This window comes from Peromyscus leucopus, chromosome 5 (genome assembly GCF_004664715.2).
Source record: "Peromyscus leucopus breed LL Stock chromosome 5, UCI_PerLeu_2.1, whole genome shotgun sequence".
NCBI classification, from domain to species: domain Eukaryota; kingdom Metazoa; phylum Chordata; class Mammalia; order Rodentia; family Cricetidae; genus Peromyscus; species Peromyscus leucopus.
This window is the reverse complement of record NC_051067.1, coordinates 106,742,426-106,813,533: the sequence shown is the minus strand read 5'-3', so window position 1 is coordinate 106,813,533 and position 71,108 is coordinate 106,742,426. Positions and strand designations below refer to the sequence as shown.

Here is a 71,108-nt window from a genome sequence, read left to right as displayed (position 1 = left end):
AACTACAGTTCTAAGAGTTGATGGCAGAATTCACATTTCTGATCCCTGCCCTGCAAGAAGCTTGTGTTCAGTTGTGGGAAGAGTCTCGAGGAAGAATGGGATCAGGAAGGATGGGATCAGGTGTGTGTAGATGTAACCAATCATCTTATTAAATAAGAAACACAGAACCAATGCAAAGAAGAAAGCCAAGAGATCAGAGCTAAGAGCCTTACCGCCTGCTGCAGCTAGCCTCTTCAGCCAAGAGACCTCTCCGAAAGAGAGCTACTTCCTGTGTGTTTGTCTTTATATAGTCTTTCTGTTCTGCCTTCTCATTGGTTGTGAGCCCAACCACATGACCGCCTCATCACTGCCTGTTTGTACAGACCTCCAGGTCTTCTATGGTTGGTATTGAGATTAAAGGCGTGTGTCTCCAATGCTGGCTGTATCCTTGAACACACAAAGATCTACCTAGCTTTATTTATTAACATACAAATAAAATCACATTTCAGTACAAATAAAATATCACCATAGTTGTGCACTGTTTTACAGCTCCAAAGCTACTGTGGGGTTAGAGTTCAAGTCCTTCCACCGCAGCCTGTGCTCCCTCTGTACTCACCCCAAGTGAGCACAGCACCAAGTATTCAGGCAGGAGGTGATGCTTTATGTTATGTTATGCTATTTATCATCTTTTATGTACTTATTTATTTATTCATGCACTTATTTTTCCAAGCTTCATTTACTGATTTCCATTTGATCACTCCAGAGAGGAATCAAGATAGCATGGGTCTCAGCATCACCACCTCTCCCAGATGTCAAGAGCTTCCAAGCACATACAGTAAGGTACAGTGGCTTTATCTTCAGAGAGAGCAAGTATGAACTGGAGTGAGTTGTGAGAACAAGGCCTCTGCTGCATTGGCCAGGTAATGAGGCAATGGTCACTTTCCCAACCTAGAGTGAGGCAAGATGAATCCACAGATTGTGAAAGAGAGTTTTGTTTTCTCTGTCAGAAGACAAGGGTCCAAGGCAAGAGTTCATAGCATCAGCCAGCTCCCTTCCCTACAGGTCACAGATCATCACCATCCTGGCTGGCATAGAAGAAATTAACCAGAGTAGATCATGCAGTGACCAAGGCTGGAGCAGCTGGCCAGGGCAGCCCCATTGGCATTCCATCTTCTGTAGAGTTTAGTGCCTAGGGAGGCAGGAATTTCTCCACCTTTAAGGATGAACTTCAATGAGCTGCTAAATATTCAGAATCGAGATTATCTCCACTTGGGGCCATCATTCAGGAACTCATGGCTCAATGCCACACTTGCTGCAGAATGCCTTTAAGTTTCAGGTTGGTTTTTCCCAGAGTTCTTGGTCACACTACCAGCATAGATGGTTTCAGTGAATGCTGGCCTTGGGAATGAGCATGCATACTTTGAGCAACTGGAGAACAACTCATAGCCACACTTGGTGCACACATAGACACATGGCTTAAAATGATTCTGGAAAACTTTGCCTCTGAAAAAGCTACAGAATGGCAGGGTCATGACTGGACAGGCCTCATGTGTTGGTTTGCTGATTTGAGAAATGGTCTCATTATGTTGGACAAACTGTCCTAAAATTCACTTCACAACCAGCATGGCCTGAAACCTGCTAGAGGTCTGAGAGTAAAGGAATGTGCAACTACTTCCTGTCCTTGGAAAACTGGTACCCAGTCCTTCTTTCATCTATGGGTTTAAACCAATGGAACATCTTTATCAAAGTGATGATTCTTGCAGTACCCTCTCTGAACACCAGGGGGTAGGAGAACTATGAGAATACTCGTCTGTACTCTAAGGCAGAGAGCTTTTTTTTTTCTCTGAGTTTCTCCATGTAGTTTTGGTGCTGTCCTGGATCTCGCTCTGTAGACCAGGCTGGCCTCAAACTCACAGAGATCTGCCTGGCTCTGCCTCCTAAGTGCTGGGATTAAAGGCGTGCACCACCACCACCACCCAGCAAAGAGCCTTCTTTGAGTACACATGAGCTCTGCCTGATACTTCCACAGGAGCCTGAAGGCATTACTGAGCTTCTGCTGTAAACACACCTTTGTGAGGTATGCGTATCTGCTGATGGACAGAACACTTCACCAAGGGGTTTTTAGATGCTAAATAGCTCTCTTGCTATTGGAAAGTTTTGTCAAATGATTTCTATGCAATCAAATTTACATTTTACCAGTATATCTTGATAAGTTGGCATAAGAATATGAATTATGCAACAACCCACACTTCAAGTATGTGAATACTTAATTCACTGGAAAAATTTAGCTAGTGATCCTTTATGTTAATCATTGCCTGGCCTCTGCTCCTTGCAACCCCTTGACTGCTCTGTGATAGAACAGTTGGAAACTCCATAGAATTTTAAAACATCAGGGTCCAGGCCATCCTATTGTGGAAAAGGAATTGTTTGTGACTGGTGTCGTTACAAGTTATTCAAGCATGTTGTCTTTTGGTTAACAGTGTTATTCCACATATGCACACAACACATTTTACCCACTCTCTGGTTGATGCACATCTGAGTGACCAAATTTTGACTACTTTTAATCAAACTCTTATGAACATCTCAAACAGGTTTTTGAGATCAATATTTTATTTTCATTTGGCTAAGACATGAAAGCAGAGTTGCTGAATCATATAACACATGTGTGTTTAATTTTAAAACGAAGTGCCCGCCGTGTGGTGGTGGCGCACGCCTGTTATCCCAGCACTCGGAAGGCAGAGGCAGGCGGATCTTTGTGAGTTCGAGCCACCTGGCTACCAAGTGAGTTCAGAAAAGGCGCAAAGCTACACAGAGAAACCCTGTCTCGAAAAACCAAAAAAAAAAAAAAAAAAAAAAAAAAAAACGAAGTGCCAAACTGTTTTCTATGACTGTATTACTTTGCATCTCTTCCAGACATGTATGAGGGTGTCAGTGACTTTATATCTTTGTGACCACTTGGCCTTATGGCTCATAAGTCTGACTGTATTGAATGGTGTGAAGGAGCGTCTCATTGCAGATGTTTTAATGGAATTGAGCCTCTGTTTCCCTCTCCACTTGCTCCTGTTCACTCCATACTTCCTTCCATAGAAAGGCACCTCAGCATCTTTATTTCACATATCTGCTATGGCCTTGGAAATTACCAGCAGAGGGCCTCTGAATGAAGGTGCAGTGAATGACAAAGCACATGGGTTCCACCCCTCCCCAGCTGTCTTAGTCACTGTTCTAGTGCTGTGAAGAGACACCATGACCAAGACAACTAAATGCTTTCTTTTGAAAATGTTTAATTGGGGCTTCCTTGAAGTTTGAGAGGATGAGTCCATGACTGCCATCTGGGTGGGCAGCACAGCCACAGGCAGGCAGGCACAATGTTGGAGCAGCAGCAGAGAGCTTACACCCTGGTCCCACAAGCACAAGTAAGAGCCAGAGAGTTAGACTGGTCCTGGCATGGGCTTTGGAAACCTTAAACCCCACCTCCAGGGACACACCTTCTCCAACAGGATCACACTTCCTAATCCATCCTAAACAGTCCACCACCTGGGAACCAAACACTCAAATATATGAGTCTTAGGGGCCATTCACATTCTAACCAGCATACCAGCAGAGCTGTGAAAAAGTCTTCTATCAAGAAGAAGCAGCAGGAAGTCCAAGAAACATGGAGAAGCTGATTTCTTGACCCCAAGAAAGGAGGAGCTGAAGACCTCTCAGGCCAGCAACTCATCAGTGCCTTTGGTCAAGGAATTGGGAGTAGGGAGAGCAGCAGCCAGTAGGAGCTGGGACCACAGACGGGACAGGGGTGCATTGGAGCCACTATAGTGCAACAATAGAAATCTTTCATCGGGAAAGGCAAGGCTGTGCCACAGTTGGTGTCCACACTTCTGAGGAATTCCCTTTGCCAAGCCACCTGTAGGACCACTGTGCTTTGCAACCCCTGAGGCCCCTGAACCATGGAGTGGTGTGAGAGATGGGACCTCCCATCTAGCCATGTAAGTTCTGGGACCCAGAGAACTTCAAGGCCCTGAGGTGAGAATGTGCTCTGAGCTCGGGGCCAGAATGAGGTGCTTCCTTCACCTCAACCCCATAGAAGTTCTCTGTCTGTGATGTGTAGTCTGCCATGCATTTTCAGATATATGACTAAGGTTTCTAACAGAACGACATTGCCAGTCTCCTGGGTCATAGATTACTAACTGTAGGGAGTTTAAAGATCTTTCACTGTGGTGTGTGTCAAGGGTGTAAGGTGGGGGAGGCTTGTCTAGCAGAAGGTATCCCTGTCTCTGGTACCCTGACTGATGGCTTCTCCATGTGTTTAGTGTCTTCCTGTTTTCCATACCCCCCTCCAACCATAGTGTATCTTCTCTATGTTCCATGTGATTAATTTTCATCTTAGACCTCTCTTTGTGTGTGTTGTACTTAAACTTCTCACATCCACCACTTCAAGCGTCTTGTATTTCATAATTCACAATGATGCCAAATTGTCTTCAATATGCCTTTTGTTTCCCCAAAGCATTTTCTCTTTTATTGAGGAGGGTATATCTTGTGTTGTTTAGACCATGGGACCTGCACAACCCTCTACCTCTGACCAAGTTGGCCTCTTGGTTCACCACTTTTCCTAGAGCCAAGACTCTTTGTGTCATTCACTGCACTGAGTATCATCCATAAGGCACCATGACCTTTGCATGAAAGTCAAGACTCCTGTTGTCTGTCCTGGACACCAGGGCACAGATAGGGGGAATGCTAAGCACTGGCTCAGTGGCTGAGTTCATGGATACCATCCCCCCGTCTTAGTTAGGGTTTACTATTGTTGTGAAGAGACATCATGACCACAGCAACTCTTATATAGAAAACATTTAATTGGGGATGGCTCACTTACAGTTTCAGAGGTTAGGTACATTATGATCATGAAGGGGAGCATGGAAGTGTGCAGGCAGATGTGGTGCTGGAGCTGAGAGTGCTACATCTTACAGGCAACAGGAAGTCAACTGACTGTCACACTGAGAGAAGCTTGAGCAAAAGAGTCCTCAATGCCCAGCCCCACAGTGACACACTTCCTCCAACAAGGCCACACTTCCTAATAGTGCCACTCCCTTTGGGGGCCATTTTCTTTCAAACCACCATACTCCCAATTTCAAAAATTGCTCCATGACCTCATGCACTGCATTCTCTTGCTGTAGTTTCCACCTGCATGTGGTTTAGAGACACTGTAGTTCATCCTGTCATGTCCTGTAAGAGAAACCATTGGTGACTAGCTGCCATCCAATGTAGTGTCCTTGAGAGTCCATTACAGAGTCTTAGATCCATTTATGCCCTCATCAGCAGCAGCTTGAGCCACTTCCACATTAAGAGGCTTCTTTGGTTGGGAGAGATCATGTTTCTCATGTCACTAGGTTCTCTCTCTCTCATCTCATCTCTTTTTCTATCTATCATGATCTCCCTACTCACTCCCTGCCTCCCTCCACAGAACAGAACCTGAGCGTCTTCATTTCACATTTTTACTGTGGCCATGACCATCATCAACACAGGGGCTCTGAGTGATGGTGCAGTGAGTAGCAGAGCACACAGAGATTTCCCTAGCTGAGCTACAAACATGTCTGGGCTTAAGAAGCACAGGGATGTCCAAGATCCATTGGGAATTTGGTTCTTTCTTTCTGAGATTGGAGGAAACATGGTCCAGCAGTTCCTTTAGTTGGGAACTTGAAGTGGAGAGAATATCTATCAAGAAAGAATAGGACCATAGACAGGAGAAAAGTGCATTGGAGAGGTGACATGGAATCAAAGGAGCCCTTCTTGATCAGAGGAGGCAGGAAAAGCTGAGCTGTGCTCTGCCAGGGAAACAGCCAGAGAGACACCAAGGAAGAAGTCCCACAGTGCCATGATGTGGGGCTCTAGACTATTATTTATAGTACTACTATTTACTATTTTAATAATGAAAATAATTTGGAGCCAAGGTCAGTTCTCAGGTGGCACTAAAGGCTGTCTGACACTGATCCCTACACCACTTCCTCTAGGAAGTCAGTCTGGACTGAGTATGGACTCCAGATCCTGCGTTCTTTGATATATGCTGTCAGCATTTTATTGTGGTCCTGAAACTCCTATTTACAGACTTTTTTTTTTGTTTTTGTTTTTCGAGACAGGGTTTCTCTGTGTAGCTTTGTGCCTTTCCTGGAACTCACTTGGTAGCCCAGGCTGGCCTCGAACTCACAAAGATCCGCCTGCCTCTGCCTCCCGAGTGCTGGGATAACAGGCGTGCGCCACCACCGCCCGGCCTATTTACAGACTTTTATCTCAAGTTTATTATAGGTTCTGAGACATCAGATTGACTCCAGTGTTGGAGCCAGCAAGACCCATTAAGCGCTTGTCATATGGTTACAGTGTGATATTGATCAAAGGGTGGTAAGAGAACTTTCCTCCAATCCTGATGACCTAAGTTCCACTTTGGGTTCCATATGATGGAATTAGAATATGGACTTACTTAAATTGGCCTTTCTCTCCATATGTGAAGCATGGTTCAGAAGCATTCACACACACAAACATATATACATGAGTGCAATAAAAAATAAATGCAACAATTAAAAATATTTGTTAAATGCATAAATGACTATGAAGTTGCTCTTGGCAGGAACTGGCCACTAGAGGAGACACATCTTGAGGGTGGACTGAATAGGGGCTGTGGACTTTAAAAGCATCAGGATTGTAGTGTTTTGGTCAAACAACTGTGACCTAACAGGGAGGTGTCCAAATAGACCCTAAGATTATTTAGGGACCAGGGAGTCTGGGAGCAGGCTCAGTAAACTGAGTCATCAAAGCACAGAGGAGTCTTGAGGATGGTCACACTCAGAGTTCCTGCATTTGCCCGTCTCTTCTGTGACATCTTGAGTAAGTACCTACTCACAGAAGCCCTCTGGCTTCTTCTGTTACAGCTTTCTGTCCAGGAGTGAGGACAGGGTTCCTGGTATCCCAGAAGAGATTCAGAATCCATGCCGTGTCTTTCCAGAAGGACAAAGAGAGAACAGAAATAGCAGAAGTGACTTGCCCTACCTCTTTGCCATTGGCTCCGGTCACTACTGATTAATCAGTTCTCCTACAATGAGGACTTTGCCCCACCACACCAAGTTTCCGCCTACATCCTTTTGATTTAAACTCTTGCCTGGACAAGGCCCACAGATTCTGCTTCCTGTTTGTGAAACGTGATTGTCCTATACAGCAGCAGACTCCGGTCTGAGAGCTGTCATGCCACTGAATCAACTTCATAGCTGGCTGAATGCCATGGTTTTTGGGCTCCTGCTTCTCCTCCTCCATGTGCAGGGTGAGGCTCACTAATCTGGCAATGGGGAAATGACTAGAGTCAGAGTGGCCAAATTCTGCAGAATCAGAGGCTGAGCTGGTGGAGAGAAAATGTGGGGGAAGGGTGCATGATGGAAATGATAGATAAAAGTGTGGGAAGCGAGTGTCTCCCAATCCCCTAACCAAAGCTTACAGATTTTGTGGACCCACTAGCACACAGAGGGTCAGAGAGCTGAAGATCACTCCATACGGATAAGACAGTAACAGAAGAGCTCTGGCGAGCACTAGACAATTCAAGGAAAAGTGAGAGGAAGGAATTTTTTTCTCTGTGTCTGGCTGTGACTGCAACTACTACTGACCTTTGGATAAGAATGACAATAATCACAAATTCATGTGGCCAAATGGCTCTGAGTGTGTGAGCTCTTTGGCCAGAGAAATGCTCTGATACCCTTCAAGGGGGTAAGAAATAGAAAAGGTTCCTGGCCCTGAGGGATAGGGAAGCTCCAACACTCATACGTACATACACAGTTCACATGCTGTGTGCCATGATAACAATGAGGCGGTAACTCCCACAACCTGTGGGAGCTGATTGCACAAAACTAACCCTGATGGCATCTCTCGACCCAGGTCAGGACTCATCAGAGGCCAGCCCCATCAGAAACACACACACAGGCCAGGTTCGAGGCAGCCTTGTCTATGTGAAGGACACCAAAGTTGGTGTTCACACCTTCCTGGGAATTCCCTTTGTCAAGCCACCTGTAGGACAACTGCGCTTTGCACCTCCTGAAGCCCCTGAGCCATGGAGTGGTGTGAGAGATGGGACCTCCCAGCCAGCCATGTAAGTTTTGGACCCAGAGGATGTCTGGCCTTGGGGTGAGCAGTTGCTCTGATCTCTGAGTCTGAGGTCTTTCCTCCATCTCAGCTCTGTAGCAGTTTTTTTCCCATTGTGGGGTGTCCCCCATACATGTCCTAGAACAACCTTGCCAGTCTCCTGGGTCAGTGCTGGGCACCCACAGGGAGTTAGATGCAGGTACTATAGAACAGAACAAAGGTAAAATTGTTCACAGATTCAAATTGAGCCCAGTGTTCTCTGCCACAATGGGAGGGATCCCTAGGCATGAGTTATGTGACATATTAAACAGAGAGTGCCTCCTGAATCTAGTAGAATTCACTTCAGATCCCGAGGAGTGCAGCATGATGATTACTTGCTAACCCCACACTCACAGTCACTGTGACAACCTATAGGGCCAAGTGCCACTGACCAAGGAGCAAGGATATGTAACTAATTCCCTCTGGAGACAGTGTAGGAAAAAGAAGTTCCCTGAGAGTCTGTACATGGGATGAATGATTTCTCACCATCTTGTCGGGCAGCAGTGTCCACCGATTCCTCTATCAACTGTGGATACAACACTCCAATATTGCAATTTCAGTTTGTTTTCTGTTGCTATAATAAAGTACCAACAAAAGCAACTTAGGCTCCAGATTACAATTCATCATGTGGGGGGATTCACAGTGAAGGAAAATTACAGGAGCTGGTCACATCACATCCACAGCTATGAACAAAGAGTAGAAAAAGCTTGCATGCCTGCTAGTGTTTAGGTCATTTTTCTGTTCTTAAACAATTCAGTGTACATCACCACATACAGTCTGTCATTCCATAGAGACACCTGGAAGTCTCTATATCCCAGACTCAGAAAGGATAACATCCAGGCCTTAGTCAACTGTAGGACTCTTTGGAATTCTGGCTCCATTAAACTTTGATGGAGCCTGTGGCCTTTACCTTGGTGGGAAAGGACCTTAGATGGGGAATATGTATTAACAGGGCATCATGAAGAGCAGCAACTGAAGGTGATTGAGGAAAGATGCAGACTCACATTTGTTTTTGACCACTACACATCTCTTGGGATATCTGTGTTATTTCCATTAGGTGTCTGCAAAACTTTGGTATGATGAATGCAGAGGGCCTGAAGGATATGAAACTGACTCTCCCTCCCATCTCTATGTCTGAGGACTTCCTGCATCTCAACATCTACACACCAGCTCATGCCCATGAGGGCTCTAACCTGCCTCTGAGTGTCAGGTCATGGTCACCTTGGGGACAGGGTATATTTTTTCAAGATGACTAGAAGGGGCAAAAAACAACCTGAGCTCCATTGCAGTGTAGACCCTGATGAGAAGCTTTACACTATTTGTGTCAAAAAAGGCCTTCTCAGTCACACTATGCAGATGAAACCTGGGTAAGGGACACAAAGCACTGGAGCACCGAGTGATCAAAGGCTCTAGCTATTTGATAAAACCAGGACTCATTCTCCAAACTGAGCTCTGCAGAACTGCTTAGGTGCTCAAGGATCAACATTGAGATCACCCATTTCTTCTTTTGGATTATCTGTTATATCAATGAGAGTTGATGATCCTTTCCATTTTTAATCTGGAGAGATATCCATGGAGACTCCCATCTAAGTTCCACTATGAAGAGCCTGAGTAATGATGAGATTACTGTATACATAGAACCATTAATTCAAACTGAGATACATGGCAGGGATGGGGACTAGATATACACTGATGGGGCTTTTAGAGGCCCCTGGCCATGACCAAGGCCCTGAAGTGCTGAGAATCTTTATGTATTTGTGTAGCTGTACAGAGGCACAGCAGTTGATATTCTAGTAAGCAGTCCTGAAGAGCTTGGGCTGTCTAGGAGCTTGCTGGAATCTCTCTTGACTTCACCAGGTGATGGTGTGGATCCATGGTGGTGCACTAGTTGTAGGCATGGCTTCCATGTATGATGGATCCACTCTGGCAGCCATTGAGGACGTGGTGGTGGTCACTATCCAGTATCACCTAGGTGTCCTGGGCTTCTTCAGGTGATTCCAGGGCTGGGCTCTGCAATGTCAGCTGAGAAGAACCTCGACAGCCCTTTGATCCTTGTTCCTTCCACTTCTCAGCACTGGAGACCAACACACCAGAGGCAACTGGGGCTACCTGGACCAAGTGGCCGCCCTACATTGGGTCCAGCAGAATATCGCCCACTTTGGAGGAAACGCTGACCTTGTCACCATCTTTGGTGAGTCTGCAGGTGGCACAAGTGTATCTTCACATGTTGTGTCCCCCATGTCCAAAGGACTCTTCCACAGAGCCATTATGCAGAGTGGAGTGGTCCTGCTGCCTGACCTTATCTCTGACACCCATGAGATGGTCTCCACCATAAGTACCCTCAACCATCATAACCTTAGTCTGCCATCTCATCCTTCATGGTCTTTTACTCTGATCTTCTGTTCAGTGGGGAGAATAAGGACCATGGGAAATAGTTTTCTTTCCAATAATTTCTCAGAAACTCAGGGCTTAGCATCTACTCACATCTACCTCATACTGGGTGAGTATGTTATCTGACCAGTAAACTGTTCCTAGCAGCTTCCATCATTGGCAAAAATAAATATACATGTGTTTGGGGGATGGTTCAGGGTTTTGTTTTGTTTTGTTTTTTTAAAATGTGCTGTGGTCTTGAAACATCGCTGAGTACATTTTTTTTCTAAGAGATATTTGCTTATGTATTTTATGAATGTGAGTGCTCTGTCTTCATGCACACCACAAGAAGGAATCTGGTCCCATTACAATTGGTTATGAGCCACCATGTGGTTGCTGGGAATTGAACTCAGAACCTCTGGAAGATCAGTCAAGTGCTCTTAACCACTGAGACATCTCTCCAGCACAGTTCAGTTTTTTTTTTTAAGTGCTTAGAGTGCTGAGGACCTAAGTTCAAATCCCCAAAACTCACAAAAGGCTGAGCATAGTAGCATGCATCTGTATTTAACAATGTTCCTGTGGTCAGGTGGGAGGCAGAAACACAGGAATCCCTGGATGAACACACAGTTCAGCTAGTGTAGGGTCAGCAAAAGAAGAATATACCCTGTCAAATAAGGGGTGTAGGGGTCCCTGAGAGGGGAAACTTTGTTCCCCGACATTTACATACAAAGGTTGGACCTTAGTCTTCTCTCATATATGAAAGAGGGGTGGAGAAAATAAAACTATCCTAAACAAAAATGAACAAGCATGCATGCAGAAAGGGTCCTTTTTTATTTTTTTTAAATTTTATTTTACAATACAATTCAGTTCTACATATCAGCCACGGATTTCCTTGTTCTCCCCCTTCCCCCCCTCCCCTTCCCTCCTTCCCACCCCATTCCCACCTCCTCCAGGGCAAAGCCTCCCTGAGGACTGAGATCAACCTGGTAGACTCAGTCCAGGCAGGTCCAGTCCCCTCCTCCCAAGCCGAGCCTAGAGACCCTGCATAAGCCCCAGGTTTCAAACAGCCAACTCATGCAATGAGCCTAGGACCTGGTCCCACTGCCTAGTTGCCTCCCAAACAGATCAAGCCAATCAATGAGCTCCGGGAGGGAGTCTAATTAGCGAGAAAAAGGAGGGTTTATATGAGCGAGAATTGTTGAAACCAAGGTTGGATAAAGCACAGGGACAAATAGCCGAACGAATAGAAAGGGTCCTTTTAATAGCTCTCACCTATGAGCAGTAGGGCAAAGGGAATGATTTCATACTTATTCCAATTGACACAGAACACACAGTAAGTGTGAGAATTAGGTGCAATCGCATCTAGTTGGAAGTAAGAAAACTTTCCCTGCTTGTTTCCTTTACAGACAGTGGCCAACATGTCTGGATGTGAGACCACGGACTCAGAGAACCTGGTGCGCTGAGAGGCAAGAGTGAAGCAGAGATTCTGGCCATTAGTAAGGTTCGTATAATTGTCGTGTGGAAGAGCCTCATCACTCTTTGTGTTCTTTTAGTTCTGTGTTCAATATGAACACCAAGATAGACTGTTCCAAGTGTAGATTCCCTTCCAGAGTGAGCAGAGCACCCTGGAACTAGTGAGAAATGGGAAAATGGCAGCAGTAACTTAGTAGATATCGGCATATGTATTTCATTGACTTTCAGCATTGAGTTTTAATGTCTCTCAGGTTTTCAATATCATCCCTGCTGTGGTGGATGGAGTGTTTCTTCCCAGGCATCCCCAAGAATTGTTGGCTTCTGTGGATTTTCACCCTGTCCCCAGCATCATAAGTGTCAACAATGATGAGTATGGTTTGCTTGTCCCCAAGGTGAGTCTCAGTTCCAATCCTCTGGGAGCCTCGAGACTCATATGCTAAGCAGTTGGAACTCAATACATCTCTAATCCATGTTCATCATATCCCACATTTAACAGTGTCTTCTGCTTCTCAGGTCATGGGTACTACTCAGACAATAAGGGAAATAACGAGAGAGAACCTGCAGGCTGTTCTGAAGAATACAGCAGCACAAATGGTGAGACACCTCTGGTCCTGTACAAATAGAGAAGTCCCTCATATCTCCTTCTCAAAAAGATTCCTATTAATAAAGGCCAGTATGTGTCTCAGTTAGGGTCTCTATCGCTGTGAAGAGACACCATGACCACAGAAACTCTTATAAAGGAAAATATTTTATTGGGAGGGCTTATAATTTCTGGGGTCTAGTCCATTATTCTCATGCTGTGACATGGGCTGTGCAGATAGACATGGTGCTGTAGCAGGAGATGAGATTCCTACATCTTGACTCCCAGGCAACAGGAAGTGGTCTGAACCACTGGGTGTGGCTGGAACACATATCAGACCTCAAAGCCCAGCTCCACAGTGACACACTTCCTCCAAGAAGACCATACCTACTTCAACAAAGTCATACCTCCTAACAGAGCCACCACTCTCTTTGGGGGCTAGTTTCTTTCAAACCACCACAGTATATATGTGTGATTCTGTGTGGGGTGACCTCAGAGCATAAGCCTTTTTACCTATGCCCTATCTCATCCCAGGCCCTATTCTCTCCATTCCAAAGGCTGTTACTTACCTAACCAACAACATGCCTAACCTCATTCTTCCTGTTCTCCTTGGTGTAGATGCTGCCTTCTGAGTGCAGTGACCTGCTAATGGAAGAGTACATGGGGGACGTTGAGGACCCCCAGGCCCTCCAAGCACAGTTCAGAGAGTTGATGGAGGACTTCATGTTTGTATGGAGAAGGACAACTCATATTCATCACAGGAAAAATCCATCATGGTGAAGTCTCAATTCTGAACATTAATGCCCCCCAAACAAGAACAACCACATTTTTTATTTTATTTAAGAATTTTTTAATTCATTTTACATACCAACCACAGAAGCCCCTCTCATTCCTCCTCCCACTCTCCCCCACCTTTGGCCTCTCTGCTATCTGGAGAGGCAGTCCAGTGTGTTTTCATCAGTGTCCCATTAGGTGAAGGTACCCAATCTTAGAGTTTTCTGTCTTAAAACTGAGTTTAAAGAAAGTCTTTCTTTTTTAAAAAGTATTTTATTGTTTAGTTTTTTACATTTATTCGTGTGTGCGTGTGTGTGTGTGTGTGTGTGTGTGTGTGTGTGTGTGTGTGTGTGTGTGTATACCATAGAGCCCTAGAACATATGTGATGGTCAGAGGACAATGTGGGAAGTCAGTTCTCTCCTTCTACCATGTGGGTCCTGTGAATCAAATTCATGTCGTCAGGCTCGATGGCATGTGCCCTTAACTGCTGAGTCATCTTGCTAGCTCAGAAACTTTTTGTAAGTTACTGGTTCAGATCTTTTGTTATAACAATAGAAGACAGGCTAATATGGAGCTTGTTTGAATGGGGCCTGTAGGAACTTTTGTATGAATGGAGCCTGTGGGAACTTGTTTGTATGAATGAGGCCTACGGGAACTTGTTTGCTGGCTTATGGTGGGAAGGGCAAAGGGCTAACCACAAGTCAGAAAGTAATTCCTTCTTAGATATCAAATTGGGTGCCACCATCACCAGAGCTTTTAGCTTCCAGAACAGACAGCAATGAATTTCTGTTGTGTTGAACCTACTCCACTGTGATAATTGTGCGATAGTCCCAGAATTAACTCTTGGGGCTTTAGTTAAAACTTGTCCCTACTATTAGAGAACAGGATCTTGCTGAGATGTGAAAAAGAAATTCAGTCACCCAGGTTACTGAAATCCTCCCTAAGGTACATCACTAGTAGTGGAAGGCGTGAGGAGTAAGAGGAGAGGAAAGGAGGTGGGTGGAGGTGAAGTAAGGGAGAGAGGGAGGGACCCTTGCCTAGTGTAGCAAGGAGGAAGGTGTTGTTTATTGGGACTCACCCATCCATTGCCTCCTGTATGTTTGCTGTGTGTAACAGAAGTGATCCGTATCAGGCGTAGCAGGGAACATATACCATTCAGAGGAGATGTCATAATTGTTGGGTATATGAACCTAATGACTATGTAAAAGTGTGGATCCCCTCTATCTCCTCTTCAGGTGTCAGAATAACCCCACCTGCACTCAGGACAAACTGCAACTTGACACAGAGTGCTACAGCTCTGCATGCCTGCCCTCAACCTCTTTCAATTCCTGCATCTTTTGAGGCAGAGTCTTGGTCCAGAACTGCAGCCTTCTGGTCCTCAGGGCTCGGCCCACAACAGGCTGGATGTCCAGCTGTAGGTACTGCTCATCATGGTCAAACATGGGCCAGTGGGGCAGGCCTTCGCTGTTGGGATTCCTGTGGACACATCCTCCCAGTAGGGAGAGCAAAGATTACTTTAGGCTCTGCTGAACTTGAACCATATCCTCGGATTTGGGTCAGGGCAATGGTCTAAGCAGTTAGGGAATTATGGGAATTTAGAGGCAGGTGTACTGATGTAGGAAAACAAGGAGACCTTACTATTGTCTGTTTTTTGAGGAACAAAGATACCTGGCCTGATTTCCCCCTCCTTCCAGGGGCATGCTCTAAAGAATAGTACCACAACACTACTGCTCTACACTATGTCACTGGGTGATGGTCAGAGACCAGGATGTACAATTGTTTAAGTGGACCGTTAGGTGGTGATGAGGCTGTCATGTGATGAAAGATCCATGATTGCTATTGAAACCACTAACCACAAGGGCAGCCTTGGAAGCTAATCCACTCCTTAGAGGTTAAGGGAGGGGAGTGTTCTCACCCATGTCGTGCAAAGTTGGCCCAGTATTTCATCATCATCTTGCTCAGAAGCTCCTCCTCCTCAGTGAGGTCAACTGGCAGAGAGGAGGAGATTAAGGGTCCAAACTCTGGCTTCTCATGCAGCTGTTCACTCAAGTTCTGCACTCACCATCCCAGCTGTAACTTACTCTGGGTCTGGTCCCTTCCCTTCCCTTCCTGCCACCCATAATCCATTCCCTGCACCTGCACACTCTGCACACTCTTACTCATCCCAGCCTCCAATTTCTACTCCCTCAGGTTCATCCTTGCCCTAGAGCGTCTCCTTGCTTCTGACCAAAGGAAGCTGGGAATAATCATGCCTTTAGAATACCCTTTTCATGCTGGGAGTTGTAGTGCTTGTCTCTAATGTCAGCACTCAGAAGACTGAGACAGGAGAACTGCCATGAATTATGGGCTACATAGGGAGACCTTGCCTCAAAAAGTCAAAACAAACAAATGAACAAGTAGTATAAAACAACCCATTCTACCACTATGTCTGATTCCATGGCTCATTCAGGTAGGAACAGCTGGAGGAAACACAGGCAGGAGTGGAAAGGGGTTGGGTTTCTACCTTCATGCCAGCCTTTTGAACGACATCATGGTACACAAGCCATGCTGTCTTTACTCTGAACCTCAGTTTCCCCATCTGAATATGGCTGGAAGGGCCTGCAGCCTGGGGAATAAAGATGACTCACCTTGAGTGCCTCCCCAAAATGATCTGAAGATAAAAAGAATCTCATCACCATGGTCAGCCTTCACATTGGGTGGCTTGGAGTCCTTGAAGAAGTTTGGCCGACGCTGGAACTCATAGAAGTAGACAGGGGCATGGGAACCTGGAGGCAAGGACAGGCTGAGAAAGTGGACTCTCGCCCAGGGATGTCCTTCTTCAATTGTGATGACAAGATAGCTAGCTGGATCTGGGGTCAAAGCTGGATAGAGTTTGAATAGTAAAATGTGGAACCCCATGCTGGAGTCGGGGCTGAGGGAGGGACTTGCTTAAGCCATGGTCTTGGAAGTCTTTGCTATATGGACTTACGATATTGTTGTCATGTAGTTGCCTCATCAGTAAAATTTGGAAGATTCCTATGTCTTAAACAAGTCCCAAGAATTTACTTAGATGAGGGACATTAAGTACCTGCTAACAGAGGTCCAATATAGACATGGATGGGGATCTGGACACCCCAGATTTCAAGTGGGCACCACAGCTTTGAGCTGCCTCTAGGCATCAGGCCTCAGTTCCAGATGTACTCACGTTGAAAATGTGCTACCTGCAGTGCAGGGATCACAAAGGTGAAGTCTTCCATCATCTCCTTGAACTGCACTTGGAGAAGCTGAGGGTCCTCATTGTCCCCCATGTACTCCTCCATCAGCAGGTCACTGAATTCAGGAGGCCACATCTAATCAGAGGGACCAGGGAGAGTCGTATTAGATAGACCCAGGGGCAGTGAGGCCACGGCCTCAGGATGAAGAGTAGGGCCCAGCACTGGACAAGTGAAATCACGAAAGGGCCAGGTTCTGGCGGCCCTCAACCCACAAGTACTGTCATGGTCCAGCCTTTGTTCCCGCAGTTTGCTGCATGAGCAGGGCATGACGGAGAAGCCCTCTCTCCAGTGCTCCAGCAGCCTCACCATCTGTGCTGCCCTTCTCTGCAGGAGAGCTTGCACGGTCTGTCTGTCCATTTCCTTCTGGGGGTCAGTGGTGCTCATGCTCTAAGTGATAAGAGGAGAGGCTGTGTTGTGGTCAAGGTCACATGGGGCTATAGGACAGGCTTCTTGGAGACCAAGGGCCTTGGACCTGGGCCTTACCGAAGGGATGATCCAGCCATACTCATCATTATTGACACCAATAATGCTGGGGACAGATTGGAAGTCAGCGGAAGCAAGCAGCTCCTTGGGATGCCTGGGCAGGAAGATGCCATCCACTGTGCCAGGGATGATCTTGAAGGCCTGAAGGGACATTGGTTGTTAAGGAGCAAGGTCAGGTCCTTGACAATTCTGATGTTAGGCTATAGTCTCCCACTCCTGTCTGTCCCATCCCAGGATTGTCACACCCAGTCTATGAGCTCCTACAGCCGGTTTACCATATCCTGGTGTTGAGATCTCTTCCTAGGTGCTAGGTTATGAAGGATGGAATGAAGTCAGTGTCCAGGGGCTACCTAGGGCAGGCTACCTTATTCCCTGTCGCCCCTCCATCCTACCATTTACTCCAACCTTGTTAATAGCCATAATCTCCTCTTCACTCTTGTCTCGTAGACAGTTCACCAGGGCCTCTGAGTCCACCTGCTCACATCCAGACAGGTTGGCAACCAACTATAAAGGCATCAGGCAGGGGACGGCTTAGCCTTCCAGGCAGGGAAGGTATTTTACAGGGTCCCACTTGGGTTCAGGTGTTCCTCAAATCTCAAAAGGTACACAGGTATGTAGACGATGGCAAGTGTGAAATTATTTCTGTTTCCTTGATGTTTAGAGGTGACAGCCAGAGGAGCTATCACACCTGATGACACACTTTGCTTATAACATCACAGATCCCAAGCACGGCTTGATGGGATACAAAGCCAGTGTTACGCAGAGGGGAGTAGATTCTAACCGTTAGCTCTTCAGAGATTCCTGTGCAGGAGGCAGCTGCCTGGTACCTCTGTGGTCCTTGTTCACATTAGTTGGACAGAGAACCAGAGTTTCTGAGGGTGAAAGCTGAGGCAGCAGCTCAGGGAAGGGGTGGTTGGGGGCACTCACTCTATAGACTACTTCAGAGGATTTTGAGATGAGGCTTGGAATCAGGGCTACCCCACTCTCCATGATGGCTCCGTGGAAGAGTCCTTTGGACATGGGGGACACAACATGTGAAGACACACTTGTGCCGCCTGCTGACTCGCCAAAAATAGTGACCCGGTCAGGGTTGCCTCCAAAGTGGGCGATGTTCTGCTGGACCCAGCGTAGGGCGGCCACTTGGTCCAGGAAGCCCCAGTTGCCTCTGGCATGCTGGTCTCCAGTGCTGTGAAGCGGCAAGGACAGGAATCACTTATTCTTTTCAGGCCCCATATCCCAGCCCAGCCCCAGACTCACCTGAAGAAGCCCAGGACACCCAGGCGGTACTGGATAGTGACCACCACCACATCCTCCATGGCTGCCAGCATGGATCCATCATACAAGGAAGCCATGCCTATAACCAGTGCACCACCATGGATCCACACCATCACCTGAAGAAATCAAGATAGGTGCCATGTGTCTCCCATATAGACCAGCTGGCTTCCCTTCAGAGTTAGTACAACTTATTCTTTGAGCAGCTGCCCACATAGACAAATGCCCAGTTGGATATACTGGCATTTTTTGGGTGAAGGGTTTAAGCACAGTCATGGATACAAGCCTTCCTCTCTGTTTGGAGTTCACCCCAGCATCAAAGTCTGACTGCATTATTCTCAGAAACTTTTGTGGGGGAATAATAGGGATATTTTCTTCATTATGTTCCATGAGAATTAGTCAAAAGTGTTCTTTTATAAAAAATTGTTTTTTTTTTATGTTTAATTGGTGTTTTGCCTGCATGTATGTCTGTGGGAGAGTGTCAGAAGCCCTAGAAGTGGAGTTACAGACAGGTGTGAGCTGCTGTGTAGGTGCTGAGAATTGAACCTGGGTCATTGGGAAGAGCAGAGTGCTCCTAGCCACTGAGCCATCTCTCCAGCCCCCAGAAGTGTTCTCAAGTCTTATCAATTCAATAAAAATCAGTGGCTAGGTCTTTGGTGACTTCAAAGTGCCATTGTTGTGCGTTCAATAGATCTAGACACACATTGGTAGTTGATTAGATTATTGGAAGAGATTTCTCATTAGGGTTCACTGCAGCATGGCCCAGGCTGATCTAATCTTTCTTTAAGAAATACTTTCTTACCCCAGAATGAGCATGACTTGACACTCACAGGCAAGTTGGAACCCTCATGGGCGTGAGCTGGTGTATAGACGTTAAGGTACAGGCAGTCCTCAGACATGGGGATGGGAGGCAAGGTCAGCTTCAACAGCTTAAGAGCCTGCATATTCATTGCAGTGATGTCCTGCAGACATCTGGTGACCAACCATGGTAGAGAGTCAGCTCAGGGACATAGGGAGCCCAGAAACAGACCCTCGGGGAAATGTGCTTCCAAATATCCCTATGCACTTCTTTTCTGATGTCTTGCTTCCACATGATCATTCTCTAAGTTCTTATCTATCAAGGCCAGACTATGGGCTCTGGAGGAGCGGAGATGAAGCCCAGACTTCCAGTAAGGTCTCAAGGTTGTTGAGGGGCTTGTACCCTACTCCTCCTGAGGGTGGGAAATCATGACCTTCAGGAATCCTTTGGACAACCTTTGATTGAAGGTGTTGACATTCACCATTTCTCCCTCTAGCCAACCAGTTCTTGAACAGGACAGCTGTGTCACATGGAGTTCATGAATGAGTGGAGGCTAGTTTCCCATAAGGTAGTGGAGACCTCCCTCATTTCAAGTCCAGACTCTTGGGATCCTCATCTCTTCCTTAATCTCCACTTAGAAGCATATTGTGACATCTTGAATGTAAACTTAATGATATTTAGAATTGCTATGGAAACAAACCTCTAGGCTTGTTTGTGAGGGAGTTTCTAGATTAAGTTATTTGGGATAGGAAGACATGGCCTAGAAGTGGATAGTACTACTCTGTTGGCTGGTGCCTTGAACTGAATAGAAAAGAGTAAGTTGATCATCAGCATCTCTCTCTCTCTCTCTCTCTCTCTCTCTCTCTCTCTCTCTCTCTCTCTCTCTCTCTCTCTGCTTCCTCACTATAGGTGTAATGTGACAAGTCACCCTACATTCCTGCTGCCATGACTTTCCCACCAATTGGGCATTACCCTTGAATTATGTATCAAAATAAACTTCCTTGTTAAGTTGCTTTTGCCATGTATTTTGTCCCAGCAATAAGAAAAGTACCTAACATACATATATACTTATTTCTTGTCCAGTGACATCTAGCCCTGTAGGGGCAGTGGGAGTGGAAGGTGGAATTTGCAAGGACCTAGTTTCTGATGTTGTTAGTTGGGGATCTTACAGGTTCTGGGAGTCAACCCCAACCTCTCCCAGAGACCTTTCCTTGGATATTGGAGAACACTAGAAATAGTCTGATCAATGCCATTCAGATGTCAAGCCTGAACTAAGAGGTTGGCAGAGTCATATCACTCACCTAACATTAGCAAGTTCTGAAAATACTCTTGGGAATCCCCCTGCACAGTGGAAAAATGCTGTGAAGTTGAGATGAGGAACCACAGCCATCTGGCCTGGAGTTCACAGCACTCATCGATCCCAGGGCCTCAGGAGAACTTACATGGCCGGATAGGAGGTCCCATCTCTCACACCACTCCACGGTTCAGGTGGCTCAGGGGGTACAAAGCGCAGTTGTCCTATGGTGGCTTGGCAAAGGGAATTCCCAGGAAGGTGTGGACACCCACATCAAGGTCCTTCATGAGGATGAGACTGCCTCGTATCTGGCCTGTGTGTGTGGTCCTGATGGGACTGGCTGAGTCCTGGCCTGGGGATGCAGAGGTGACATCAGGGTTGGACCTACACAATCAGTGGCCACCATAGGAAGTTTTTTTTCACCCACTTCCTTGTCACCCTCAGCTCAGCCTTTTCCAAGGACCAAGGACAGCAAACAGTACTTTCACACACTTCTTGTTTGTCACAGTGGCCTCACGTCACCACTGTTCAGGACTCTGTTGATTTGAATTTGAAACACCGGAGGGGCTCTTGAGTACAGAATGCTAAGATTTGGAGATACACTGGGAGAACTCCGAATAATGAAAAACCACCAAAGTGAACCCTGAAATGGGTAGTTATGATATTTTAACTATATCTCAAAGGTTGTATACAATGGTGACCTGCTTGAGAGTTATGCTGGTGCAATAGTAGTAGCACAGCAGTTGTGGAGTAATCAGTCACTATCTGATTAGATTTAAGGCCCATTCCATGAGACCGAACCCATGCCAGAAACCGCTTGGGTGGTCTAGAACCTGAGACTAGAGAGCCTAGGACCTAGGGGAAAACAAAATTCTGTTCTTCAGGAATGTAGCAATAAAATGATTCCTAATGACATTCTACTGTACTCATAGATCAGTGTCTTGCTCAGTCATCGTTAGAGAAGTTTCCTTCTGCTGTATGGGAACAAATAAAAGAGACCCACAGCTGTACAATGTGCAGAAGTGAGAGACCTTGGAGCACTCAGTCCTTAATGGCATGTCTCCATCAAATATGTCCCCGCAGGGCTCAGGAAACTCTGCAGAAGAGGAAGCAAAAAGATTGTAAGAGCCAGTGGGGATGAAAGACACCAAGGAAACAAGGCCTTTAGACACACAGGCCTGACACACATATGAACTCATAGAGACTGTGGTAGCATGCACAGGACCTTCACAGGTCTAAACCAGATGGGATCCCAGCACTGAGAGGGGAAGTGAACACAGCTCCTATCCCTAACCCAGAAACCATACCCAATTGATAACCACTCACAAAAGAAAAATAGTTTTCTCCAATGGAGTCTCACTGGGCATATAAACCACACTTAAGTTCAGGGCCCGTGCCCAGCAGGAGATGCCCAACACAAAATGAATGCAATGGTATTTTTGTAGTAGTTTTTCCTCTCATAATGCTCTCTCTCTCTCTCTCTCTCTCTCTCTCTCTCTCTCTCTCTCTCTCTCTCTCTCTCTCTCTGTTTCAACCTTACAATTCTTTTGCTTATGTATTATAGTTTTCAGTTTTATGTTTTTATGAGATTTCAGTGTGTTTGAATATGTGTGTCTCTGTGTTGAGTGTTTTCTTTGGCTTTTATTTTTCCTGTTAGTTTGTTTTGTCCTACTCATGTTTGTTTTAATAATAATAATAACAACAATAAAATCATTGTTAGTATTAGATGCCTGTTTGTTTTCTAATGAGAGAGAGAGAGAGAAAGAGAGAGATAGAGAACAAAAGATTGTGAATTTGGGTGTGTAGGGAGGAGCTGGAAGGAGCTGGGAGGAGCTGGGAGGAGCTGGGGGAGGGGAAACAATCAGAATATATTGCATGAAAAAAAATCTATTTTCAATAAAAAATTGAAAAGGGCCAATAAAAATTAAAAACCCCATAAACATACCAACTAATTTATAAAGTCTTGATTTTACTTAAGCCTTAATTAAAACACTTCATATTAATATCATTTGGAATAGATATATTAACAGTAATTGACCAAGCTGAATACGAAGGCAGAGCCTGTAATCCCAGCAGCTCTCATGGGGCTGTGGGAGGATGATGAGAGTTTGAGGCTACCTGGGCTACATCCTGAGACTCGGCTTCAATAATCTTCTCCAACCTTGAAGCCACACAAAGTGCTGGAAGTGTATCTTAGTGTTCCAGTGCTTGCCAGGAATACAAGAGGCCTTGTTTTTTTTTTTTACCTCTTGGATCATGGAAAGAACAAACAAAATAAAACAAAGAAACCTAAACAGATATGTTTCAGCTGGGCAATATGGCACCTGCTTGTAATTCCATCACTCTGAGGGCTAAACCAGGAGGATTCAAAAGTTTGAGGTCATACTTGACTATAGGTGAGTTCAAGATTAGGGTGGGTTGCATAGATAGACTGTGTCTTAAAACATAAAACAAATCAACAACAATAACAAATCTAAAGAAACCACAAGCATATAGACAAGACAAAAAATTTGAAAAGTAAATTGATTACTTTTCTGTTGAAACATCTAACTCTCTCATCTATCTATCTATCTATCTATCTATCTATCTATCTATCTATATGTATGTATCTACCTACCTGTCATTTTTTTTCTCCTTCCCTATCTTCACAGAGTATATTACCATATGTGATAACTGGGGTTTGCATCAAATAATGGCAGAAAGAGCAGGATGCAATCCAAATACCATTGGGTTGTGCCAGACCTGAAATTGCTGAAGGTGGATTTTGGGCACTATTGCCTCACTAATTATTTCTTCCAGCCCTAGAGCATCTCATTCCTCCATGCTGTGCAGGCCTCAGGCAGCCCTGGCCCACTATGTGCTTCAGGGAGGGAGGATGTATCCAGTCAGGGTCCCTTCCCTTGCTATTGTTTTCTCCTAAACCACTCACTTCTCTTGTCCTTCTGTCCAGTTTCCTGTTTCACTTGTATAGAATTGGCTGATCTAAGCCAGGATTACTGGGGAAACAAAGAACACAGGAAGCTATTGCTACATTACTCACTGTAGTTTTACGTGGATCAACCAGTTTCAAGTCACCTGCTCAGAAAAGGCCAGAATTGGCAGTCACTCACGGGTATCACAGAGGGCAAGTTTGTACTATCTCTTCGCTGTGGTTTGGATGTGGTTTGTTTGCTAAAATGGCAGCACTGAGGTGGTAGGTCTGTAGAGAGGTAGGATAGCGGAGGGTGATTGGATCATGGCTGCCCTTGAAAAGGCTTTGTGCTAGTCTTTTGGAGTTAAATTAATCTCACAGGTGTGGACTACTTTTTTTTGAGATTGGCAGCAGGTTGTAATCATAGTCAGCTTGGCCCCTCTTCTCTCTATTGGTTGATCCTTGTCCATATTGTCCATCCATGGAATGTCATTGCTATGAGTTGTGACAGAGCTCCAAGACCCTTACCAGGGGATCACCAGAGAGCATCCTTCACCATGGATTTTCTGCCTTCAATGCTATGAACTAAAGAAGCATTTTTTCTTTATACATTATCCAATGTTGGTTATTTTGTCATAGCAATATAAAACAAACATGAGGTTGCTTCATAGTAATAACTGAAGATAAGGAAATGGGGTGGGACCACAATAGTGGCCAAATATTGGAAGAGTTTGGAGGGACAATCTATAAGAGTCCTATTTTACTGTCAAGTGAACACTGTAAGTTGTTATGGTGAGGGCTCTGATGACAAAAGACTAGGAAGGAGCTTGCACTTCATAGATGGTTTACATGATCATGTCCAGAATGCCAATAGCAACGCTGACAGTAAAGACACACTAAGAAAGGAGAACCATCCCATTGTAAACTAGAGTGAAGGCCACCTGTGTTACAGTATTACAAAGAAGTTGGCTGCACTGCATCCATACTCTAATGCTCATAGAAAGCCAACTTTAAGAGTGATGCCCAAAAGTATCACTCTTAAAGTATACTGTGGGGAAATAAATTTCTAAGTAAACCATAGAGGGAACTGTTTGAGTCTTCTGGGCCATATCCAATGAAATTCACAATAATACCTGGCGAGGGAGGAAGAGTTTATAAATCTGAAAATTCCCATCATGTTCATGTAAAGAGCAGAAAGGTCTTTGGTAAGAATGTGAAGGCACAAAAGAAAATACTGTGGGTAGCAGAAGCCAGGCTCAGAGGAATGCCCCAGAACAATGGGAAAGGCACTCTGGAGACAAAATAGAAACTTTCCATTTTGCCAACATCTTCCTCCTCTAATCTCCTATCACAAGCAGAGAGGCTTGGAGGGTTCAGGGAATGGGCACTCTCCACATGCTTGTTGTTCAGGCTAGCTTTAGGATTCTGCTTCTCACATTCTTGTATAACAATGTACATCTGCTCTAGCCATGGTTGAGCCAGTCTAGGGATGACTCTTAACATTGATCCAAAGGGGTCAAGTGTCATATCTTGGGGATATTTATCTGGTACTAATTTGTCAGACACAGAACCCAAGGACTATTAATTAGGTCATAGCAGGTTCCACTGAGATTTCTAAGAAAATACTGGGAGGCTCCACCCCACCAGCACTGCCAAGATTTCTCACTAGAATGCCCTGCAAAAGCTGTAAGAGTGGGAACATGGATCTTGAGATTCAAAAACTGTAAAAACACAGGCAATTGGCAGCAGCAGCCTATGAAAGCCAAGAGGCAAGAGTATACACCATGAGAGAGCTATCAGGTAGGCTGCAGCCAAAGCGCTGGTTTGAATGAGAATGGTCTCCATAGGCTCAGATATTTGAATATTTGGTCCTCAGTTGGTGGCTCTGTTTGGATACTTTTGGAAGGTGTGACCTTGCTGGAGGAAGTCACTGGGGACAGGGCTTTGAGGCTTCAAAAACTATGTATCATTCCCAGTTTCATTCTCTTGCAGTTTGAGATGTGAGCTCTCAACTGTATCTCTCACCATATTTGCTGCTGACTACCATGCTATTCTTGCCATTCTGGACTCATATCCTTCTGGAACCATAAGCCCAAAAAAACCCTTTCTTCTATAAGTTGCCTTGGTCAAGGTGTTTCATCACAGAAATAAAAAAGTAACTAATACAGCAAGCAGTATCACATGACAGAGGTGGGGATACCTGAGTCCCTGGGGTCCCCTGCCTGCTCTTATTGGCACAGTATTCTGGGCTTACAGTTTTGAGAGGCTATCTCTCTTGGTTTTGAATTTGCTTGGGCCCTGACACTTTTCTATTTGCCTGTTCATCCGTTTTGCAATGGGAATGTCCTAGTCAGGTTTCTATTGCTGTAAAAACACTGTGACTGAAGGGAACTTAGAGGAGGAAAGGGTTTATCTCATCTTACAGACTACAGTCCTGAAGGGAAGGCAAGGCAGGAACTCAAGGCAGGAACTGAAGCAGAGGCTGTGGGAAAATGTCATTTACCAATTTTGTTCTCCATGGCTTGCTTAGTCTGCTTTCTTACATATAACGAAGGACCATCTGCCCAGGGGAGGTGTTACTCACAATGGGCTTGGCCCTCCCACACTAATAATTAATCAAGAAAATGCTCCCACAAACTTGCCTACAGGCCAGTTTCCTGGAATTGATTTCTCAGTTGAGATTCTTTCTTCTCAGATTTGTCCAGGAATGTGCTAGGTTGACAAAAACCAACCAGTACAAGGATTACTCTGTGCCTGTTTCAACGTTAATTATTAAAACCATCAAACTTGATTTTTACTTTAAAGGCTCCCAGCTAGAAGGAATTTTCCTTGAATTTCATATGGGATTTGGGACTTTGGAATCATGCCCAAAGGAGTTAAGTCTTTGGGACTGAAAGCATGACATGATCATACTTTGCACTGTGAGAAGGACATGAACCTTGGGGCTGGGACAGAATGCACTGATTTGTATATGTTTTGTACCCCCAAAGATTTATATACTGGATGCTTACTATAGTCTGCTGCTGTTGAAATAGCGAAACCTTTAAGAAGTAGGGTCTAGTGGGAGGTGACTGAGTCACCATGAGGTGACATGAGTAATCACTCATACAGGGATTACTGCTGCATTTTTGAAACAGGTTAGGTCTTGCAGTGAGAGTGAGCTGTCGGACAAGAGTGACTACGGCCATTCCCAGGGCATATTGCTTCTTCTTTTACCGTGTGATCTCTCGCCCGTGCATACCTACTGTGAAATGTCATTGGCATGTTGTAACATAGCTAGAAGGCTCTGAACAGAGCCTCGCTAGAGTGAGCAACCTGATTGCTAATTTTCCAACTCTAAATTTTGAGCTGAGCAAAACCACTTCCTTTGACCATTATATGGCTTCAGGTATTTTGGCACATCTATCCAATCTACTAAGACGTCCAAGTCAGAAGGCACACTCCCTTTTCTGTCACATGCTGCTCACACAGGGTTTCATGTGGAACGAGATCTCAGTCCATGTGATTTCACTTCAGTTACCAGCTACTGAGGCCTCATGTTGTGTTGTTACAGCAATGGACAAGAATATGCTAGAATATCCATGATTTTAGATTTGTTACATTAACTGATTATTTTTGAAGTGAAGCCTTCCATTGGGTGGTATTAGGGAGCTCTAACACGTAGTAGTGTGAAGTGATCTCCTTGCTAGGAAGAGTTAAATTGTGGTGCCAGAAATGGAGTGAATTTGTAATTATTTTGGTTGAAATCAAGGGCCAAAGCCTTCATCTATTCTAAGACAAACTCCTGAGCCCTGTGTATAACACCCAGGGACCTTGATGTTTCCTGTAGAAGAACCAGGAGTGGATGAGACAGAAGAGGGTGGGATCTACATTTGTGCTCGCCTATGACTTAATGATGTTTCCTGATATGTGTTAAATAGCCAAGCACTATTAAAAATGGGAGCCATTAAAGAGGGTAGGCAGATCTCTTGCCTGGAAGGTCCTGGTGACTTGAGAGCAATGCCAAATCAAGTGAGGGAGAAAGGCCATTGGAGGTAAGGCATGAAGAACAGGTGTGTGAGCCAGGCGGTGGTGGCGCACGCCTTTAATCCCAGCACTCGGGAGGCAGAGCCAGGCGGATCTCTGTGAGTTCGAGGCCAGCCTGGGCTACCAAGTGAGCTCCAGGAAAGGCGCAAAGCTACACAGAGAAACCCTGTCTTGAAAAAAAAAAAAACAAAACAAAACAAACAAACAAAAAAAGAATAGGTGTGTGGAAATTGGAAAATTGGAAAAGAGTGTCATGAATTAGGGCCTTCAGGAGGGGCCCTTGAGGGGAGAGGATGAAGACTGAGGGACATGTTCAGGAATTCTGCCCATGTAACTCCAAATAAGGTGGAAACTACTTGGCAGGCCCAGAGTGCTATCACCTTTCCCTTGGAAGCCAAGTCACACCGCTGCCCCAGGCTAGGTCAGACATACGATGTAAAAAGCACTCTGGGTCCTCTCAGAGCCAATATTAGGTACAGGACTGAGCTCCTGTATCCTCAAGAGTAAGAAGCTTCACTTGAATATCTCTGAGAAAGCCATGCTACCCCTCTGGCCAGGGAAATGATACACCAGAGTCTAATGGCCGTGGAGGGTATCGTCCTGTTGTTTAGTATATGTGCATAGCTCGAGCTCCAGTCCCAAACCCAGGAGGGAATGTCATGACTCCTCATCTAGAGGCTGCTTGCTGTCTGGCCCTGCCCATTTGCCATTCCTCAACCCCCCATCATTCTCAGCTCCTTCCTTGAAGGTGGGCATCCTTAGGTAGCCTCTCTGCTCAATGGCTTAGGGGGCCCACTCTGACTCTTGGGGGAGCATCATACAAGTACAGGGCTCCTGAGCAATGAACTCCACCATTTCAGCCACTCCTTGCCCATTTCCTCCCTTAGTCTCCACTCTGCCTCTGCACAATTTGGCAGCTCTGACATGGTTCCGTCACTCCCACGAGGGCCTCACCCTGAACCTGGAGGAGAAGCAGGAGCCCATAGGCCACGGTGGTCAGCCGGTCGGGAATTCGTTCCAGTCCCATGGTTGGTGCACAGGAGTGTGTCTGAATCCTGTAGGGCAGGTCAATTTTTACCAGAAGGCATCCGAGGACCAGAGCTGGAGTTTGGACCCAGCAGAGTGTGGGCAGGGCTCTGGGTGGGGCCTGGGAGGTGGGTGTTTCAGGAGAGCAACACTGAGTAGGCTGGGCTTATGAAAGCCCTAATTAGCAGACAGGGACTGTGATCACCTCCACACTTTCTGTGTTTCTTTTGGCCTCCTCTGAAGGTGCTATGTGTATCAATAGCCCCTTAAATACAGTGACCTGCACCTGAAACCTGCAGTCACTAAGTTTACTGACATGACAGTCACAGGTCCAAACACGACATTGGGGATGAAAGGACAGAGCTGAAAGTTGTAACTGGAGATGACAGAAGGGCTTCTCTAAAGTGACCCACATTAGAGAATGAACACACTTATTATGGGATGAAGGAAACTTGGAGAGCAAATACATGAAGTTACAACATGAGTTTCCCTTAATTCTGAAAACTCCTCCTTAGTTTCTGACTCATGATTTACTTTGTTCCCTGCCCAGGTCCCTTAATCCTCATAGTCATGGTTTGAAAATCTATATGGATTCTTCTTTGGTCTCATGGACATTTCTGTATGTGTGTCTACACACACACACACACACACACACACACACACACACACACACACAAATATATTATTGAATGAAGAAGAAACTCAAGAGCATTTCTGTGTATATTGGGAGGGTGATGGAAAGCTTACAGCCACAGAAACCTGGAGGAATAGAGAGAGAAACAGAAACACACACAGAGTCAGAGTACAGAAAGACTGAGATGGAAATGGGAAAGAAGATGGAAGCCGAAGTTCAGAGTCTAAGGAGGGCAGCGGCGGCACACTCCTTTAATCCCATCACTTGGAAGGCAGAGACAGGCAGATCTCAGTGAGTTCGAGGCCAGCCTGGGCTACCAAGTGAGTTCCAGGAAAGGCTCCAATGAAATCCTGTCTCAGAAAAAAAAAAGAAAAGAGTCTGAGGAGAGGGCCAGTGAGATGGCTCAGTGGGTAAGGATGCCTACCACCGAGACTGATGAGTGGAGTTTGATCCCTGGAATCCACATGGTAGGAGGGGAGAACTGGCTTTCAAAAGTTTTCTTCTGCCTTCCACCTGTGTAACATGGCATGTGTGCACAATGTGCATGTGTGTTTGTGCATGTGTGTATGTGCCCCCCCACAGGCACACACACATACACACACACACACACACACACACACACACACACACACACAGAGAGAGAGAGAGAGAGAGAGAGAGAGAGAGAGAGAGAGAGAGAGAGAGAGAGAGAGAATAAAATAAAAAAAAATGTTTAGGGAGAGCATGTATGTTGACTAACATAAGTAGTTCCAGAACTTGGGAGGTTGAGGCAGGTGGATCCTGAGTTTGATTACAGCATGGGTTATACAGGAACATTGTGTATCAACCAACAAAATCCAAATGAGCAAATAATAGCAGTAATAATAATAATAACCCAAATAAAATAAAAGTCCAGGCAAATATCTGCAATACAATATAGGTGCACACCTGCCCCTAGTAATTCTTCCAGTTAGGCCCTACCTCCTAGAGGATCCACAGCCTTCAATATAGCCTCTAGCTATGGGCCAGGCACTCAAAACATAAGTGGGTCACATTTTAATTCAATCCATAGTAACTACTAAAAGTCTAAAAAGTATCCTGAGATTGTTGTTGGTGAAATATCCTGTGTATTCAGAGAAATGAAAGCCACATGGTAGTGGGTTTACAGTAGTGAGACTCAGTCATCCCTTCACTGTAGCAGTCTCATCAAAACACTTTGAAGGCTTGCTGTTGGGGCAAAGGTGCTGGACAATCAGTTAAGCTCCTGACACCAGAGGTCAATGCTGGTTCATGTCTCACAAATATGACAAAATGAAACCCCACAGACACTGAGTGAGGGTGAAAGTTGCAGTTTATCACCAGGGAAAGGAGAGTGCCTGAGAGTGTAAGTGGTGTAAAGGTCCCATGACTCTGGACAAGATCAATGGTCACCAGGGCTCCCACCCGACAGGAAGGGCCAAAGATTGGTTTACACTGTTCTGTTTTTGCTTACGGTATAAAAGGACTTTGCAAAGAGGAGGGGCATGCAGGGGAAGCAACAAGAGCTGCCAGTCAGCACACTGTTGGCTGTCTGCCTCTGATTTTTTTCTAGGAACCAGGAAAGTCTTCAGCTGCATTGGGCAAGTGGTTGTCAGCAGACACCAATCTTTCAGTGATGAAAGCCTTCAGGGTTGAAGCCCCAACCTGAGTCCCTGGTGGGTGCAGCCAACTACTGGTCTCACCAGGGGCTCAACAATGCAGTAAGACCCCAGTGAGAGTATCCTCCTGCTCAGCTTCCTAACCAAGGCTCAACATTAACCTCATCTATTCCCTGGTGTTCTGGGTAGGCAACACAGAAATCTTCATTTTCGGCCCAAAGGTCATGGTGCATTAGGATTTATAGTCAGTGCAGTGGTTGGGAAAGGGGGACTTTGCTCTGAGAAAACTGGTCCAAGTAGAGCAAGATGGTGAGAGGTAGAGGAATAGGGGAGGTCCTGGAGCCTGCAGGACACAAGACACTACCCCTTAATGACAGAGAAAGTGCTTTGGAAGAACAAAAGTACAGAGTAGAATTTGGCACCTTTGTTAATGGCAAAGTGCAAGAGACTTTGTACTGCTGGGGTTGAAACAATAAAGGAAATCAATCATGTGGATTATCAAGAATATTATGGGATGACCAAGGAGTCAAGAGGCTTCAGGGAGGATTCATGAAGGGCAGGAAAATACTTCCATACAAGGAGCAGCTTGCTCAGGGTGCCAGGGACAGGAATCTCTTTTGACATCATCCCATTTCCAGGACACACCCCCTAGACAAACATTTTCCCAGAGGTGGTAGACTCAAGCAAGTGTGGGCTGCTGACTGGCTGTAGAACTCCTGATTTGAAGAGCAAACTTCAGAAAATGGGGCACTGAGAAACCCATGTAGTTCTGGCCAACTCCCTAACTCCTGACCCAGATTGAAAGTCTCATAAACATGCCTAGTTCTGCTTCTGCAGGTATTTGTAAAATTTCATATACAGGGACAATATGTAGGAATTTTTTCATCACTTGGCGTCCTTTGTGGCTGATGTTAGAGACCTCTATGAGCTGCAGTCTGAAAGCCATGGGATCAAATTTATTTGCTAGAATCTAATATCTAATCCAATGCTATTAAGAGTTGTGACTCTGGGAAGATCCGTGAGTGTCAATATTTGCTCATTCTATTCATTGAGGGTGCAATGTGAAATTTTTTGAGCCAGAGACCTAACTCTCACCACACAACAAATCTGATGGCATTTGACCTTGGATTTCTTGCTTTATAAACATGTATACAAACTTTTGCTATTTGCATGTTATCCAGATCATAATTTGTTTAGAGATGTTGGTCTTACTGTGTTGCTGAGGCTGACTTGAAACTGCTGGAATCATGTAATATTTCTGTCTAGGTCTCTGAATAGCAGGGGCCACAGATACCTACTACAGAGCTCAGCTTGCAGTCTGTGAACTTTTGGAACCACAGCCTGACTGAACACATGAAAACAATAGGACTTCCAGTTATTAGGTTTCTTTATTAGCCACTTACAAATAAGAACACCATGAGACTTGCTGAGAGAAGGTAGGATTTTGACAAAGCCCACTTCCATAGAGTCACTATTTCCAAAGCATCTGTTCCATTTGAAGAAAGTCTGGGGCTTGGAGAAGAGGAGAGCATGAGAGCAGATGAAGAAAGGAAGGAAGGAGCCTGGTCCCAGTAGACTGTGAAAGAAGACTGGGACACTTAGGGGATCACACATCTACATAGTCATGGGAGCATTTACTGAGTGGGTCTCATAAAAGGTGTCTCAGCATGTTGAGTAGTGATACACTAAGGGTTTGTTATACATGTTGGCCAAATGGATAACTATAGAGATAAGGGATGGTTACAAGGCTGTTAGATTCTAGCCAGGATTTCTAAGAATTCTAACATTTCTAAGAATGTTAGGCTGACTCCATGCATACTCAACCCTCTACACCATTTCTCTCACAGGGTTCTACAACTCTTTGTGATTCTGCTGAGACCCTTTTAGCTCCTGGATCTTCTTGGGCAGAGTCTTGGTCCAGAACTGCAGCCTTCTGGCCTTCAGGGCTTGTCCCACAGTAGGCTGAATGTCCAGCTGCAGGTACTGCTCATCATGGTCAAACACAGGCCAGTAGGGTAGATCCTCACTGTTGGGGTTCCTGTAAATGTACCACCCAGCAGGTAAGGGTGTATGTTACTCTTATATGCCAATTTGTGTCAGGGCAGTGACCAATTGGACCAATGTCTGAGGAGGCTGATGGGGCACATGTTCTGGTATAGGGATACAAGTGTCACCTACTAGTGTCTGCTCCATGTGGGGCAAGATTATCTGGCCAATTTCATGTCTCCCTCTCAGAGACAAAATCTAAAGAACAATACCATAGCACCTGCCAGGTCACTTCAGTATGACCAGTAACCAGTATGTACAATGTATCTAAGTGTGCCCTGGGGTGAGGAGAACTCTATTATGTGATGACTTATCCATGCATACTAATGAAGTCATCAACCACAATTTGGAGTCCTAGATAGGGACCCACCACTGAGGAGGTTTAGGGAGGGGCATACTCTCACCCATGTCGTGCAAAGTTGGCCCAGTACTTCATCATCCTCCTGCTCAGCAGCTCCTCCTCCTCAGTAAGGTTAACTGTAGCCATGTGGAAGACAGAGGTCCAGGTCCCAGACACCGCATGCAGCTGCCTACTTATGCTCTACAATCACCATCCTTCCTGCACCCTGACCTTGAACTCTAGGTCTCTTTCCCTTCCCCCTTCACCACCCAGGATCTAAGCGCCACCCACACCTCTAATTGCATGCCTCCAGGTTCAGTTCTGCTCCAGTGTGTCCTCATTCCATCTAGCATAGTGTGGTGGCTCAAATGATATGACTCCTATAGACTTCTATATTTGAATGCTTGGTCCCCCAGTTAGTGTATCTGTTTGGGAAGAATTAGGAGATATAGCCTTGTTGGAGGAGGTGTATCACTAGAAGTTGGCTTTGAGGTTTAAAAGTTCTGTCTATTTCAGTTATCTCTCTATCTGCCTTGTTCTTGTAGATCAGGATGTAGGTTTTTATTTAACTACTGTTCTAGTGTCATGTCTGCCTGCATGCTGCTATTCTCTTATCCACGATGATCATGGTCTCTAACTCTTTGAAACTGTAAGTCCCAATAAATTCTTTCTTCTTTAAACTTACTTGGTCGTTGTCTCATCACAGCAATGGAAAAGTAACTAAGACAACAGATTATACTTGAAGGGTTCAGATTCTAATATGGGTGTAGTTTTTTGATCATATCCTTTGATCATATCCTCTCCCAGACCCTTGATTTTCTCAACTGGATTGGGAGCTCAGTTGCCCATCAGGTACCAACCTGGGGCCCCATCCAGCTCACGGAAAACAAGAAAAACTCACGTTTCACACCCCAGTAGAAGGACCCAAAGACAAAGGGAACCTCATCACCATGATCAGCTTTCACGTGGGGTGGCCTGACATCTTTGAAGAAGTTGACCTCATGACAGAACTCATAAAAGTAGACAGGGGTGTGGGAACCTAGAAGTGGGGACACATGGTGACATAGTATTCTCTCACCTAGAGCTTTCCTGCCTAACCCTTGGTGATAAGATGTGTTGGTATAAAGCTATCTGGTGTTATAATTGTCAAGTAGATGGCTCCAGGCTGGAGCACTAGTTATGAGAAAGTGAACAGTGACTTTGGCTGAAGAGTGACCATGGCCTTCCCAGCTGAGTAGTAGTTTTGGCAAATCAATAGAGTATTAGCAACCTGTTTCATTATCTATATCTGGATAAGATGTCACTCCACTCTCTTACACTAGAATGAAGAAATACTGATGTAACGGTCCTCAAGTGTTTGGTACCAGAAAAATGACCCAGACATGGGAGGGGACTAGACACTGTAAAACTCATCTGGGATCCATGGCTCTGAGCTCCCCCAAACTTGGCCTCATTACAGATGTACTCACGCTGAAAATTTGCTACTTGGAGTGCAGGGATAATGAACGTGAAGTCCCCCATCATTTCTTTGAACTGTATTTGGAGGGTCTGGGCGTCTTCAGTGTCCCCCATGTACTCTTCCATTAGCAGGTCACCACATTCGGGAGGCAGCATCTACACCAGGAGGTCAGCAAGAGTGAGGTTAGACAGGCTCTTGTTTTGACAGGAAGCAGTCTCAGTATGAATAATTTGGCCAGGGATAAGATAAGGTATAGAGAGAAAGGTATAAGTCCTGGGGTGAGCTCACCCCAAGCCACACATACACAAACCTGTATTTCTAGACATGCTGTCTGAGAAGGATATATAGGGGTCCTTTCTATTGGAGTCAGTACTCAAGGGGTCTCACCATCTGTGTTGCTGTGCTCTTCAGAACAGCCTGCAGGGAATCTCTGGTTATATCCTTTATTGTTTGATCAGAGCCTAGGATCTGGGAGACAGAGGACAGTTTTAAGTGTAAGGTAGGATGGATATGGATCAAGTTTCCACTACTCACCTTATGAGTTTCCAGACTTTTAGAGAATTGGAACTGTGCCTCACCATGGGGAAAAGCCAACCATATTCATCGTTGTTGACACCTATGATGCTGGGAACAGGGTGAAAATCCACAGAAGCCAACAACTCTCGGGGATGCCTGGGTAGGAACTCCCCATCTACCACAGCAGGGATAATCTTGAAGACCTGAAGGACATCCAAGGTCAGTGGTGAAGGTCAATTCCATACATATTCTGATGTCCACTGAGAAACCCTAATCATTCCCCCCCCCATTTTATTGTCTCAGGATGCTCCTCCACCCATGACAGAAATTCTTCATATATTAGGATTTCTTGGATTTCATCTTACACACATGATTAAAAGTATACCACACCATGGAGCAGAAGTAACTTGTTTAGAGTAGTAAGGACTGACTCTCCCACATCCCTTTGACCAAGTCCTCCAAGCCACACGATCCTCCCAACCTTGTTCATAGCCAGAATCTCTTCTTCACTCTTGTTTCTCAGACAGTGCACCAGGCTCTCTGAGTCCACAGCCTCACAACCAGATGAGTTGGCCACCATCTGTAAAGGGACCAGGCAGGACTTGATTCATCCTTTCAGGCAAGCAGAAGAGTTTTCCCAATTCCAGTTGAAAGGCATCATGCCCAAATATCACATCACACTTGGTGCTGGTGGATTACAATAACTATGAAATTAACATTTTCTAGTTGCTCACAGGTGACAGCCAGAGGGGTCATTCTACCTAAACACTTTAAAAAATAAGCTATGTGTGTACGTCTATGAGTGCATGTGACTTCAGGAGTGCCTGTACCAGGGTTTGTGTGCAAAGATTAGAGGACAACATTTGGTTGCTAGTCCTTACTTTCCATCTTGTTTGAGAAATGATCTTTTGTTATTTCTTCTTGCCTACAAGAGTCTATCTTATTTGTGACTTTCAGAGATTCTCTGATCTCTGCCTCCTCTCTCATCACTGGAATATTAGGATTACAAACTTGTTACCATATGCAGCTTTTTGTGGTTTCTGGGGAATTTGAACTCAGGTCCTTAAGCTTTTACTTATTGAGCCATATCTTCATCCCACATGTTTGTTTCTAAAACTGATGGACGCTACAAGGTACTTATGCATGCTTATTACACCTAGCTTGCATAAAGTAGAGAGAAGTGGATTTTAACCCTTGAATCTTTCAGAAAGTACTGAAAGAAGCTATTTACCACGCTCCTTGTTTTCCCAACTGAGAAAACTCCCAGAATATCAGAGGGTGGGGGCTGAGGTAGCAGGATCATCAATAGGATGACTGAAGTGACTCACTGTATAGACCGCCTCAGAGGTGTTGGAGATAAGGTCAGGCATCTGGGCCACTCCACTCTCCATGATGGCTCTGTGGAAGAGTCCCTTGGACATGGGAGACACAACATGTGAAGACACACTTGTGCCTCCTGCAGACTCGCCAAAAATAGTGACTTGGTCAGGGTTGCCTCCAAAGTGGGCGATGTTCTTCTGGACCCAGTGTAGGGCGGCCACTTGGTCCAGGTAGCCCCAGTTGCCTCTGGCATGCTCATCTCCAGTGCTGAGAAGTGGCAGAGAAGGAATCACAGGGCTGTCTTATTTCTGTTCATACCCTACTGCACAGCACAGTCCCAGACTCACCTGAAGAAGCCCAGGATACCCAGACGGTACTGGACAGTGACCACTACCACATCCTCAATGGCTGCCAGCATGGATCCATCATGAATGGAAGCCATGCCCATAACAAATGCACCACCATGGATCCATACCATTACCTGTGGAAATCAAGTCAGATGCTAGGAGGTTCCCACCCAGCTCAAGCTACATCCAGGGTGTCTTCTATTTTACTGAATGCTTTGCCTCAGTGTACTTAGACACACAGATAAAGCTCCTCAGGACATCCTCACCTGGACCATGACAGGGCCCAGTACCATCATTATACTTGCTAGTCTCTCTCCAACAGAGACCAGCTATCTTACCACAGCAGGCTCTGAATATTTCAACATAGCTGAAAAAAGACTTAAAACTAACTATATGAAGATGATAGAGGTCCTTAAAGAGGAAATGAATAAATCACTTCAAGAAATCCAGGAAAATGCAAAGTCAAATTTAAACAATATCTATGTATGAGTCAGCCCCACAGAAGGTGCTAGAAGGAAAAATCCAAACCAAGGAGGTTAACTATACACTTGAAAACACAGGAAATAAATAATCTCACACCAACAAAACCAAAAGAAGGGAAGCTCACATACTACCACCACCACCACGACCACGACCACCACCACCACCACCACAACTACCACCACCACCACCAACAACAACAACAATACCACCACCACCACCACCACCACTACCACCACCACCAACATTACAGGAATTAACAGTCATTGTTCATTGGTATCTCTCAATGTCAATGGACTCAATTCTCCAATAAAAAGACACAGAATAACAGAATGGATGCAAAAACAGGATCCATCCTTCTGCTGCATACACTCAACATCAGGGGTCAATGTTACCTCAGGGTAAAGGGTTGGGAAAAGATATTCCAAGGAAACAGACCTAAGAAGCAATGTGGTGTAGGCATTTTAATATCTAACAAATTAATCAAAAGAGGTGGGAAGGATACTATATATTCATCGAAAGAAAAAAATCCACCAAGATGACATTTCAATTCTTAATATCTATGCCCCAAACACAAGGGTACCCACTTTAGTAAAAGAAGCACTATTATACCTTAAACCACCTATTGACCCTCACACACTGATAGTGGGAGACTTCAATAACCCACTCTCATCAATGGACAGTTTATCCAAACAAAAACTAAACAGAGCAATACTGGCACTAACTGACTTTATAAACCAAATGAACCTAACAGGTATTCTTTTCAGCATTTCACAGAACTTTCTCCAAAACTGACCACATACTTGGTCATAAAGCAAGTCTCAATTGATATAAGAAAACTGAAACAATTCCCTGCATCCTATTAGACAATCATGAATTGAAGCAGGATATCAATAAGAACAGAAACAACAGAAAACTTACAAACTCATGGAAACTGAACAACTCTTTACTGAATGAAAAGTGAGTAAAGACAGTTATAAAGAAAGAAATAAAATACATTTTGAAATTCAATGAAAATGAATACATAGCATACCCAAACTTATGAGACGTGATCAAAATGGTGCTAAAAGGAAAGTTCACAGCAATAAGTGCCTACATAAGAAAATTGGAGAGATCTCCGTGATGGGGAAATGTACAGAGACAACCAAACGAAACTAGTGAGAACTCATCAACTGTGGACCAATAGCTGTGGAGCATGGGACTGGACTAGGCCCTCTGCATAGGCAAGATAGTCCGGTAGTTTGATCTGCTTAAGGGGCCCCCTGACAGTGGGATCATGTATCCTTAGTGCATGAGTGGGCTTTTTGGAGCCCACTGCCTATGCTGGGACACCTTACACAGCCTTGGTCCAGGGGGAGGGACTTGGACCTGCCTCAGTTGAGTGTATCAGGCTCTGCTGACTCCCCATGGGAGGCCTTGCCTTGGAGGAGGTGGGAATGGGGGGTTTGGTTGTGGGGGGAAGGCTGAGAGGTAGGAGGAGGGAGGAAGGGGGATCTGTGGTTGGTATGTAAAAATGAATAAAAAATTTCTTAATAATAATAAAAAATTGCAGAGATCTCATACTAGCAACTTAACAGCACACCTGAGAGCTCTAGAACAAAAAGAAACAAGCACACCCAAGAGTGGTAGATGAGGAAATTATCAAACTGCTGAAATCAACAAAATAGAAACAAAGAGAACAATGCAAAGAATCAAAGAGTTGTTCTTTGAGAAAATCAACAAGATAGACAAACCCTTATCCAAACTAGCTAAAAGAAGGAGAAAGAATATCCAAGTTAATAAAATCAGAAGCAAAAGGGGGATATAACAACAGACTCCAAGGAAATCCAGAGAATCCTAAGGACATACTTTAAAAACCTGTACTCCATCAAATTGTAAAATCTAAAAGAAATGGATAATTTTTTTAATAGGTATCACTTACCAAAGTTAAATCAAGATCAGAAAAACAATTTAAATGGATCTATAACACCTAGTGAAATAGAAGCAGTCATTAAAAGTTTCTCAACTAAAAAAAGCCCAGGGCCAGACAGTTTTTTTTATATCACAAAATTATACCAGACTTTCCAAGAGTTAATATTTGAGAGAGGATCTATTTTCAATAAAAAAAATAGCAGACCTCTGGAGGCAGAGGTCAAAGATCTCTGTAAGTTTGAAGCCAGCCTTGTCTACATAGTGAGTTCCAGGCCAGCCAGGGCTATATAGAAAGACCTCAAAACAAGAAAAAATCATTGGCATAATGGATAGTCCATGGGAATAAATTTGCATGACCTCAGTGTTTAGCTCTCAGGCCTCCAGTAGGTAGTGTGAAACCTGAGTTGATCAAGGAGCCCTAACCACTGGCTTCTCAGAGTCTCTGTGTCCCATACCCAGGGTTTAATTGTGTATCATGGCAGAGAAGGCCTTCCTGGACACCCGGTAGGGAGGGCTTCTCATCAGGGTCTACTCTGATGGGGCTCATATTGATTTTGCCCCTTCTTATCATCCTGAAGAAATGCCCACCCCAAGAGCTGAGCATGGCCTGCCACTCACAGGTAGGTTAGAGCCCTCATGGGCATGAGCTGGTGTATAGATGTTGAGATACAGGCAGTCCTCAGATGTAGAGATGGGAGGCATGTTCGGTTTCATCATCTCCTGACTCTCTACATTCATTGTTTCAGAATTTTGTAGACACCTGGGGACAACGGCAGTTATTTTAAGAGATGTGCAGTAGTTAAAAACAGACCATTAGTATCTATTTTCTCTCAGTCCCCCAAACCCCCCTCTCTGGCCCCATGATGTCCTGATAACATGAGATCCTATTCCAAAATTTCCTTCAATTAAGGTAAAGATCACAACTGGTATGGAGCTCAAATTTCCACTGAGGCTGCCAGATGGGTGAGATCCTTGGATCCCACTCTTCCTGATGATGGGATATTGATATTTCCATTAGTTTCTGTGAAAGCTATTGGTGTGTGTAATGACACCAATTCTCTTTGTACTCTCTGAGGCCTGAGTATTAGGGTGCTGTACCCATATAGGTGTTGCATTAATAAACAAGGTGGTGGAACATCCTTTGTCTCATATCCAGACTCTGAAGGAACTGTCTTCCCTTGCCGAATCTCCAGTTGGAAGACACATACTTGTTTCTTGGCCAATGGTACCTGGCCACTTATAGGTTGGCATAGTGATTGTGGAGTGTGACTTTGCTAAGAAACTGTCATCACTTTGACCTTTCTCTGGCATCTGCAGCATATCCCCATCACAGAGAAAATGCAGCCGAAGGGTTGAGGTGGAGAAAGCATTGCAGTTGGCCTTAAAGCTCTGAGCCCCTGCCTGCTCCAGGGCCTGAAGTTTCCTGGGTCTCAGGAGAACTTACCTGGCTGGGTAGGTGGTCCCATCCCTCACACCACTCCATGGTTCAGGAGACTCAGGGGGTGAAAATCTCAGCTTTCCTAGAGGGGGCTTTGCAAAGGGAATTCCCAGGAAGGTGTAGACATCCTCTGTGGTGTCATTCAAGTGGACAAGACTGCCTTGCACCTGTCCTGTGTGGGTAGTCCTGATGGGGATGGCTGAGTTTTCACCTGTAAGTGACATATGATATCAAGGTTGGGTTTGCCCAATCATTTGTCTTCACACCATGGATGTTGCTACTTTCTTGTTATCCTCAACCTAGACTTTTCCAAGTACACACCTCCCTGGCAACTTGTCTCCACAGCATCATGTTCCAATTGTAGCAAAATTTGGCAGACCTGCTCTGTTTCCATAAAAAAGTGAGAATCTCCCACATCTGATAAACATGGATTGCATGTTTGATGGTCCTTGTGTGGTACCAAGTAGCCAAGGCAGCAGTCACTCTCAGGGACCAGAGGGCAATTTGCCAACATCTTTCCAGTGTGGAAGGCTCATCCCTATCACTGGCAACATGTCTATAGGATACCATGCCACATGACATATTTGTCCATATAGCTCACTGAGGACATGGACCACCAATACCTGTCTCTGCTACAGCAACAACTTACTGAAATGGGTTTGATAAGAGTGAGGCTACATCGAGGATGCTTCACCCACCAAGAGAAGCTCTCCACACAATCCCATGTATTGGAGTGAAGTGTACTTTTAATCAGGAGGCAGAAAAACACAGTTCACAAAGAGGTGGTTTGTGACCAATATGTAAAAAAATAACAAAATCTATGCACATATTTTCCTTTTTTATTTTTAAATGAAACAATTGGAGTTTATTAAGCAGAGATTCTGATTTTGAATGGCATGTGGGGAAATGATAACACATCTCTAATTACATGTGTAGCCTTTTTAGGAATCACTGTGTCTTTATAACAGCCATAGGTGCAAAAAGGGGGCTCATGAAAAGTAAAAAAAATTAGTAGAAAATTACCTTGTAATTAAACCTCAGCAAATATCATCTATATTGAAAACCCAAGAGTCACCATTGATCGGATGACTGTCTGACCATTTATGTGATATTTTAAATTTCCGATTTTGCTATGGTAGGAATTGCTGTCCAAATTTATTTCCAGATATACTCCCTCCCCTGATTAGTAATGATGCTGAAATTGTTGTGGTATTCCGTTTTTAACACAATTCTACATTTAACACCCACTCTCCCCCAGACAGGTTCTTACTATGTAGCCCAGGCTGGCTTGCAGCTGAAAAGCCTTCTCTGCCTTGTCTAGAATGCCATTTACAGGCGTGTGCCTTCACACCAGCTCACACCTATCTTATCTTGATGTCCCCACGAATGAGCCTGGCCTGGATGGGACACAACTCTGTGCTCTCTTATAGTTATCAGTGATTCTGTTCCCAGGATCCAAACAAGAATGTTCAAATAAGCCAAGAGTGAGTTGGGCAGATCTTCCTGTCCAGAAGTCCTTGGTGACATCTCAGAACCTGGACAACAGCAGGCAAGAGTCACAGTGTGAAGTCAATACGGCCTCCTTAGGGTTGATTGAGGAGGCTTGGCAGGAAGTCAGCATGGCTCAGGCTTGAATACCTTTGGGTAGCAGGCTTCAGGGCTGCAAACAGACCCTGGGCACAGTACCCTATTGGCTCACCTTTTTATAAGCCTGGAGACTTTCTGGCAGGCCCAAAGTACATGCCCTTTGCCCTGGAAGCCAAGTTGTGCCTTTTCCAAAAATCTTAAAATGGGGAAGGGAAACCAGGCTTCTCAGTTGGGCAACTGTTGTAGGGTAGGAGCACTGTATGACTGAGGACCAGGAAACTTCCCCAGGATCATTTTGGAGTATACCAGCAGTCTTCTCTGTTCAAGTGAGTGACACATTTGGAACTCAATGACAGCAGGAAGGTATAATTAATTTAATTATTATCCATAGGTTGGTAGCAGCTACAGTCACAGGCACAGCCACACACAGAAGGGGGACATGCCCCATCTGCCCCTTTGTCCCCAACCCTCTGTACTGACTTTCAGGCTCAGTGCTCATCAGAGCCCCTCTCCTTACTATTGAGTGTCCTCAGGCATCACTGACTCTTAGTGCTACAGGGGTCCCTTTCCCACTCTGTCATCTCTACCTGCTCCTCCCTCCTTGCTGTCTTCCCTGCCATAGTCTCAGCCTCTGACTCTGACAAAATTGGCAACTCTGGTCCCCACCACCCATGTAGGGAGTCTTACCATGCACTTGGAGAAGACACAGAAGCCCACAGGCCACAGCATTTAGCCAACCAGGAAGTGTGTCCAACGGCATGACCAGCTCTCAGGCCTGAGTCTGTGCTACTGTGGGATGCACTGTGTGTCACAGCAGAAAGCAGAACATGTGGGCCTCACCCAGACAGATATTTAGACCCAAAGAGGGATAGGCGGGAACTTGGTGGGCAGGTCAAAGTTGCAGGAGAGCTGTGATGATGCGGCAGAAATGATAGGAGCCAGTGCTCAGCAGGTGGGGCAAAGGTTCTTCTGCTGTGTGCATTCCTTTTTTGGTCTCATTGCAAGGCACAGCATGACTTCAGAAGCTGTTTCCTCTGGATACCAGTAACCCTCAACTCAAACCTGGAGTCACATGTTTACTGTCGTTGGAGTCACAGGCCCAGTGTGGGCATTGGGCAGAGAGCAAGGAACAGAAAGTTGTGAAAGTCAAGGTTGCTTTCCTAAGGTGTGTACTGTGAGCTTCCCACAGATGATTGGAATGAATATAGAGAACTATCCTCTTGCTAAATGAAGAGCATGAGCAAGCACAAGGTGGGCTCAGCACACCCTTTTCTCCAAAGCTTTTTGCTTTCTGGAGTCTGCATTTACTTCCCTCCTCCTTACAGTGGGGATCTGAAGTCCACACATACCCCTCCCTGTGAAGCCATGGCTGTGCAACTGTGGTCATGTATTGTGTTTTTATTACACAATAATGTTTTATTATGACACTTTATACATGTATGTAATGCTTTTAATCACACTCACCCTCGGGTATCCTCTTCTGTCTTCTTCCAACTCTCATCAATGATCCCCTTCCCTCCCAATATTCTACTTCCCATTTTTAAATGTTTTCATTTTAATTTTTAAATTTTATGTGTAAGGTTTTACCAACATGTATGTACATGCACTTTGTGTGTTCCTGATGCTCAAAAAGTGTTGGATCCCCTGGAGCTAGAGTTATGGTTATGAGCTGCCATGTAGTTGATGGGACTCAGGTCCTCTGCAAGAGCAGCAAGTGCTATTAATTACTGAGCCATCTCTCCAGCCCCAATTTTATTTTCACACTCTCCCTCTCTTTCACTTCTTCCCTTCCTACCACCTCCCCCGATTCATTTTTTTTAAAGCAGATGTGACCTACTTTATTCATCAGAACATGAGCCATCAGGCAGATGCTGGCACACATGGGACTCAAGAAGTAGGCATACAGGTTTACAGATAGACAACACATATGAGCAGGCTGGTGAAGACATAGGCACCCAGATTTGGCTTCAATTAATCAGCAAATCAGCCCCTTTACATATTCATGGAAAAGCCTTTACCCATTTCAACAATGTCTCTACCATAACCAGTAAATATTTAGTCTTTTTTATGGGTGGCTTGTGGGTAAAATCAAGCCTCCCCCCCAGTCCTGGTCAGACTTACCTCTGGCTCAATGGGTTGAGAAAGGCAATGCCCTGATGTCCTTGGGGCATGTCAGGCAGGACTGGGTAACCTCATGGAGATTTCTGATAAGGGACAAATCTTCAATTAATTGTGAGAGGAAATTAGGGGCAGTATCCCATATGGAATTGGTTATGGAGAGTTAAAATAGTAAGTTTTTTTTCAGGTAAAATTATTTTTCCACCCTTAATAAACCTTGATATGAGGTTGCTCTCTCTTTGGATAATTTTTCTTTTTCCTCAGATGAGAAAGGAGGAGGGTAAATGGTTAAACAACAAGGATCAAAGAGCAGCTTAGGGCTGGGAATTTAGTCTCCCTGTCAACCTTAGGATTTCCTAGGCTAATAATGACAGAATTAAATTCTTGGTGCCCTTGGCAATGGAGGACATCTGCCCACTGGGGGAAAAAGGTAGCCTGCAACAATTTAAAAAGCCGGGTGGTGGTGGCACACACCTTTAATCCCAGTACTTGGGAGGCAGATGTAGACAGCTTTTTGTGAATTTGAGGCCAGCCTAATCTACAGAGAAAGTTCCAGGACAACCAGGGATACACAATGGAACCTGTCTCAAAAAAAAAAAAAAATCAAGGTGCTACTAATTCTAAATTAGTCCTTGGTAGTTAGAACTCCTCTCCTTCCATGTGGGGATGTATGATATAGAAGATGTGTTTGTCGTCTGTATAGATACTTCTTAATAGATCCTTAGTCAAGATTAATGCTCTAGTTAATACAGTAAATCCAGCTTCTTATGACATGATCTCTGGTAGGGGGGGGGCTCCACCCAGTAGCTCAGTCAGAGGTGGCTATTGTCTTGCTTGGGTGGCTTCCTGAGTTTAAGCTGAGCTCCTGTCTATAAATCACATAAAGGTTTGAAGGGACAAGGGAGAATCAGAGCTGCCAAGGAAGGATTAAGAGAGTGATTTACTGTTCAGAACAGTTGTAAGAGGGGGATTTTCTGAATTTGACGGAGCAAGGAGAGAGAGGAACGCAGCCTAACTACTATAAAGCCATGCTAGGGGTTTGAAGTAGAGTGGCATGTAGAGCTTGGAGACGGGTGAGAAAATTACTTCAAAGCAACTGTCTTAGAGTTTCTATTGCTGTGGAGAGACACCATGGCCATGGCAACTCTTACAAAAGAAAACATTTAATTGGGGTTGGGATACAGTTTCGGAGGTTCATTATTGTCACAATGGGAAGCATAGTGGCAACCATGACAGTGTGCAGGCAGACATGGTGCTGGAGAATGAGCTGAGAGTTCTACATCTGGATCTGCAGGCAGCAGGAAGAGGCCCAGACACACTGGCCAGGCTTGAGCATCTGAGACCTCAAAGCCCACCTCCAGGGACACACTTCTTCCAACAAAGTCACACCCATTCCAACAAGGCCACACTTGCTAATAGTGGCACTCCCTATGGGCTTATGGGGGCCATTTTTATTCAAACCACCACATCTTGTATTTATACTTATCTTCTACCACATTTTGTATCCCCTCTACTTTTAGCAAGTCCCTAACCAGGTCTTCATACTTTGCCTGGAGGGCAACTCATACCTTCATTCATGAAGTATCTGAACCATTTATAACCCTGCCTGGATCTGGCAGTTGTAGTTTCCCACCGATCTTAATAACAGGGCATGGTATCACCAAGGAATGCCTTAGAGTACCTCTCAAACTCCAGTCGTTCTTTCTTACCTCTGTTATGGAGAAGCAGGCTAATTTCCCTTTGACAGTGTGGCCAGTCATCCCCACCAACACTGTGTTCATAGCCTGTTGACTGAAAGACATCAGGAACTCAAACAGACCAAGGAAAAGTCATAGTATCCAGTCCAGTGGAATGTTTGTTGTGTCTCATGGAAGAAACATGCTCAACTCTGGAACTAAAACTTCTAGGTCATGGAAACAGGAAGTAAAACCTTTGCTAGTGGGTCATTTATAGGTGCCTGTGAGTGGTACCATTCCCTTCTCCCTCCTTGACTCCTAGACCTGTGAACCCTGGATATGGGAGAAAATGTACCAGATATTGGATGCAGATTCAAAGCACATACAGCTTTCTAGAAAACTCTGCCCCAACCCTCTAAGCTAGTGGTTCTCAATCTTACTAATGCTGTGACCCTTTAATACAGTTCCTCATGTTGTGGTGATCTCCAACTGTAAAATTATTTTCAGTGCTATTTCATAAGTGTAATTTTGCTACTGTTATGAATAGTAATGTTGCAACAGGGCCCCAGACATTAGTAGGCCCAGAGACCTTAGAATAACTGACTACATGGTGAAAGTACTATTGAGGATATGAAACTCAGTACATAGATAGCACCACCTGCCAAAACCAAAAGGTCTAATTCATCAAAGTCCATAGTTATAAGAAAGTCCCTAAATGTACTAACCTTGTTTTTTGGCTTCTGTAGTTCTGCTTCTGATTGCTTTTGTGACCTGGAGTATGTCAACCCAGGATATGGTTTTTGTGCTGACATGCTCACCCTGAGAGCTCGGGGCTACAGTGGGATGCAAATACCCAGTGTAGTTGCCAGATGGCTAATAAAGACTTTTTATTGGCTTAAACCCATGTCCAAGCAGTCTTCTCTGGTGAATATCCCACAGAAGTGTATATATTTATATGTAGAATATCTGATATGTGACCTTCCATGAAAGAGTCGTTGGACCCCCCAAAGGGGTCACTACACACAGGTTGAGAAACTCTACTCTAAGCTCTTGTTCCCTACTACTGAACATCCCCCGCCCTACAATGTCTTTAAAGGTTAAACACATTTGACTCAGTGACTCAGTGATGCAGCTCTAGGTCTGAATTCCAAAGATCAAATGTGATCATATGAAGTCATATACAGGTAAACCTGGATGGCAAGGGTACAATGCACCTGAGTTTAGACTCCCTCCATCCATAGAAAAGCTGGACATTGTGGCATGCATCTCTAACCCCAGTGGCAAGGAGTAGGCACAGGTAGACCAGGGCCTCTAGTTGATCCTAAAGGCAAAACAGCAAGATCCAGATTCAGTCAGAAACCTCATATAAAAAAAAGGTGGAAGGTGGAGAAGTGATTAGAAATTACATCCTGACATCAATCTTTTGTTTTTAAATAAAGGTTAGGATACTAAATACCACACACACACACACACACACACACACACTGAGAGAGAGAAGAGAGACAGAGACAGAAAGACAGACAGAGGAGAGAGAGAGAGAGAGAGAGAGAGAGAGAGAGAGAGAGAGAGAGAGAGAGAGAGAGAACAGAGAACTGAGAACAGAGAAACAGAGAACCACCACACTTGAGCTTGAAGCCCCTGCCTATAAAACCGGCACTCAGGAGACCAAGACAAGGTTATTATTAATTCAGAACTAACCTGGCCTACAAAGAGTTAATATGTACATATGTGTGTGTGTGTGTGTGTGTGTGTGTGTAGGCATATGCACAAATAAATCAGTAAATAAACATCAAACAGAAACAAGTCAAATCAAAACAAAGCACTTAGCCATGCATCAACCAAATAAGTGTATAAAATGTTAGCTGTGCATACATGGAATGACATGCTTTGATAAAAGAAAGCAAAGGGGTGAGTGAGATGATTCAGCAGGTAAAGGCACTTGCCACCCAGACTATCAACCGGAGTCTGGTCCCTAAAACTCACATGGCAGAAGGAGAGCCAGCTCCTCTAAGTTGTCACACACACACACACACACACACACACACACACACACACACACACACACACACCGTATAAATACAGGACTTTCTTAAGGAAACAAAAACATTGTGTGAAATGACAAAGCCAGTAACAAAACATTCCATTTATATTGGATTCAATACAAGGCCTGCTATTGTAGCAAAAGCAATTGCATAGTTGCTGTGGTGGTTTGAATAAAAATGGTCCCCATAGGCCCATAGGTAGTGACACTATTAGGAAGTGTGGCCTCATTGGAGAAAGTGTGTAGCTGGAGCGTGGGTTTTGAGGTTTTAGAAGCTCAAGTCAGGCCTAGTGGCTTACTTACTGCCTGTGGATCCAAATGTAGAACTCTCAGCTTACCTCCCCAGCACCATGTCTGCCTGCATGCCACCAAGCTTCCCACTAGGGACTAAACCTCTGAATTGTAACCAACTCCAATCAAATGTTTTCCTTTATAAGAGTTACTGCAGTCATGGTGTCTCTTTACAGCAAAAGAAACCCTAACTAAGAGAGTTAAGCTTTGAAGCAGGGTTCCAGGCAATGAAAGACTGCAAGAGGCACCCAGAAAGCATTGGGAGTGAAGGAAACATTCTAAACTTGATGTGGTGGCTGCATATCCTAAGTTACCCTGGACTAGTAAGTGGTCCACCTGAAAGAAACTTTGTTTGTTTTTGTTTTTGAGACAGGATTTCTTGGGGTTGGAGTCTGAAATGTCCCTCCAGTTGCATGCATGAGCATTCGATGGTGCTGTGTTGAGAAGCTGGGGTCTTTGCTAAAAGAAAGACTGTGTCTTGACTGCTGCTGTGATCTACACAGGTGCCTCATGCTCTTGTCACCTCAGACGGGAGCTGGTGCTGCTGCCCTCTTCCCATGCCACGATGGACTATATCCCTGAACTAGGAGCCTATATATGCTCTTCCTTTCTTTCTCTTTTCTTTCTGTCTGGTGTTCTGCACAGTGATAAGAAAATTCACTAACACAGTCTCTCTGGAGCTGAGGTTGACCTTGAACTTGCTTTGTAGCTCAGACTGTCCTTGAATAAATGTATCATCCTCCTATCTTGCCCCCCCCAGTACTGTAATTATAGGTGTGTCCCACTGCACCTAACTAAGAGATTAATTTAATTGCTTGTAGATTATTGCATATCTGAGGAGCACTGGGGCTCAGTGGTAGAGCCTCATCTGCTCAAGTTTTTTTTTTTAAGAAAGTATGCTTTATTAGGCAGTAATTAGATGTTGGGGCACTGCTCTTGGCAGGGAAAAACACAGTTCTTATGGTCCTCAGGGATGTGGATTGTAATAAACAGGTCCACTTCATGTGTTTGCCTCTTCAACACTTGGCGATTTCTCTTCCTGCTTTCTCATCATGCTGTGAGGCAGCCCAGTGCACTCTCACAGGCTGCCCAGTAAATGGTAGGACTCACCTTGGAATTTGGTCTTCCAAATTGTGAGCTGAAAGAAACTCTTTAAAAGTTGCAGCTTCATATTTTTTTATAGCAACAGAAGATGAGCTAACAGAGTATTAAAAAAAAGATTCATTTTTAATTGTATATGTATATATCTCTTTGTATGTGTGAGTGCCCAGTATGTGAGTGCCCATGGGGGCAGAATCAAGCACTGGATCTCCTGGAGCTGGAGTCGCAGGCAGCTGTGTAAGCCCACTAATTAGGGTGCTCAGAATGGAACTTGGGCCCTCTAGAGGAGCCCAAGTCCTTTTAACTTCCTGCTGAATCCTCTCTCCAGTCCTTAATGATTAGGCCTACGGGATTATGTGAGGACACATCGAGGAGGTGACACCTGAGAACCAGAGACCACGTCCTCACTGAAATTGAGGCTTGTGGCACCATGACCAGGGCTCCTAGCCTCCACATCAGGTAGCAACAAACTCTGTGTAGGTCAGATGGTGAATGATTCCCATATGATAGCCACTTGAATGAACTAGGACACTGGACTTCTGGTGTCTGGGTTTGCTATTGGACGCCTAGAAGATGAAAAAGCTTGGATGACTAAGTGAGAGATGGGCAAGGGGTCCAGTCATCCTGAACTGGGGAATGCTCTCAAAAAGACAACCCTAGGAACAGAGGGCCTAGAAAGCCAGAGAAAGGAGTGAGAAAGTGGGAAAAGGAGAGGTAAGGAAGGGACCTGGACTAGGGAGAGGGTGGAGGAAGGCAAGCATCCTTTTGGGACATATATGTTCACAGCTTCCTGGGGGAACTTACTGTGTGTACAGCTTCCTGGAAGGATAGTGAATACCATGCAGGGCGTCCTTTGCGAGTGTTGGCTAAAAGGAAAAATGAAGAGAGAGATGAATGACTATGTAAGAGACGAAGCTATCTTAGCCCTAGGTGGGCACGTGGACACCCCAGGCTTACCCCAGCTGCACTCAAGTCCACATCTCTGACAGAGGACACTAATGTTCTATGCACTTCCTGATTACAGAAATCATGTCTGAAAATGTTCATAACAGTTTTGTTAAAGGCAAAAAAAAAAACCAACCAAAAACCTAGGCTTGGTGTTGCTTTTCTCTAATTCCAGCAGTTGGGAGGTAGAGGCATAGGGTGGAGTTTAAGGTCAGCTTGGACTACAGAGTGAAATCCATCTTGGAAAATAAAAGCTGAGAAACGGAAGCCACTCAGATGTGCAATGCTGCTGAGTGAATAAAGTGCAGTGTGAGCACACATGTGAAAGGAAACAACTGCTACCTGAACCTCCAAACCTTTGTGTGAAGTGGCGGAGAAGCTGGCAGTCAGAGTGCAATGGCGCTATGAAGGCATTATTAGTTTCATTGTTATCTGAGGGCCGGTAGCAGCGACAGTCATACATACATGTAGCCGTAATCAAGCACAGAGGAGAACAGTGCCACACATGTCCTTCTGTTTCCAACTTTCTGCCTTTAACTTGCAGGTACAGCTCCTGAAAGCTCCTCTACTGGCCAGGTTCCTTAGTGTTGAGTGTTCTCACTCATCACTGACCCCTTAGTGTGCCACAGAGATCACCTATGGGTTTGGTGTGGGCACTGGAGAGGGCACTGTGGTAGTTTGAATGGAATCGGCCCCCATAATTTCATAGAGAGTAGCATTATCAGGAGGTGTGGCATTGTTGGAGTGGGTATGGTCTTCTCACTGCCATCTGCTGTCTCTACTAGTTTCCTCCTCCCTTGTTCCTTGCCACCAACCTTCTCAGTCTCTCTCGGACCCCAGTTCGCATCTCCTCCTTATGGTCTGAGTCTGTGTTGCAATGGATGCACCATGCTTCCCAACAGGAAGATATTTCAGGCCTTGGCCATGCAAGAATTTGTACTCACAGAGGTATGGTCTTATTGGAGGAAGTGTGTCACTGTGGGGTGGGCTTTGAGGTTTCCTATGCTCAGGATACCACCCAGTGTGTCAGTTGACTTCCTGTTGCCTGCAAGATGTAGCACTCTCAGCTCCAGTATCATGTCTGCCTGCATGCTGCCATGCTCCATGTCATGATGATAATGGACGGAACCTCTGAAACCATAAGTGAGCCACCCCAAATAAATGTTTTATTTGTGAGAGTTGCTGGGGTGTCTCTTCACAGCAATGAAAATCCTAAGACAGGCACTTTCCCTCACTGCCATCTGCTGTCTCTATTAGTTTCCTCCTCCATTGTTCCTTGCCACCAACCTTCTCAGTCTCTCTCGGACCCCAGTTCGCATCTCCTCCTTATGGTCTGAGTCTGTGTTGCAATGGATGCACCATGCTTCCCAACAGGAAGATATTTCAAGCCTTGGCCATGCAAGAATTTGTACTCACAGAGGTTAGGCAAGCAGTTTGTTGGGGGAAGGGCAAAGTGGTAGCTTCAGGAGGGCTGCACTGAGTAGACAGAGGAGAGCCAGTGTTGGAGAGCCAGTACTTAGCAGGTGGTGGAACCATATCTGCTGGGTTTTCTCACCCTTTTGTTCCCTGGGAAGGCACAGCATGGTCTCTGGAGCCATTCTAGATACCATCAACCATTACTCTCCAACCTAGAGTCACCATGTTTATGATCCTAAGATTCACAGGTCAAATGTTGCTTTTGTAGTGGAGAGCAGGGTGCAGAAAGTTATAAAAGGAGGTGTGTGTTGAGGATCACTCAGATGGAGAAGGGGCAGACATTTGAGTATTTAATTTAGTCATTAAGGCTTGGGACCACCTTGAGTGTGTCCTCTAGGGTTTGGCATTGTCTTTTCTTTTTCATTTGATTCTACACATTTTTAAATTTTCTTCTTGATTTCAGTCAATGATGTAACCATTATTCAGTAGCATGTTGTGTATCCCACAAGACTGTATGTGTTCTATAGTTTCTTTTACTGTGGATTGAGAGTTTTATTCTATTGTAGTCAAATAGATGCAATTATTCCAATTTTCCTGTATTTCTTAAAACTTCTTTTGTGTCCTAATACAACTTATTTTGTAAAAATTCTCATGGATTTTCAAGAAGAATGTGTATTTTGTAGTGTTTGATGGAGTGTTTTGTGGATGTCTATGAACTCTGCTAGACCTATGATATCTTTAATTTAGATGTTACTCTGTTTTTGTGTGGCATTTTAAGTGCCTTTCCCTTATTCATTTCTTCTTTATACTGTGGCTAGTGTGATGGCAATTCCTACTCAGAACAAGTTCAGAGTCATTATCCACCTGACAAACATTTTCAGGCCCTGTTGGTTCCAACACTGGGACTCTCTGGATTCTCAGAGCCTATGATAAAACTGAGATACTAGGCCATGAACAGAAGTTTTAGAATCCCAGAGAACTCTGTCAGGATTCACCAATGAATACAGGATCAGAAGTACAGGATCTGGCTAAGGCAGACTTCATGGAGGAAACTGTATGGTGTCTACTTCAGACAACCATCAATGCCACTTGAGAAGCTGGTTCCATATCTCCAGCCTTCAAAAATCTAGAGTACTCAAAGCCTGGCACAGAAGGTCTTTCTCCTCAGTGCTTTTTTGAATGTTTCCACTGGCATGATATAACCATGGCTGTGCCCATCCCCCCCCCAGTCAGCAAGGCATGATGTCAATTCAGTGTCTCCCTTCAGATTATCTGTGCTCCCAGTCCTGGCCTAGGCAGATGTTCTCTCTTCCCTCAACTTCCCCTCTGAATGAACAGCTAGGCTGTGGGAGATGGACTGTCCCAGCTATTCTAAGAACAAAGACATACACTAGATTTTTCTGTTACCTGAACAGCCTGATGTATTTTAATCGTCAGCAGCAGAAGCCCCATAATGAGCTCAGGCTGCAATGGGAGAATCTGGCAGCAGCCCTCCTGGAGGATATTCTTCTTTACCCATGGTGTCCAGGATAGACAATCAATAATCTTTACTTTGACCCCATGCTGTCCTGGGGTTGGTACTCCTTGCACTGAATTTTAAAAGGGGGGTGTTTGCCAACCTAGGACAACTTGACTTGTAGGGCAAGCTGATCAATGATAAGGGGATATAATATGTCAGTGCCTCTAGCATGAAGGATCCAGGATTTTTTTTCCCCTCAAGACAGGATTTCTCTGTGTAGCTTTGGTGCCTGTCCTAGATCTCACTCTATAGACCAGGCTGGCCTCAAACTCACAAAGATCCACCTGCCTCTGCCCCCTGAGTGCTGGGATTAAAGGCATGCACCACCACTGCCCAGTAGATCCAGGTTCTTAATGACAGAGAGAAAATGTTTTTGGAGAATTCAGGTAGCTTGAGCAGAATTTGGCAGCTTTGTATAATGACATAAAGTAAAAGAGAGGTTATTTATTAGAAAGGCCAAACATGCTTAATAACAGCAAAGAGGTAAGAGTGAAAGCCATGCATATGGACAATCAAGGGGAAGAGAGTTGTCACACAGACCAGGAGGTTGCAGGGGAACCGGAAGTCAGGATGACTCCCCCATACATGGACAAGTGCTCAGGGAGACAGGGGACAGAACCTCTATTGCACATATATAGACCCTCTTGGCAACTCTCCCCACCCTGTTACTAGGACTCACCCCATAGTCATACATCTTCACAGATGTGCTGTGATCATCCAAATGTGGGCATTGCCATGTCTACAGAACCCTTGGAAATCAAGACAAACCTCAACAGACACACTATATGTAACCAACCTAGTTCTTCTGGACACACACACACACACACACACACACACACACACACACACACACACTGTCCCAGACTTGAGATAATAGATACTGAAACCTATGTTTCATATAAAATTGTGCCACTAGCTACTTTGGGATCGAAATAGATGAATGGGGTTGAATGTTGGGAAGGGGAAGAAAAAAGACATCAATATCAATACATGGACAGATGATCTTAAAATAATTTGTAGGTGACATTTTATCTACAAACACAATAGACAGAGATACTTTCAGATGTTTTCAAATCCAGAGACTGACTTAGGAACCTTTATGTGCTGTGTTTTGAAAATATCTATGAATCAGATTTCTATATTGAAACTTAGACTCCAATATGATGATGTTAAGAGTTAGGCCTATTTGAGGCTTGGGTCATGAGAACTATTAATTATTCCATCACATATAAGGTATCATCTTTGGGTCAGAGAGCTAGCCATCAAAATACAGCACACCTGTTGGTATCTTAACCTTTGACTTCAAGGTCTCCAAAAGTATGAACTTGATGAGAAAGGTCATGTGATTTTGACATAGCCCACCATTCTCTCCAAAGAACCCACATCAACCTTCTCCAAAGCTTCTGCTTCACTTAAAGGGGTTTTTGGTCTTAGAGAAGAGGACAGTGAGGATGAGAGATGAGGCAAGGAAAGAAAGAAGGGACCTAGTCCCAGTGGAGGGTGAAAAGAGATGGGTACTTTGGGGCTCACACAAATCCACACTGTTATTGGAGCATTTATTGAGTGGGTCTAGCAAAAGATGACCCAGCAGGATAAAAGTCACATGCAGAGGATTTATGATAAATGTAGAGGAACAGACAAGTACAGAGGTTATGTGAATATTAGAATCAACTCAGTTTCTTCAATATGTTTTTGGAACCTCAAGCTAAACACAACAGCAGCCAATGCTACACACCATTCTTCACACAGGGCACTAGAGCTCTTTGTGCATGTTCTGAGATCTCTTTAGCTCCTGAATCTTCTGGGGCAGAGTCTTGGTCCAGAACTGCAGCCTTCTGGCCTTCAGGGCTCGGCCAACAGCAGGCTTGATGTCCAGCTGCAGGTACTGCTCATCATGGTCCAACATGGGCCAGTAGGGTAGACCCTCACTGTTGGGGTTCCTGTGGATATGACAGCCAGTGGGAAAGGGTGAGGTCACTTTGATCCAAAGTCTGACCCTCTGATTTGGGTCAGCACAGTGGAAAGATTAGGACAGTGGTTAAGGGGGCTGATGGGTCAGGTGTCTTGATATAGGGATACAAGTTTCACCAACTAGTTTCTATTCCATGTGGGGAAAAGACTACCTAACTTGTTTTATGTTTCCCTCTGAGAGGTAAGATCTAAAGAACAGTACCATAGCACTTATGAGCCAGGTCACTGTGAGGTGACCAGTAACCAATAACTACAAAGTATCTGTATAAATGTGCTATGGGGGTAGAGAAGACTTTATCATGTGATGAAATGTCCATGCATGATAAGAAGGCCACCATCCAAAAGGGAGTCCTAGATAGGGACCCACACCTGGAAGATTGAGAGAGAGAGAGGTGTATTCTCACCCATGTCTTGCAAAATTGGCCCAGTATTTCATCATTCTCCTCTTCAGTAGTTCTTCCTCCTCAGTGAGGTCAACTGGAGTCAATAGGAAAACAAAGGTCCAAGTATATGCCACATCATGCAACTGCCAACTCATAATTCAGACTCAGCTGTTGTCTGACCCCAAACTATGGGCTTTGCTACCTCCCTTCTTCACTAAATACAGTATCCAAGATCCATGCAAGCCTCTAATTGAATTATTGACCCAATGTGCTGTCATTTCCCACATTACAGGCTAGACTGGGAAGGGTCCAGATTCTAAACTCTATCTATCTATCTATCTATCTATCTATCTATCTATCTATCTATCTATCTATCTATCTCAAGGAAAATAAGGAAGACTCACATTTCGCACTCCAGAAGAAGGATCCAAAGACAAAAGGAACCTCATCACCATGGTCAGCCTTCACGTGGGGTGGCTTGATATCCTTGAAGAAGCTGGATCGATGTTGGAACTCATAGAAGTAGACAGGAGCATGGGAACCTGGAGGTAAGGACAGATTGGGAATTAGTGGTCCCATATCTGGAGCTTTTCTGATACATGTTTGGTGGCAAGAAACCTTGATGAAATGTTACTTGGAATCGTAAAAATTAAGTGGCGGAGGGAGCTTCAGGCTGGAGCTCTAGCTGTGGAAAAGCCCGTGGCTAAACAGTGTCCATGGCCTTCCTAGATGAGTGGTTTTGTCAAGTCAGTAGAGTTACTAGCAACTCATTTTCCACTCTGTACTTAGATATCACTCTATTAAACTAGACATGAGGAGATCTGGATATCACATTGTTCTACAGTGCTCACCTGTGACCCACTTCTCTGAGCTGTTCCCCTAAGCCTTGTTACAGAGATACTCACGCTGAAAATGTGCTACTTGGAGTGCAGGGATCCCAAACGTGAAGTCTCCCATCATCTCTGTAAACTGTATTTGGAGGACTTGGGGATCCTCAGTGTCCCCCATGTACTCTTCCATTATCAGGTCACTACACTCAGGAGGCAGCATCTACACCAAGGAGATCAGGAAGAATGAGGTTACCTCCAATCTTGTAGACTATTACTTTAATTGGGCAAAGATGTGTTACATTTGTTTATGCTGTGGAACATTACTTTAACTGTGTAAAGATGTGTTACATTTGTTTCTGCTGCCCTCATCAACGATTTAAAGATGTGTTACATTTGTTTCTGCTGCATTTGTTTATGTAAAGATGTGTTCCTGTTTCACCTTGACTGCCTAAGGCTTCTGACTGGTCTAATAAAAAGCTGAATGGACAATAGCTAGGCAGGGCTGGTGGGCAGAGAGAATAAGTAGGAGGAGAAATTAGGCTCAGGAAGAAGAAGAAGAAGAGAAGAAGGAGAAGAGAATGAGGAGAAAGAGAGGGACACACCAGGGGCCAGAAACCAGACAGACACCAGACAGACACGAGGAGCAGTGAAAGATACACAGAAGGAAAGAAAGGTAAAAAGCCCTGAGGCAAAACATAGATGAACAGAAACAGGTTAAGTTATAAGAAACAGGTTAAGTTATACTATAAGAGCTAGTGAGACAAGCATAAGATAAGCCCTAGCATTCATAACTAATAAGAAGTCTCCATGTCATGATTTGGGAGCTGGTTGGTGGCCTCCAAAAAAGAAAAAGCCTGCTACACTCCAAGGTGACACTACACAGAATCACACATAGATGTGCTCCTTTATCAACAGGGATGTTGTCTGAGGAGGAAATATGAGGGAACTCTCTCTATGGACAGGACCAGAGGTGTCTCACCATTTGTGCTGCTGTATTCTTCAGAACAGCCTGCAGGTTCTTTCTCGTTATTTCCTTTATTGTCTGAGCAGAGCCCGTGACCTGGGAGGCAGAAGTTAGGTCTTAAGTGTGGATCTGATGGACTTGAATTAAAGATGTTTTGAGCTCCCATGCTTAACATATGAGTCTCCGGCTCCCAGAATATTGGAAGTGAGCCTTACCATAGGAATGATCCAACCATACTCATCATTGTTGACACCTATGATGCTGGGGACAGGATGAAAATCCACAGAAGCCAACAACTCTTGGGGATGCCTGGCTAGGAACTCCCCATCCACCACAGCAGGGATGACCTGGAAGACCTGAGGGGCATTAAAAGTCAATGCTGAAGGTCATTGAAATATACATGCTGATCCACTGAGTTAATTTCACCATTTTCTCATTTCTTACTAGCCTCACGGTGCTCTGCTCATTCTGGAAGAGAACCTACACTTAGATTAGCCTATCTTGGTGTTCATACTGCACACAGAACTAAAAGAACACAAAGTTATAGAGATGAGGTATTTGGTTCAGAGTCCCACATCCTGTTGACCAGGTCCTTTCAGACACACAATTCTTCCAACCTTGTTAATGACCAGAATCTCTGCTTCACTTTTGCCTCTCAGACAGTGCACCAGGGCCTCTGAGTTTATGGCTTCACATCCAGATAGGTTGGCAACCGTCTATGAAGGAAACAAGCAGGGAGAAGAGTTTTCTCAATTCCAACTCCATGCCCAAATACCACACTATAGTGTGTGTTGTGTGTGGATTGGAATAAATCTGAAAAATTTCCCAAGTCCCGTTGCTCATAGGTGACAGATAGCAAGCACTATCCTTTATAGCTGCATACTTGTTCTTTTTCTTTAGGGTAATTTTTTTCCTCCACTCATCTTTCTGTGCTTCATGTATGAGAGAAGGAGCAAGTTTACCAAAGTTTGTATGTGAAGGTTCGAGGACAAAGTCTCAGACTTCACCATTCCTTGTATTTGGGACAGGATGTCTTCGTGTTTTGCTGCTGCCTGCACTGGCTGAGCTGCTCTGTGGACATCCAGGGATTCTCTGGTCTTTGCCTTCTCCCTGACCACAGGAACATTGGAATTACAGATACATGTTACTATCTCCAGCCTTCTGTAGGTTCTGGGGATTTGAACATAGGCCCTCAGATTGTACTCTGAGCACTTTAAGAGAACCCACTGAACCATCTCCCTAGGCCTTGCGTACTCAATTTTGTCAGTGATTGAAGCTTCTAGGGGAAGCTTTGCTGTCCACATAACATACTCAGCCTGTAGAAAGCAGATGTGTGGATCCTAACCCTTGAGTCTTTCAGAAAAAAAAATGACGATAGGCCCTTTCCCTAGATCCTTGTTTACCCCAGGGTGCCAGAGGATAGTGCTGTGGCAGTAGATACAGGGCTGAAGTAGCTGGGGGCACTCACTTGATAAACCTCCTCAGAGGAGCTGGAGATGAGACCAGGCAACACGGCTACTCCACTCTGCATGATGGCTCTGTGGAAGAGTCCTTTGGACAATGGGGACACAACATGTGAAGACACACTTGTGCCACCTGCTGACTCACCAAAAATGGTGACAAGGTCAGGGTTTCCTCCAAAGTAGGCGATATTCTGCTGGACCCAGTGTAGGGCAGCTACTTGGTCCAGGTAGCCCCAGTTGCCCCTGGCATGCTGGTCTCCAGTGCTGAGAAGTGGAAGGGACAAGGATCAAAGGGCTGTCTAGGTTCTTCTCAGCTGCCATTGCACTGCCCAGCCTTAGGCTCACCTGAAGAAGCCCAGGACACCCAGGCGGTACTGGATAGTGACCACCACCACATCCTCAGTGGCTGTCAGCATGGATCCATCATACATGGAAGCCATTCCTACAACTAGTGCACCACCATGGATCCACACCATCACCTGGAGAAGTCAAGAGAGATGCTAGGAAGCTGCTAGCCAGCCCAACTTCTGCAGGACTGTTTACTAGAGTATCAACTGCTGTGCCTCTTTGCAGCTACACAAATACATACAAATCCTCAGCACTTCAGGGCCTTGGTCATGGCCAGGGGCCTCTAGTAGCCCCATCAGGTTGTTTGTAGTCCTCATCCCCACCATGTATCTCAGTTTGAATTAATGACTCTATGTATAGAGTAATGCCATCATTACTGAGGCTCTTCATAGTGGAAGAAAGAGGGGTGTCTCCATGGATATTTCTTCAGATTAAAAAAGAAAAGGATCACCAATTCTCATTGGCCCAACAGAAAATCTAAAATTATAAATGGATGACCCCAACATTTTGGTCTTGAGCAGGCAAGTGGTTCTGCAAGGCACAGGTTGTATAATGAGTTTTGGTTTCATCAAAGATCCAGAGCCTTTGATCACTCAGTGCTACAGTGCTTTGTGTCCCTTACTCAGGTTTCATCTGCATAGTGTGGCCGAGAAGGCCTCTTTTGACCCAAATAGGGTAAGGCTTTTCAACAGAGTCCACACTGCAATGGAGCTCAGGTTGCTTTTGCCCCTACTAATCATCTATAAAAACATGCCCTGTCCCCAAGCTGACCATGGCCTGACACTCACAGGCAGGTTAGAGCCCTCATGGGCATGAGCTGGTGTGTAGATGTTGAGATGCAGGCAGTCCTCAGACATAGAGATGGGAGGCGTGGTCATTTTTAGCTTTTTCAGGCCCTCTGAATTCGTCATATCAACATTTTGCAGACAACTGGTGAAAAAGGGAGACAATTATTCCAAGAGATGTATGGTGGTCAAAACCAAATGTGAGTATGGATCTTTTCTCAGCCACCTTCAGCTCCTGCTCCTCATGATGCCCTGTTAAAACATATTCCCCCTCTAAAGTCCCTTCCCACCAAGGTAATGGCCATAGGCTCCTTGAAAGCTGGGATGGAGCCAGAATTCTAGAGAATCCTTAATGCTGTGTGATATTTTGATTGTGTTCTGACAAATAAAACTTACTTGGAGTCAGAGGGTGGAGCTAGCCCCTAGTTAACCATAGAGGTTTGGAGGGTTGTAGAGAGAAGGAAAGGATATGTTAAGGAGGCACTGAGACAGGATCTCAGTCCTTTTGGTCAGAGGAACAGAAGAGATAGGAAGTCACTGGTGGCTGCTCCCCTGTTTCTCTGATCTTTCAGGTTTTTATCCAGATATCTGGCTCCTGTTTTTTATTGCTAAGTTTAATTAGATTTATGCATCAGTGCTTCAGTTGGGTAGTGCCTGGATGTTATTCTTTCTAAGTCTTGCATATAGAGACTTTCAGGTATCTCTGTGGAACGACTGGCTGTATGTGGTCACATTCACTGAATTGTATAAGAATAGAGAAGTGAACTATGCATTAGCTAGCTGCATGCAAGCTTTCTCTACTCTCTGTTCCTGGCTGTGGGTGTGATGTGACCAGCTCTTGTAATTCTCTTTCACTGTGAATTCCCCCACATGATGAATTGTAATCTGGAGCCTAAAATAGTAGCTTTCTCCCCTAAGTTGCTTTTGTTGGTATTTTATTACAGCAACAGAAAACAAACTAAGATTGCAATACTGGAGTGTTGTATCCAAAGGTACTAGAGGAATCAGTGGCTAATACTGCCCCAAAGGATGGTGAGAAATTCTTTATCCCATGTACAGACTCTCAGGGAACTTCTTTTTCCTACAGTGTCTCCAGAAGAAATTAGTTACATATCCTTGTTTCTTGATCAATGGTGCCTGGCCCTATAGGTTGTCACAGTGACTGTGAGACTGGGGTTAGCAAGCATCCATCACAGGACTTGAAGTGTATGCTGTTGGATTCAGGGGCACTCTCTATTTAATATGTCACATAACTCATGCCTAGAGATCCCTCCCATCGTGGCAGAGAACACTGGACTCAAATTGAACCTGTGAACAATTTTATCTTTGTTCCTTTCTATTACCTGCATCTTACTCAATGTGGGTGCCAAAATCTGACCCAGGAGACTGGCAAGGTCGTTCTACTCAACCTTAGCACATGCATCAGGAAAATGCATGGCAGGCTTCTCCACAATGAGAGAAAACTGCTATGGAGGTGAGGTGGAGGAAAGAGTTCAGCATGGCTCATAGTTCAGAACAACTGTTCACCCCAGGGCCAGACATCCTCTACATCCAGAACTTACGTGGCTGGATATGAGGTCCCATCTCTTACACCACTCCATGGTTCAGGAGCTTCAGGGGGTGCAAAGCGCAGTGGTCCTGTAGGTGGCTTGGCAAAGGGAATTCCCAGGAATCTGTGGACACCAACTTTGGTGTCATTCACTTGGATGAGGCTGCCACGGACCTGGCCTGTGTGTGTGTTTCTGATGGGGCTGGCCTCCGATGAGTCTTGACCTGGGTGGAGAGATGCCATCAAGGTTATCTTTGTGCAATTAGCTCCCACAGATTTTGGGAGTTCCCACCTCATTGTTACCAGGGCACACAGGAAAGAAACCCAGGACCTCCTAGTTCAGCTGTGGGATGTGAGTGTAGGAGCTTCCCTATCTCTTGGGGCCAGGAACCTTTCCTATTGCCCTTTGAATGGTGTCAGAGCATTTCTCTGGCCAAAGATGTCACACACTCATAGCCACTTGGCCACATGAATTTATGATTATTGTTATTGTTATTATTATGTTATTATTATTATTATTATTATTAGAGATAAGGTTTCTTTGTGTAGACCCAGCTGTCCTGGAACTTACTCTGAAGACTAGGCTGGCCTTGAACTCACAGAGATGATTATTGTCATTCTCATCCAAAGGTCAATAGTAGCTACAGTCATAGCCATACACTGAGGAGGGAAAAATACCTTCAGCCCACTTTTCCTTGAATTGTCTGGCACTCTTCATAGCTTCTTATGCTGAACTGTCTTCTCACTATGGTATGATTTTAGACATCTCTGACCATCTGTGTGGGTCCACAAAATCTGTGGCCAGGGGATTGGGAGGCATATGTTTCCCACACTTTTATCTATCTGCTAGATTCTATCATTTCCATCAGCCCCCATCCCTGCACCATCCCTCCTACAAGCTCAGCCTCTGACATGCAAAATTTTGCAGCTCTGACTCTAGTCATTCCCCATTGCCAGTTTAGTGAGCCTCACCCTGCACATGGAGGAGGAGAAGCAGGAGCCCAAAGACCACAGCATTCAGCCAGCTATGAAGTTCTTTCAGTGGCATGATCAGCTCTCAAGCCTGAGTCTGTGCTGCTACATAGGACGTCCACGTTTCACAAACAGAAAACAGAAACTGTGCAGCGTGCCCAGGCAGGAATTTAAATCAAAAGGATGTAGGTGGGAACTTGGTGTGGTGGGGCAAAGTTCTCATTGTAGGAAGAACTGATTAGTCAGAAATGACAGAAGCCAATAGCCTGGAGGTAGGGCAAAATTACTGCATTATTCTGGGTTCTCTAGAGTAGCAGGATTTATAGAATAAATATCTGTATATAAATATAGAGAAATGGGATTTATTAGAATAACTTACAGGCTATGGTTCTACTAATTGAACAGTGGCTGGCTATGAATACAAAGTCCAAGAATACAGAAGCTGCTCAGTCCATGAGGTTGGATGTCTCATCTGTACATGCTGGAATCCCAAAGAAGTAGGCTCTAATGCAGGTGAAGGAATGGACTTGCTATCAAGGTAAGAACCAGCAGGCAAAGAGCCAAATCCTCTGTCTCCCATGACCTTATATAGGCTTCCAGCAGTTTGGCCCATATTAAAGGTATATCTTCCTACGTTAAGATCTGGATAAGCCGGGCGTTGGTGGCGCACGCCTTTAATCCCAGCACTCGGGAGGCAGAGCCAGGCGGATCTCTGTGAGTTCGAGGCCAGCCTGGGCTACCAAGTGAGCTCCAGGAAAGGCACAAAGCTACACAGAGAAACCCTGTCTCGAAAAACCAAAAAAAAAAAAAAAAAAAAAAAAAAAAGAAAAAAAAAAAAGATCTGGATAAAAGGCATGTTATTTCCTGCCTTAAATGTCTGGAGAAGAAGTAAATTCACCCACTTCAAACCAAGCATAAAACCCCTTACAGATGTGCCCTCCATTTCTGGATTTCAGGTAATTCTAGATGTAGTCAAGTTGATAGCCAATACTAGCCATCACTGATACTTCTGCTGTTTCTGTTCCCTCTTTGGCCTTCTGGAAAGACACAGCATGGATTCAAAAGCTCTTCTGAGATACCAGGAACCCTGTCCTCACTCTAGGACAGAAAGCTGTAACAGGAAAAGCCATAGGGGCTTCTGTGAGTAGGTACTTACTCAAGATGTCACAGGAGAGACAGATAATTTCTGTGAGTAGGTACTTACTCAAGATGTTACAGGAGAGACAGAGGACTTCTGTGAGTAGTACACACTCACAATGTCATAGGAGAGACAGAGGACTTCTGTGAGTAGGTACACACTCACAATGTCCCAGGAGAGACAGGCAAATGCAGGTCCTCTGAGTGTGACCTTCATCCTCAAGACTCCTCTGTGCTTTGTAGACTCAATTTACTGAGCCTGCTTCCAGGGTCCCTAGTCCCTGCAATAATCTTAGGATCTACATCGACATTTCCCTGTTAAGTCACAGTTGTTTCATCAAAACAGAGTGCAATTCTGTTGCTTTTAATGTCCACAGTCCCTATTCACTCCATGCTTGTGATGTGTCTCTTCTAGTGGCCAGCTCCTACTAAGATCAACTTCACAGTTATTTAGCCATTTAACAAATATTTTTAATTGTTTGTATGTATTTATTTACTGTGTTCATATACGTGTGTGTGTGTGTGTGTGTGTGTGTGTGTGTGTGTGTGTGTGTGTGTGTGCTCCCAGGCCATGGCTCACATACAGAGGTGAAAGGACAACTTGTTTAAGTCCATATTCTTCTTCCATTGTGTGGATCCCAAAGAGGAATTCAGGTCATCAGGGTCAGAGGAAAGTTCTCTTACCACCTTCTCATCAATATCATATATAGCTATATAACAAGCATTTAATGGGGTCTTGCTGGCTCCAACACCAGGATCAATCTGGGCTCTCAGAACTTATTTTAAAGTAGAGATACTAAGCGATAAGTAAGAGTCTCAGAATCACAAAGAACCCTCACAGGATAAATTAAAGAATGCAGGATCAGAAGCTCATACTGACTGACTTCCTAGAGGAAGTGGTGTAGGGATCAGTGTCAGACAGCCTTTAGTGCCACCTGAGAATTGACCTTGGCTCCAAATTATCATCGTTATTATTCTAATAATAGTCTAGATCCCCACAGCATGGCACTGTGGGACTTCTTCCTTGGTGTCTCTCTGGCTGTTTCCTTGGCAGAACACAGCTTGGCTTTCCCTGTCTCCTCTGATCAAAAGGGTTCCTTTAATTCAGTGTCACCTTTCCAATGCACTTTTCTCCTGTCTGTGGTCCTAGCCTTTCTTGACAGATGTTCTCTCCACTCCAAGTTCCTAACCAAATGAACTGCTGGACCATGAGGGCTAAGAAGTTCCAAGTTCCTCCAGTCTTGGAAAGGAAGAACCAAATGGGCATTCCTGTGCTTCTTAAGCCCAGACATGTTTGTAGCTCAGCTAGGGAAATCCCTGTGTGCTCTGCTACTCACTGCACCATCACTCAGAGGCCCCGTGTTGTTGATGGTCATGGCTACAGTAAAAACGTGAAATGAAGGTGCTCAGGTTCTGTTCTGTGGAGGGAGGCATAGAGTAAGTAGGGAGATTGTGAGAGTTAGAGAGAGAGAGAGAAAGAGAGAGAGAGAGAGAGAGAGAGAGAGAGAGAGAGAGAGAGAAGAGAAAGAGAGAGAGGGAAAGGGAGAATGTGTGTATTAGATATATAGGTAGATAGATAGATAGTTAGATGGATGGATAGAGATATAGATAGATAGATAGACAGACAGACAGACAGACAGACAGACAGATAGATAGGAAATTAGAAGCTCAACTCCATGAAAATACTTGCAGCGAGATACCACTATACACTTATTCAATATAACCAGGTTTAAGACCCATAAAGCCAAATGTTGGCAAAGACATGGAGCCCCTGGCACTCTCAAACATGGCTGGAGGAGATACAAAGTGATATAGTCATTATAGATGACAATTAGTTTCTTTAAAGTTAAACATATTTGTCCTGTGATTGAGTAATTCTACTCCCAGGTCTTTAGTTCAAGGAATTGAAAACACCAATTACAAAAACTCATACTTCAAAAAGTTTATGAGTTTAATTAAAAGTAGTCAAAAACAGGTCATGTAGATGTGCATTACCCAGGGATGGGGTAACATGTGTCGTATGTATACATGGGATAACACTGTTAAACAAATGACAGCGCACTTGACTCTCAAAGGTGTCATATTTAGTAACAGGATCAGTCACAAACAATTCCTTTTCTGAGACAGGATAACCAGGGCTCTGATGTTTCTAAGTTATATGCAGTTTCCAAACTGTAGCATCATAAATTGGTTGCCCTGGAGCAGAGACAGGCAATGATTGATATAAAGGATCTCAAGGGAACTTTTTCCAGGGGAAGAAGTTGCTGTGGATATCACTCTGTATAAATAAAATGTTGATTGGCCAGTGGCCAGGCAGGAAGTATAGGCGGGACAAGCAGAGAAGAGAATTCTGGGATGTGTAAGGCTGAGGCAGAGAGACACTGCCAGCCTCCGCCATGACAAGCAGCATGTGAAGATGCTGGTAAGCCACGAGCCACGTGGCAAGGTATAGATTTATAGAAATGGGTTAATTTAAGATGTAAGAACAGTTAGCAAGAATCCTGCCACAGCCATACAATTTGTAAATAATATAAGCGTCTGTATGTTTATTTTATAAGTGAGCTGTTGGACTGCTGGGGCTTGGCGGAACCTGGAGAGAAAACTCTAGCTACAAGAAGTAGTTTCATACTTAAGTCCATGTGGTTATATAGCTCATAGTTTACATAAAATTTACCCATCTATGTTGGGAAATGGGCAAATTTGGTTCCAAAGGAATCATTTGACATCAAAGCTTTTAATAAATAATACAGATCCTGACATTTTAAAGGTCGTTTGGTGAAGTGTCCTGTATGTGAGCATAAACAGGGACCTTACAGATACATGTATGCAACAGGAGATCAACAATGCATTGAGGCCCCAGTCCAAGTATCAAACAGTCCTCCTGCACTCAAGGGAAGCATTCTTCTTGGACCAGGTACAGAGTCAAGGCTAAATGTATCATCTCTTCTGCCCTCTGGTGTTTGGGGTGGGCAATGTAAGAGTCCTTACTGATGATAAAGTTTCTGTGGTTGGTCTTCAACAAAATGAATGGAAGAAGAAGGAATTTGATGACCTAGGATTGAATACTTGTACCCTATAGGGGCAAGTTAGTCATAGGTAGGCATCTATGGGAATACCAGGGTCTAGTGAATGAAGGAACCAGCCTCTTAATGACAGAGGGAAAATATGGCATAAAATATAAATGAGGGTTTAGAGACAGCAATAAGGTAAGAATGAAAATGAAACCACAGGAGATGAAATAGTAGTAGTTCCATGAGGATCTATGAGGTCTCAGGGGGCAGATGTGTCCCTTTACCCGTGGGTAGATTTGTTCAGGGACATGGAACAGGCATCTCTTCTGCTGAACATTTCTAGACCTTCTGACACTACTTACACCTCCAATATTTATATTCTTATATTATTATAATCACATTTAAAGATTCAGAGCTATGGCCCACAAACAAGGAGGCACATTGTGTTTTTGGGTCTGGGTTACTTCACTCAGTATATTTTCTTGTTTCATCAATTTGTCTGCACATGATTTAATATCTGATTAATAGTGCACACATTATAGTAATAATATTCAATAAATCCATGCCTCAGCCTCTGTAGTGCTGGGGTTTACAGGAGTGTGCCACACCACAACTGAAGAAAAAAATTAATTACATATGTAGGAGAGAAGGTGGGGAAAGACAGAGTCAGAGAAAGAAATGGAAGCAGAGTCAGAGATAGAAAGACCGAGATAGAAACAAAGAGGAAGATGGAGGCAGAGGCTAAAAGTCTCAGGAAAGTGGGACTGTTGGCAAACTCAAGTACTAGCAATTGAGAAGCAGAGGCTGGTGGATCTTGAGTTTAATGGCAGCCTGGAATGCGCAGCAAAGCCTCATGTCCCACCAAAGAAAGAACAGCAAAATGATAGCAATGATAATAAAAGTAAAGACAAAGGCCAGAAAAATATCTACAATGAGACATAAGTACACAGCCATCCAATGCAACCATATTGACGATTCCCAGGTCCCAGTGTAGGTCAAGATATGCAGCAACTGGTACCTCACACATTTCTAAAGGGGTTGAAATATGATACAGTCATTTTGGAAGACAGTTTGGCACGATTTTTCTGGGAATCAGTTCTTTTCTTCTATCATGTGGGTCCTGGGAATCGAACTCAGGTCATCATGTTTGATAGCAAGGGCCTTTACTCCCATTGAGTGATCCTATTACCTTGCATCTTTCAAAGTTAAACATACACACGGTCATATCTATGTTTCCACCAAAAGAATTGAAAATCTGTGGTCACACAAAGTTATGTTTGGAATTGTCTGTAATGGATTGCTTAGAAACAGCCTGGTGATGCTTGCCTGCAATCCCACACTGAAGAGGTCAAGGTAAGAGAGTGGTGAATGTGATCCTAGCCTGGGCTACACAATGAGAGCCTTGTCTCAAAAAAAAAAAACATGACCTCTCCCAACAAAAGAAGAGTCTTAACATGGAAGTGACTCAGATGTGCAGCTGCTGAGGATAAAAGGAATGGAGGATTTTATACATGGATTAGAACTCTTTAATGACAGATGGAAGCATTTATCTCATCTCAAGGACATTGTGCTGGATGGCAGCTGATCACAGTGATTCTTCTTACAGGACATGACAGGAAGAGCTACAGTGTTCCCAAGCCACATCCAGGTGCAAACTACAGCAACAGAATGCAGAGCATGATGACATGGGAGGAGGGCTTCTTGGGATGAACAAAAAGTATCTATGGGCTCAGCCAATGTGCCAGGGCTTAGTACTCCCTTCATCTGTGCCTTGGTGTCCAGGACAGACTACATAGGAATCTTCACTTTCATCCAAAGGTGCTGTAAATGAAAAGGAACTTTGTCCTGGGAAAACTGGTACCCAAGGAATGTTAATTGGCCGGAGGTAGAGGGGTGAGAAGTTCAAAACTCAATAGGACAACAGGACACACCCTCTCAATGACAGAGATGATTTTGGGGAAAGGAAAGGCACAGTTTGGCACCATTGTAAATGGTATAATATACAAGAGACCTTGAGTTGCTGGGGTTGAAAATTTTAAGGACAACAATGACATAAGAATGAAAATTAATTACATGGACTATTGAGAAGAGTTAGGATGCTACAGGAGGAGTTCTTTAAAACAGGAAGACACTCCCATACATGTCGAAACTGTCAGTCAGGGTGCCAGGGTCAGGAATCTCTTCTGTTAGACATGTGTGCACATTCCTACCTCTCCCATCCATGCCACACACTACAGCAGATGGTCTTCACATATGTCACATGCTCATATAAGTGTGGGCTTCAGAGTGCCTGCAAATACACATTGGGAATAAGAGCAAATTTATTATTAGAGGAAGTCCACCTAGACCTGCTGGCCAAGCCTCACTCCTGGCCCAGTTTGGGGTATTTATGAACATGTCAAATCGGGTTCCCATAAAAATGGACCATTTGCAAATTGAGAAGGAAATAGATGAAATTTTCTCTATAGAGACAATCTGCACAGAGTCTTTCAGAGGCTGGCATGCTCAGTGACTGATGTCAGAGAGGTCCAGGAGCTGAGCTCTGAAAACCTGTGTGGCTCAAATTCATTTGCAGAAACCTAATTGCTAATATGTTGATATTAAGAGTTGGGACCTGTAGAAGGCCCAGAGGTCCATAGTTTGCACATTCTACAAGGGGAGTACACATTGTGTAATCTTTGGGCCAAACAACTAGTCCTTGCCTCACAGAAGATGTGCTGGCAACCTGACCCTATATTTCTTGGTCCACAGAATTACACATACATTTCTGCTGTTTATAAATTACACAGTTTATGATTGTTTTTGTTTATGAGACGTAGGTCTCTCTCTGTTGCCCAAGCTGGTCTAGAACTCCTGGGCTCATGCAATATTCCTGTCTCAGGTTCTGAGTAGCTGGGCCCATAGATACCAATCAAAATATCTGGGTCAGTTCGTGATCTGACTGGAACAGTAGTTTGGACTTATGAAGACAATAGGACTTAGGGTAATCAGATTTTCTACTCTCCACTTATAAATGTGTGGAAACATGGGACTTACTGAGAGAAGGGTGGGGTTTTGATAAAGTCCATCCTATGTAGTCAACATTGCCCAAACTTTCTGGGTTTTGTTCTTGGGGAGGAGAAGAGGATGGAGAGAAGATAAGGGGAGGAGAGGAGAAAGGAGCCTAGTACCAGAGGAGTGTGAAAGAAGATGGATGCACTTTGGGACTTACACACACACACTTTTATGAGAGCCTTTATGGATTATGTCTAGTAAAAATTTGTCTAGCATTTTGAGTAAGGAATGATAAGTAGAGTGTTTGTCATACATGTTGGCAAAATGGACAGCTATAAAGATCAGTTATGGTTACATGAATGTTGGAATCAATGTAGGCTTCTAAATGGGCTGTGAGAACCTCGGGCTAACCTCAACTTTACTGAAGTTCATATACCTTTCCTTACATTGGGGATTACATATTCTTGTTTTTGCCATGAGCCCCTTTTAGCTCCTGAATCTTCTGGGGCAGAGTCTTGGTCCAGAACTGCAGCCTTCTGGCCTTCAGGGCTTGGCCCACAGCAGGCTTGATGTCCAGTTGCAGGTACTGCTCATCATGGTCCAACATGGGCCAGTAGAGTAGACCCTTACTGTTGGGGTTCCTGTGGATATGCCAACGAGCAAGGAAGTATGAGATCACTTTCATTATAAGGCCCGATCTTCCAATTGACTCAGGGCAGTGGACTAAGCAGACCAGGGGACTGATGAGGCAGATGTCCCAATTTAGGGATACAAGTGTGACCTGCTAGTTTCTACTCCATGTAGGGGAAAGCTACTTGGCCTGTTTTGTGCCTTCTTCTCAGAGGCAAGATCTAAAGAACAGTTCTATAGTACTGTGATCCACCCACAGCTCACTGTGAGATGACCAGTAGCCAGCACCTACAAAGTGTCCATCTCAGTGTACCTTGGGTACAAGGACTCTATCATATGTAGGATCTATGCTTGCTAATGAGATCACCAATCACAAATGGATCCCTTGATGGAGACTCAACTCTTGGAGGCTGAGAGAAGAGCATCTTCTTACCCATATCGTGCAAAGTTGGCCCAGTACTTCATCATTCTCCTGCTCAGCCCCTTCTCCTTTCCAGTGAAGTCAACTGCAGATGAGAGGGCAAGGGTCCAGGTCCCAGCCATTTAGTGTAGCTGCTCAACACATGCTTCATACTCATCATGCCAGCTGCAACCTAAAACTCAATTCCAGGCTTCATTCCCTCCCTTACAACTCAGCATCCAAGATCAAGTTAGTTCTCTAAGTTAATGCATCAAGGCTTAGTCCTGAGCCAATCCTCATTTCCTCTAGCACAAGCAAAACTAAGAAAGATCCAGACACACAGGAGGTTTTAGAGCTGTGAGATAGTACACACTTGATCCTGTTTTTCCCAGAGCCTTGAATTCCTAAACTGGACTTGAAGCTCAGACATCCTTCAGGTACAAACTTGGTTCTCTATTCTGTTCATGGAAAACAAAGGAGA

General features: G+C 44.6%; 4 protein-coding genes and 1 pseudogene across 5 annotated transcripts in view; 1 reads left to right on the top strand and 4 right to left on the bottom strand.

The window, feature by feature from the left end:
• Positions 1-12,224: 12,224 nt before the first annotated feature.
• Positions 12,225-13,639, top strand: LOC114681102 (acylcarnitine hydrolase-like; the record flags this gene model as incomplete). The annotated part of the gene is made up of 3 exons (XM_037206477.1): positions 12,225-12,362; positions 12,484-12,564; positions 13,169-13,639. Coding segments are annotated over 3 exons (381 nt in total), but the record flags the coding sequence as incomplete, so codon positions are not given.
• Positions 13,640-13,688: 49 nt separating this feature from the next.
• LOC114681085 lies at positions 13,689-28,475 on the bottom strand (annotated as a pseudogene).
• Positions 28,476-32,008: 3,533 nt separating this feature from the next.
• Positions 32,009-42,948, bottom strand: LOC114681101 (acylcarnitine hydrolase-like). Its single transcript, XM_037206185.1, has 12 exons — positions 42,771-42,948; positions 40,503-40,707; positions 39,677-39,818; positions 36,668-36,801; positions 36,329-36,587; positions 35,482-35,580; positions 35,063-35,203; positions 34,872-34,952; positions 34,495-34,639; positions 33,927-34,064; positions 33,090-33,162; positions 32,009-32,677 (listed from the first exon to the last, which is right to left on the bottom strand). Exons 1-12 carry the CDS (start codon positions 42,841-42,843, stop codon positions 32,491-32,493), a joined length of 1,677 nt encoding a protein of 558 aa, XP_037062080.1. The 5' UTR covers positions 42,844-42,948; the 3' UTR covers positions 32,009-32,490.
• An 11,779-nt stretch (positions 42,949-54,727) lies between these two features.
• LOC114681081 (acylcarnitine hydrolase-like) lies at positions 54,728-62,604 on the bottom strand. Its single transcript, XM_037206184.1, has 12 exons — positions 62,456-62,604; positions 61,497-61,707; positions 59,938-60,079; positions 59,147-59,280; positions 58,807-59,065; positions 57,956-58,054; positions 57,554-57,694; positions 57,354-57,434; positions 56,450-56,594; positions 55,949-56,086; positions 55,566-55,638; positions 54,728-55,130 (listed from the first exon to the last, which is right to left on the bottom strand). The coding sequence occupies exons 1-12, from the start codon at positions 62,529-62,531 to the stop codon at positions 54,944-54,946; spliced, it is 1,686 nt and encodes a 561-aa protein (XP_037062079.1). The 5' UTR covers positions 62,532-62,604; the 3' UTR covers positions 54,728-54,943.
• A 5,564-nt stretch (positions 62,605-68,168) lies between these two features.
• The window catches only part of LOC114681079 (pyrethroid hydrolase Ces2e-like), an 8,537-nt gene continuing 5,597 nt past the window's right edge, over positions 68,169-71,108 (bottom strand). The window contains exons 11-13 of one of the 2 annotated variants that reach the window (XM_037206183.1): positions 70,661-70,733; positions 70,034-70,238; positions 68,169-68,893 (exon numbers count right to left, since the gene is read on the bottom strand). In XM_037206183.1, the coding sequence (XP_037062078.1) occupies positions 70,052-70,238; positions 70,661-70,733 (260 nt within the window). In that variant the 3' untranslated portion in view covers positions 68,169-68,893; positions 70,034-70,051. The remainder of the gene's footprint in view (positions 68,894-70,033; positions 70,239-70,660; positions 70,734-71,108) is intronic. The other variant, XM_028854358.2, reaches the window with a different exon arrangement.

Excerpts from the sequence above, each read along its gene's own strand:
- LOC114681101 (XM_037206185.1), bottom strand. The coding sequence starts at position 42,843 with ATGCCGTTGGACACACTTCCTGGTTGGCTAAATGCTGTGGCCTGTGGG. Across the intron at positions 35,581-36,328 it reads CCTCTGAGGCGGTCTATACA|ATGGTGGCCAACTCATCTGG; the intron begins GTGAGTCACTTC and ends GTCCCTTTACAG. Across the intron at positions 34,640-34,871 it reads AGAGCACAGCAACACAGATG|ATGCTGCCTCCCGAATGTGG; the intron begins GTGAGACCCCTT and ends CTCCTGGTGTAG.
- LOC114681081 (XM_037206184.1), bottom strand. The coding sequence starts at position 62,531 with ATGCCACTGAAAGAACTTCATAGCTGGCTGAATGCTGTGGTCTTTGGG. Across the intron at positions 59,281-59,937 it reads ATGAGGGCTCTAACCTGCCT|GTGATGGTGTGGATCCATGG; the intron begins GTGAGTGTCAGG and ends TGACTTCTCCAG. Across the intron at positions 59,066-59,146 it reads GGTGTCCTGGGCTTCTTCAG|CACTGGAGACCAGCATGCCA; the intron begins GTGAGCCTAAGG and ends TCCACTTCTCAG.